This window comes from Oncorhynchus gorbuscha, linkage group LG07 (assembly GCF_021184085.1).
Source record: "Oncorhynchus gorbuscha isolate QuinsamMale2020 ecotype Even-year linkage group LG07, OgorEven_v1.0, whole genome shotgun sequence".
NCBI classification, from domain to species: Eukaryota; Metazoa; Chordata; class Actinopteri; order Salmoniformes; family Salmonidae; genus Oncorhynchus; species Oncorhynchus gorbuscha.
The window spans coordinates 67,337,480-67,409,568 of record NC_060179.1 but is presented as its reverse complement, the minus strand read 5'-3'; the positions used below and the strand labels follow the sequence as shown (position 1 = coordinate 67,409,568).

The 72,089-nt window shown below is 41.8% G+C and overlaps 1 protein-coding gene across 2 annotated transcripts; it reads left to right on the top strand.

The window, feature by feature from the left end:
- The first annotated feature begins 13,480 nt into the window (after window positions 1-13,480).
- oprm1 (opioid receptor, mu 1) lies at window positions 13,481-44,593 on the top strand. Of its 2 annotated transcripts, none has more exons than XM_046355299.1 (3): window positions 13,481-13,884; window positions 41,464-41,819; window positions 42,648-44,593. In XM_046355299.1, the coding sequence occupies exons 1-3, from the start codon at window positions 13,640-13,642 to the stop codon at window positions 43,178-43,180; spliced, it is 1,134 nt and encodes a 377-aa protein (XP_046211255.1). In that variant the 5' UTR covers window positions 13,481-13,639; the 3' UTR covers window positions 43,181-44,593. The 2 variants fall into 2 exon arrangements, with proteins under 2 accessions (XP_046211255.1, XP_046211254.1); XM_046355298.1 differs by having other exon boundaries at window positions 41,464-41,831.
- Window positions 44,594-72,089: the final 27,496 nt, after the last annotated feature.

Genomic DNA, 72,089 nt, shown 5'->3' with positions numbered 1-72,089 from the left:
AATCAAATCAAAATCAAATGTATTTATATAGCCCTTCGTATATCAGCTGATATCTCAAAGTGCTGTACAGAAACCCAGCCTAAATCCCCAAACAGCAAGCAATGCAGGTGTAGAAGCACGGTGGCTTGGAAAAACTCCCTAGAAAGGCCAAAACCTAGGAAGAAACCTAGAGAGGAACCAGGATATGTGGGGTGACCAGTCCTCTTCTGGCTGTGCCGGGTGGAGATTATAACAGAACATGGCCAATATGTTCAAATGTTCATAAATGACCAGCATGGTCGAATAATAATAAGGCAGAACAGTTGAAACTGGAGCAGCAGCACAGTCAGGTGGACTGAGGACAGCAAGGAGTCATCATGTCAGGTAGTCCTGGGGCACGGTCCTAGGGCTCAGGTCCTCCTCCGAGAGAGAAAGAAAGAGAGAAGGAGAGAATTAGAGAGAGCATATGTGGGGTGGCCAGTCCTCTTCTGGCTGTGCCGGGTGGAAATTATAACAGAACATGGCCAAGATGTTCAAATGTTCATAAATGACCAGCATGGTCGAATAATAGTAAGGCAGAACAGTTGAAACTGGAGCAGCAGCATGGCCAGGTGGACTGGGGACAGCAAGGAGTCATCATGTCAGGTAGTCCTGGGGCATGGTCCTAGGGCTCAGGTCCTCCGAGAGAGAGAAAGAAAGAAGGAGAAAATTAGAGAACGCACGCTTAGATTCACACAGGACACCGAATAGGACAGGAGAAGTACTTCAGATATAACAAACTGACCCTAGCCCCCCGACACAAACTACTGCAGCATAAATACTGGAGGCTCAGACAGGAGGGGTCAGGAGACACTGTGGCCCCATCCGAGGACACCCCCGGACAGGGCCAAACAGGAAGGATATAACCCCACCCACTTTGCCAAAGCACAGCCCCCACACCACTAGAGGTGGTGCTGAAACAGTTGAGGACATCGGTTTACCATCCTCAGACGGACGGGCTGGTTGAGAGATTCAACCGAACCCTGAAGTCATGTTGCCGTATCTGATGTTTGCCATTAGAGAGGTTCCTCAAGCCTCGCTGGGGTTTTCTCCCTTTGAGCTGATATATGGGAGGCATCCCCGGGGAATCTTAGACATCGCCCGGGAAACCTGGGAGCACCAATCCACCCCGTATACTAGTGTCATAGAGCACGTCACGGCTATGCAAGACAGGATAGCCACAGTCATGCCCATCGTCAGAGAGCACATGAGACAAACACAAGAACACCAGCGGCACACTTATAACCGGCAGGCTACCCTGAGGGAATTTCAACTGGGAGATAAGGTGTTAGTGCTGATCCCTACGGTAGAGTGTAAACTACTAGCCACATGGAAAGGACCATATGAAGTACTGGAGAGAATAGGAGAAGTCAATTATCGGATCCGACAGCCAGGTCGACGGCCCCAGGAACAGATTTATCACATAAACCTGTTAAAAGCATGGAGAGAGAGAGAAACACTAATGGTCACATACCCCACACACATTCAGGAGATAACCAAAGTAAATATTTCACCCACTCTGTCCCCAGCGCAAGTACAGGAAGTAAAGACCCTGATCCAGAAAAACAGAGATGTGTTTTCAGAGGTACCTGGCCGAACTGAGGTTACGGCTCATGATATCGTTTCCCTACCAGGGAGAAAAGTGAGTATGAGGCCATATCGGGTACCCGAGGCTCGACGGGCCGCGATTAGAGCAGAGACTGACAAAATGTTGACAGCTGGAGTGGTCAAAGAGTCACATAGTGAGTGGTCTAGCCCAATTGTGATGGTCTTCAAGCCCGATGGGTCTTTGCGGTTCTGTAACGACTTTCGGAAGGTAAATGAAATCTCGAAGTTTGATGCCTACCCCATGCCCCGAGTAGATGAACTACTGGAGAAAATTGGTCATGCTCGGTACATTACGACCTTTGATCTGACAAAAGGGTACTGGCAAATTCCTCTGACCCCCAGGGCCAAAGAAAAGACAGCCTTTGCAACACCTGATGGTTTGTTTCAATACACCGTCATGCCATCCGGCTTACACGGGGCCCCAGCCACCTTTCAACGGCTCATGGACAAAGTCCTAAAACCGCACAAAGCATACGCCGCAGCTTATTTAGATGACGTGGGGATCTACAGCCCAGATTGGGAATCCCACTTACCCCGGGTACAGGCAGTGTTAGCTGCCCTTAGAAAGGCAGGGCTCACGGCAAATTCTGCCAAGTGTTATGTGGGGTTAGAAGAAACAGAGTATCTGGGATACACTGTGGGAAGAGGGTTAATCAAACCCCAACATAAGAAGGTGAAGGTAATTAGAGAATGGCTGAAACCAGTAAATAAGAAGCAGGTCCGAGCCTTCCTAGGACTGACCGGTTACTACCGGAAGTTCATCCCAAGTTATGCCACAGTGGCCGCCCCACTTACCGACATGACTAGAGCCAGAGGGCCAAACATGGTCAAATGGGATAAAAGGGCCACCAAAGCATTTAAGACATTACAGGAGGCTCTCTGCTGTAACCCAGTGCTGGTGGTACCAGACTTTGAGAAAGAGTTTGTGGTTCAGACGGATGCCTCAGAGGTCGGCTTGGGAGCAGTGCTATCCCAAGAGGTAGAAGGGGTGGAACACCCCATCCTGTTTTTAAGCAGGAAGCTGGAACCACGGGAAACCAACTACTCAGTCGTTGAGAAAGAGGCGCGGCAGTAAAGTGGGCTCTAGAAAGCCTGAAGTACTACCTGCTGGGGCGCCACTTCACCCTCATCAGTGACCATGCCCCACTCAGTTGGATGCATAGGGCTAAAGAGAAGAACGCTTGGGTGATGCGGTGGTTTTTGAGTCTCCAACCATTTCATTTTGACTTGAAACTCAGAGCAGGGAAGGAAATGGGAAACGTGGATGGGTTATCCCGCATGCATGCATATTTTGCTGCGGTAGTCCGACCTAGTGGGTCGGATCTAGGGGGAGAGATATGTGGCAAAGAAGGGGGTCGAGTGATAAGTGGCAGATATGTGAGAGCAGAACTAATAAACGGGCTCTGCCCGATCACTAAAATGGCCACCCCTGTCAGAACTACAGATCACAAAATGGCCGACCGCCAAAACTACAAGTCCCAGAAGCAAGGGGAACCCTCAGAAGGTGGAGCCGACTCACAGATAAAGGGTCAAGAAAAACCAGGAAGAGGAAGAGAGAGTGCTGGAAGGAACTATGAACAATAGAGAAAGAGACTATAGAGATTGGCTGGATTTACCGTGTATGAGCTGGATTGTTTTGGATTTACCTGTTGGCGTTTGGACCTGGATCTACCGAGAACCCGATTCGTGTACCGAACCCTGCTATCCTTGACTTCCCCTATGGCCTGGGTGGACCAGGATGGAGAAACAAACACACAGGTACTGTCCTGTTCGAAAGAACTCTCATTCTTGGGTGATTTGGTGACAGTTTACCACTTAGTTTGTGACAAACGCTCCTAACCTTGAAGAGGTTTGCCACAGTTAGATAATAAACCCTGTGTGATTATGGTCAAGGTATGGGTTAGGTACAGGTTAATGAAACAGAAAGAACACATTCTGAAACAAAAAACTGAAAATAAACTAAAACATGTGCATGGTTGTTGCTTCATGATGTGAAACAACCTTGGACAAACTTTTTTTTTAACGGTCAGAAGCTAACAACCTGCCTGCCTTGCCACATCACCCCTTTTACCTTCTGCAGACATGGCCTTAAACTGACAAAGACTTCATTTTTGTTAGAAAAAAATTGGTTGCATTTGCATGGATTTTCTGCAAATCCGTTCAACTCAGAATCCAACAGACTCCAATGACATATCAATGAGTGCCGTTGTATTTGTGTGAGTGTGTGTGTGCGTGCATGCGTGCCATACATTTGAATGAATATCCTGTTCTCTGGGATCAAGCAGTATCTCAAAGGCATGAGATTAATTTATATGACATTGAGCTAAAGATTGAAATAATCAGACTAAGATGCATTTGGCCATTGTGCAAGTCATGAATGCATCATGTCAATACTGTAATAACTAACTCATTAAAAGGGCAATATGCAGGTCAAACAACAGCAAAGCGACCATCCCACCACTGTTTTGGTAAATACTGAGGCATGGGGTTAAACAAATGTAACCACACTCAAATTCATCGACATGGCTATGGATGGAAGGACTGACCATCCATTAGATCCAAATATTGTTTCTCTAAGCAGCGCAGAGTGTGAAGTCTCTTCTGTATATCAAACACCCTGAAGTGCAGCATCCCCTTTCCCTGGTCTGTCTGTTTTAGATAAGCTCTGGATCGAATATTTTCAACTAGGCAGCACAGCAGTGACAAAAGAGAGCACTGAAGACTGATGCACCCGCTAGGGAAAAACACTTAAAGTGGTCTACCACTGCACCAAGGCAGGGTCCTATACATACTGAAAGGCATATGTCCAAGATGAGCAAACTCAGAACATAGTCTGCAGATTGTTTGGAGCAATGTGAAATGGAAGAATGTCAAGCTGTTATCTGAGCTCTGTCACCCTTGTCGCGTTCACAGGGGAAACTAAAGGAATGGCACCAGAATTAATTTAGCATCTAATTGGTCATCCAACCAATTCCAAAATGCATTCACCTCAAAGGGTGTTAAAAGCAGGTGAGCAGATCAATGTGGCAACGAGGGCATTGTGCTGTGTTTTCTGCAAACTGTAAACATTGAAAGTCTGTTAGCACTAACACGTATCTAGGACTGCTGCTCCTGCTGAACTTAACCTGTGAAATCAATGACAGTGGTAATAATGAGAACACAGGGCAGAATATTACCAAAGGGGTTGTGTGATGCATAGTAAAGCTTATAACACAGCAGACCGACAAACAGTAGCTATCATCCATTGTAGTTTAAAACTGTAGTGTCCCAATTGGTGAATAAATCAAGAAGTAATCACAGATAGATTGTAAATCTTATCTACATGGTTGAAGACCAACTTTTTAAGATAGCTTTTTCTATAATTTGGCCAAAGTGATCATTTAATTTGTGGACCTTGAAAATAGATTTAATTTACTTTAAATGTTCAGACATAACAGCTCAGCATTTAATACTGTAATGAGAATAAAATAAGAACCCTAATAGCTTTGTTCAAAGTATGTGTTCTTGAATATCTAGTATTAAAAAGAAGATGAAACTGGGTGGGTGTTTGTTTGAAAAATTAATATTTCTCAATGCTGGGAAATTCATTTATGAGGATGCTCTAGTGTAAAATAGACGTTTTTTTATATTTTGTTATGAGGTTTATTGAGTCTCCTAAATCACTTTTCCACAGAGGTTGGGACATGCCTGGGACATGTTTTAAGTGTGTGTGTGTTTGCGGGGTCAGAGAGAGACAGCGGACGACCAAGAGGGAAAAGACACTATGTTCCATGAGCACACATTCTATTATTCATGGTTGACTAGGACCCATTAGACTTTGTCACGTCTACTCCCGCTCCTCCCCTCCATTTGACGGTATACTAACTACCGGTCCTGGGGTCCATCATTATACACACCTGGCATCCATCATTACACGCACCTGCAGATCATCATGATACGCACCTGGACTCCATTACCTTCCTGATTACCTCCCCTATATCTTTAACTCCTTTGGGTTCCTTCCTCAGTCAGTATTGTTCCTGTGTTCATGGGTAAATGCTGCTGGTATGGTGTCTTGGTTCATATTTGTTTTTTTCATTAAAATGTTCACCTGCTTCTCTACTCACAGTGTCTCTGTTACTGACTTTTACACTTTCTTTGTCTCAAGACACTGTCACGTCCTGACCATAGAGAGACCTTATTTTCTATGGTAGAGTATGTCAGGGTGTGACTGGGGGGGTTGTCTAGTTATTATTTTCTATGTGGGGTTCTAGTTGAGTTTTTCTATGTTGGTGTTTGGTATGATTCCCAATTAGAGGCAGCTGGCTATCGTTGTCTCTAATTGGGGACCATATTTAAGTAGCATTTTTTCCACCTGTGTTTTATGGGATATTGTTTTGAGTTAGTGTATGTTACATCTCTTAGTTACGGTTCGTTCTTTCTTTGTTGTTTTGTGCGTTTCTAGTTAATATGTGGAAACCATATTGCGCTGCAGCTTGGTCCGATATTTATTCCAGCGAACGTGACAGACACCACCTCATCAATCAGTGCATATAAAGAACTGACTATTGAATGCATTAACATGTCTAATTTTATTTTAATTGACTTTTTTGCATTTTTTGACAAAAGCAACCAAGGCAACAGCAAAGTTGTTTGAAGTATTGCAGATCAGGTGAGAAAAAGATCACTGACTTTTAATGGATATGGCCATAGTGCCATGGTTTGTAAGGAGCTCTGTAAGACTTTGAATTATGGATGACTAGCTACTTCACCAAGCCTCTCTATGCTAACAGCTGGTATGCAGAGTGAGCTCATAAGATGTAGAGTTATAGTCAACTCACAGGATGGCAAACAAAGGACTACAGTGCGTGGAGCTCCAACAACCCGTTAATGTCATTCATGCAATGAATGACCCATGATTGGACCACCACACAAAACGGGTACTGCTGTGAATCTGCTCTGTTTTGTCATTGCACAGAGGGAGTAAAACACTGCATTTAAAATAATTAGCTTTGATTGACAAAGGCAGAACACATGAGCATTATTGCCGGTTAGACCCTTCCAACTGTTGCCTAGTAACAGTCCAAGTCCTCTGCCTGCAGGCCTAATAACTGAGGAACATGTTTGAGATAACACGTCACAGAATAATATCTGTAATTGACATTCATTTCAATTACACCACATGAACTATAGCCTCTTATCAAGATATGGGCAGGAGTCTCTTATGGTTGTCTAACTGGAAATGTTAAGTGCATATTTTGCTTCAGATTTTCGGTAATGTATTAGGCCTACATTGTATATATTTATAAGTACATAAACTGTAAAACCAAGTGTCTAGGATCTGAACACATACTTTTGTTACACTTTTCAAATGTGTCAAGGCATTTTGAATTTCAATGAAAACACGTCAGTTTTTAGAATGAAACACCCAAACTTGTTGATTCACTAACACTTTTTAAACACATGAACATGTTTATTCTAGTGATGGAAAAAAACGATAGTTACATATCGGGATATTGTTTTTGACGATATCATTGTTTTGACATTATTTTTGCATTAGTTGGCAGTACCTTCACCAAAGCTCCAGTATTTTTCCTTACATATTCTTTTTAAATGAGGAGCCAATTATTGACACTTTTATTTCCATGATTGATTAAAAAAAATGTGTCATGCTCTCTCTTGTCCCTCTGCAGCAGACATGGTGAGCAATATGTTTGGAACATCGAATCGCAATAATATCCCAGTATTGAATCGAAAAATACTTATAGAATCGTGAGAATCTCAGTACATATCCCATCGGCACCAACGTGTTGTGATAATATCGTATTGTGAGATCCCTATCAATTCCACAGCCTTAGTTTAAGGTGTTTAGGTTTCAAACACTAAACACTGAGAGTGTTGTTTTAACACTGTAGGGTGTAAAGCCATATTTGCATATTTCCCAGCAAGCCTTTCAAGTAAATGTGAGATATACACAACCATGACTGTTTATTAGTGAAAAAGACATGGTTGTTGCATTCAATTATTTACATTCCTGAATCCTTCACTAAGTGACTGTGTAAGTGAATGCCTTTAAATTAAAAGTAAACCCTTCATGACCACACATATACCCTGAACAAAAATTTAAACGCCACGTGAAGTGTTGGTTTCATGAACTGAAATAAGATTTTGTATATTTTCCATACTCACAAAAACCTTATTTCTCTCAAATGTTGTGTACAAATTTGTTTCCATCCCTGTTACTGAGCATTTCTCCTTTGCCAAGATAATCCATCCACCTGACAGGTGTGGCATATCACCTTATATATGCCATTTAGCAGACGCTTTTATCCAAAGCGACTTACAGTCATGTGTGCATACATTCTATGTATGGGTGGTCCCGGGGATTGAACCCACTACCCTGGCATTACAAGCGCCATGCTCTACCAACTGAGCTACAGGAGGACAAGGGGGACAATAAAAGGCCACTAAAATGTGCAGTTTTGTCAAACAACCCAATATGACAGATGTTTTGAGGGCATGTGCAATTGGCATGCTGACTGCAGGAATGTCCACCAGAGCTGTTGCATGTTCATTTCTCTACCATAAGCTGCCTCCAACATAATTTTAGAGAATTTGGCAGTACGTCTAACTGGTCTCACAACTGAAGACCAGGACCTCTACATCTGGCATCTTCACCTGTGGGATCACCTGAGACCAACCACCTGGACAGCTAATGAAACTGTGGGTTTGCACAACCAAAGAGTTTCTGACAGTTTGTGCAGAAATTGTCTCAGTGAAGTTCACCTGCGTGCTCGTCATCCTCACCAGGGTCTTGACTTTACTGCAGTTCTGCATCGTAACTGACTTCAGTGGGAAGATCTGTACACAATTCCTGGAAGCTGAAAATATCCCAGTTCTTCCATTCCCTGCATACTCACCAGACATGTCATCCATTGAGCATGTTTGGGATGCTATGGATTGACGTGTACGACAGGGTGCTCCAGTTCCCACAAATATCCAGCAATTGGAGCAGGCCGGCCCTGCTCGACATTGTGGTTGGAAAATCCTGGTTCATGAGCCACACCCAACCTGCAGGACACAATACACTGTTTTGTGAAGTGATTAGTAATTCCTATTGAAATCCATCCAGGGAGAGGATATCCAATCATTTTATCATTTTTTCTTTTGGAAATGTTTTATTGGCACAATTCCTTTAAAAACAGCTCATACATTTTTTACATCATTTACACACATAAAAACGGCAACAAAGCATAAAACACAGCATTTGACAGTTACATTTAAATTTGTTAAAGTACATGTTGTTAAAATCAATGAAAACAACCATAAATAAAAGTACTTTCTTTGTAAAAACATCAAATCTGTAAAAGCCATTTAAAATGTGTGCTGATGATCTAACAAAGGTAAAACATTTTTAAGGCATGAAAAACATGTTAAAAAGTCACTTTCTTAAAAGGCTGTCTTCAATCACTTGTACAGGAGCGGGGTGAGTCCTTATCAAACTCGCCTCATCCTGCTCTCCCGAATAGACCATCGTCCCGTCCTTCGGGGCCCAGAGGAGATCCCTCCCCTAGGCGCATCGCCCTAGGCGCCGCAGCGCTGTCAGGCCGTGGCCGCCGGGACCTAGGGTGTTGTGGGGGACCCTTCGCCTGGGGTCGAGGCCCCCTTCCGTTCGTACCACCCTTGTAAAAGTCCCTAATATAGCTTGATTGCTGTCCACTGAGCTGAAGAGAAAAAAATCCAATAAAGAAATAAAATAAACCCTGGCTTTCAACTGCTCAGGTTGTGTGTTTTTCAGGGAGTTGGGTTTAAAAGACAGTGTGATACAGTCTGTGATTATCTCACCTACCTTTGATGAATGCACTGACTGTAAGTTGCTCTGGATGAGTGTCTGATAAATTAACAAAATGTCAAATGTAAATGTAAAAAGAAAACACATATTTCCATGATCTGAAAAGAAAATGGACAATAGTCTCCTTTTGATGTCTCAGATATATCAAACATCAAACAGCAAATAATAAGAATGTATTACAAGAAGATAGTTGAAATGTCAACAGATCATTATGGTCTATGTTGTTAAGGGAGACCACAGTTCCAAGCTGATGCTTGAGGCATGTTATTGAAGCTCCTAAAAGTACATCTCCATAAGAGATACAGTAATTACAATTTCAATGGATCTTAACTACAAGAAGGCTCTGTTTGACAGACCTGGGTTTAAATAGAATTTGTTTTATTTCATATACCTTCAGTGTTTGATTAAGCTTTTCTGGTGCAAAGTTATAGTCCCAAAAGTACATTTCCCGCCCATTTAGCACTCCTGGCTGGCTTCATCAAACCTTTTCATAATTTTTGCAATTTCTACTATTTGAACCCAGGTCTGACAGCCCTCTTGTTGTGAAGATCCAGCTTTGGTTTCATTGCACCAGGCAAGCTCAAACAAACGCAGCTAAAGTATACACAATAAAACTCGAATCCTGGTCACTCTATACTCCTCTGTAAACTGGTCATCTCTGTATACCAGTCGCAAGACCCACTGGTTGATGCTTATAAAAACCCCTTAGGCCTCACTCCCCCCTATCTGAGATATCTACTGCAGTCCTCATCCTCCACATACAACACACGTTCTGCCAGTCACATTCTGTTAAGTCCCCAAAGCACACACATCCCTGGGTCGCTCGTCTTTTCAGTTCGCTGCAGCTAGCGACTGGAACGAGCTGCAACAAACACTCAAATTGGACAGTTTTATCTCTTCATTCAAAGACTCAATCATAAAAAATCTTACTGACAGTTGTGGCTGCTTTGCGGGATGTATTGTTGTCTCTTACCTCAATAATTTATTGTGAAAATGAGAGGCTGCCTGGATCTTTAATTTAAAGACCCTTGCTCCCTTCGGTCTCAACGTAGACTTTGATCTGAAGCCATTCTTGTGATTATTGTGACTTTGCCATTGTAATTGTTTGTAAGCTTATGTAGTCTAAATTGAATCTATGATCGTATGCTATCCATTTGTTTTTTGTATGTTGTTCTTTGTATGTCATTTTAATATTTGACAATTAACCAATGATATTAGGCCATACTTGGCCATGATTACAGACACCTGTGTGTGTGTCTTTTGACACTATATAAACGAGTCACCCTGCAGTGCTTGTGATTATACCCTGACGAAGACACTTTGCCTGTCGAAACGTTGGACATTACATTTTTGCATCTGTGTTCTTAGTGTGTGGCTCCTTTATTTTCGGGTTTTCCTCTCCGCTGGCCAACACCTCGCCTAAATAAGTGTGTGCTTCTTTTTCCTCTAGATATGTCTCTTACTTCTTGCCATTTGTGCTGTTGTCTCTGCTCAATGTTTATACCATGTTTTATGCTGCTACCATGTTGTGTTGCTACCATGCTGTGTTATGTGTTGCTGCCTTGCTATGTTAGGTTTCTCTTTAGGTAATGTTGTGTTGTCTCTCTTGTCGCGATGTGTGTTTTTGTCTTATATATATATATATATATATATATATTTTTTTTATCCCAGCCCCCGTCCCTGCAGGAGGCTTTTTGCCTTTTGGCAGGCCGTCATTGTTCTTAACTGACTTGCTTAGTTAAATAAATATAGCTGTAGCTCCCTGAGCCATTTCCAGCTGTAGACTCCTATGAGCATACATTACTACAAAGACTTGAAAAAGCTGGGCTTGTGATCGATCCTGTGATAGATGATTTTAAATATTTTTGATAACATCACAACAACACTGATCGTCTAAGTTTGCAAATGACTCAAATAGGACTCACTGTAACAATTGTCGTAACTTAATATCTTAGGTGTCTCTTGGGATGAGGGTTTAGCCGGTAGGGATATCTTAGTCTCTTCGCGCACCAGAGACTCTGACGGGCCGGGCGCAGTGCATGCTAACCAAGGTTGCCAGGTGCACGGTGTTTCCTCCAACACATTTGTGCGGCTGGCTTCCGGGTTGGATGCGCGCTGTGTTAAGAAGCAGTGCGGATTGGTTGGGCATTGGAGGATGCATGACTTTCAACCTGTACGGGAGTTGTAGCGATGAGACAAGATAGTAGCTACTAACAATTGGATACCACGAAAAAGGGGTAAAAATTCAATAAAAGAAAAAAACAACAACAAAGGAGATGATTGTGGACTTCAGGAAACAGCAGAGGGAGCACCCCCCTATCCACATCGATGGGACAGTAGTGGAGAGTTCCTCGGAGTAGACAGCGTTGAGGCTGAAGAAATTCGGCTTGTCACCAAAAGCACTCACAAACTTCTACAGATGCACAATCGAGAGCATCCTGTCGGGCTGTATCACCGCCTGGTACGGCAATTGCAATTGACCACAGGGTAGTGAGGTCTGCACAACGCATTTCCTCCAGGACACCTACACCACCCGATGTCACAGGAAGGTCATAAAGATCATCAAGGACAACAACCACCCGAGCCACTGCCTGTTCACCCCGCTGTCATCCAGAAGGCGAGGTCAGTACAGGTGCATCAAAGCTGGGACCGAGAGACTGAAAAACAGCTTCTATCTCAAGGCCATCCGACTGTTAAACAGCCACCACTAACATTGACTGGCTGCTGCCAACATACAGACAACATAGACCAACATACGGCCTATGCCGTTCTGTACCATCACTCATTCAACTTCAGCCACTTTAATAATGGAAATGGATGGAAATTGATGTAATGTATCACTAGCCATTTTAAACAATGCCACTTAATATAATATAATGTTTACATACCCTACATTACTCATCTCATATGTATATACTGTACTCGATACCATCTACTGCATCTTGCCTATGCCGTTCTGTACCATCACTCATTCATATATCTTTATGATATATTCTTTATCCCCTTACACTTGTGTGTATAAGGTAGTAGTTGTGGAATTGTTAGGTTAGATTACTCGTTGGTTATTACTGCATTGTCGGAACTAGAACCACAAGCATTTCGCTACACTCGCATTAACATCTGCTAACCATGTGTATGTAACAACTAAAATTTGATTTGACTACTAGCAGCTACATTATTGAAAAAAATGTACTTACTATGCTTGTGATATGTGGTTGTCCCACCGAGCTATTTTAAGTCTCTCTGGATAAGAACATCTGCTAAATGACTAAAATGAAAATCTTAATATGTTCTCAGAATTATTAATTATTACATAACCTTTCTCAGAATGTTAATACCCCCCCCACAAAAAAAAAAATCAGGGAACCATAGAAAACATTATCTTAAATTCCCTGCGACCTAAAAATGTTAGTTCCCAGAAAAGTCTACATTTTCACTTCCGTTCTGAAAACATTTTAAAAAAACGTTATGTTTTAATGGTCAGGAAACTTCTGGCTTCGTTCCCAGAACCAATGGGAAACCAAAAACGTATGTTCCCAACGACACGTTCACTTGTAGCCTATGGGCTAGGGTCTACAGCTGCACTTCAGATTGACCTCCATTACAAAAAAAGATTGCAGTTTCGAAACCGCAGTAAAAGTACAGTAACAGCAGTCGACTGGTATTTTGGGCGCAGTAATTGCAGAATAACTGCAGTGTACTGCAGTCGAACTGCAAAATTACTGAAGTAAAGAAGACTTATTTTGGATCAGTATTTGCGCATATTGCAGTTATATTGCACTCCAACTATAGTTATACTGCTGTGTACTGCAGTTATACTGCACTCTGATTTAAATATTTTTTGGTAAGGACTGAGTTTGAAAATGTATGCACTCTACTGTAGCGCAATATTGTTAAATAATTCTGAAGGCTAATGCTTCGCTATAGGCAATTACCGCATTCTAATGCCAGTGCCTCGGGGTTGGTTCATGGAGTGACGTCATTTTGCTTGATAAATTGAGAACGCAATAGGGGGAACTGGTAATATGCATTTATGTTTCATCCACGTCCAATAACTCGTGCGTAAGGGTACTTGGTGTGACACAAAAACGCCTTAACTCACACCGTGCAGCCTTGAACGTGAGAGAATCGTTGCGAGATTTCTTGTCCTGAGCGCCTCAGCCGGGACAGCTTCAGCTGACCATGGAAAGCGGTGGCAACACGTCGAACTATCCGTACCATTTCTCGAATATGGCCATGATGAACAATAGTGTTTTTTGTCGGAACTTCAGCGATAACATGAGTTTGGATGCCAAATGTGAGAGAACAGATAATCTGGCCAAAGATTCGACACCAGTGATCATCGCGATTATAATCACGACTCTTTACTCTATTGTGTGTGTGCTTGGTCTGGTGGGAAACGTGCTCGTCATGTATGTCATTATCAGGTAAGATATCAACAACTAATCCCAGGTTTTATAGCCTACACTGCCCTGACACTATTGTTCTGATGCATGGTAAATCCGAGTCTAGGTTAGATTAGTAGTATGTGTACATTTCATAGTTTAATAGGAAAATCAACTGACAGTAACCCGCCATAGAAGGGGATACCATGAGGAACCACATTGTGGTAAATTGAAAGAAACAGGTTGTTGATAGACCAATATGGCACCATGCTCAATAATTCTTCTGAACAGAGCACGTGAAAGAATTCCACCGGGAGTTAGGCGCACGTAAATCATGATATAGACCAGTAAATGGCTACATTATTCCGCCTGTATAATTAAAGGGAATTCATTGCAACTAGAGTATGTGCTGAAGGCCATCATAAAACAAATGTATTGCAAACATTTTGTCAATAGACTATCAGAGTATTGCACCATGTGTCATTTTATATAGCATAGTCACAACTGTCTGCTGTTAAAGATTTTATTGCAACCACAGACATCTGCAGTGCCTCGAACGGTCAGAAATGAACGCGTTTGGATTCGGCTATAACGCAATGGATTTCCAGACCCCAGTGGAGTCACCATAATAATATTAACTGTCAAAGAAACCATTGATGTGGGACCATTGATAGGCGGACATTGGCTACGTATGATTTTGACAATTCGATTATAATTTATATTTAACTCTCATAAACACTTTACTTTGAAAACATCTGAAAAATATATATTTTGAGAGCATATACCCCCCCCCCCCAAATAAATGCATTTCAAATTGACCAGAACAATTACAAAGACATTTAATTTGCAATAAAAAAAATAGCAGTTGTAAGAGCAATGTAACAATGTGTACTTACACTGTAATTACACTGAACTTGTCTATATGTCAGTAAATTGGTATTAGGGTCACTTATTTTACGGTGGGACCTCACCGCTCAAGAAGAACTTTTCCCACTAGAAGGACTTGGTGTAGGCAATACCCTGGCCTATACCCTTTCACAGAAGAATTCACTAGGGTAATGGCTCATTAGAAATGTAGAGCATGTGTAGCCCGTGATCTGCCATTATGAGACTGAGCCTGCATGGAGACATTGAGAGGATGGATTGGCCATGAGACTGCTGATAGCTTTCCAATTTACATAGTAACATGTTACTTTGATATCATCACACCACTTGCTATACAGACATGCCGTCATTATCACAGGTGTGTTGAATGGTGGCAGCTCATGACACATCTGTTAGCACATATTATTAGACAGATATGCGTTTTTAATTAAACAGCTTCACTAACATCCTTCATATTATTAGATTAGATCAGGTTTTTATTTAGTCACATGCATAGTATCTCAGATGTAGTTGCAGTGTACAGTGAAATACTTAAGCTCTGAGCTTCAACAGTGCAGGTGTGAATGAAACAATAAAAAATAAGAATATATATGTAACGGATGTGAAACGGCTAGCTTAGTTAGCGGTGTGCGCTAAATGGCGTTTCAATCGGTTACGTCACTTGCTCTGAGACCTTGAAGTAGTTTAAAAGTATACTGTTACATATACAGTACCAGTCAAAAGTTTGGACACACCTACTTATTCAAGGGATTTTCTTTATTTTTACGATTTTCTACATTGTAGAATAATAGTGAAGACATAAACTATGAAATAGCATATAGTAGTAGTAGTAACCAAAAAAGTGTTAAACAAATTAAAATATAGTTTATATTTGAGATTCATGAGGTAGTTACCTGGAATGCATTTCAATTAACAGGTGTGCCTTGTTAAAAGTAAATTTGTGGAATTTCTTTCTTAATGCGTTTCTGCCAATCAGCTGTGTTGTGACAAGGTAGGGGAGGTATACAGAAGATAGCCCTATTTGGTAAAAGACCAAGTCCATATTATGGGAAGGACAGCTCAAATAAACAACGAGAAATGACAGTCCATCATTACTTTAAGACATGAAGGTCAGTCAATGCGGAAAATTTCAAGAACTTTTAAACTTTCTTCAAGTGCAGTCGTAAAAACCATCAACCACTATGATTAAACTGGCTCTCATGATGACTGCCACAGGAATGGAAGACCCAGAGTTATGTCTGCTGCAGAGGAGAAGTTCTTTAGAGTTAACAGCCTAAGAAATTGCAGCCCAAATAAATTCTTCAGAGTTCAAGTAACAAACACATCTCAACATCAACTGTTCAGAGGAGACTGCATCAATCAGGCCTACATGGTCGAATTGCTGGAAATAAACCACTACTAAAGGACACCAATAAGAAGAAGAGACTTGCTTGGGCCAATAAACATTAACAATGGACATTAGATCGGTGGAAATCTGTCCTTTGGTCTGATGAATCCAAATTTGAGATTTTGTCTTCCAACCGCCGTGTCTTTGTGAGATGCAGAGGAGGTGAACGGATGGTCTCTGCATGTGTGGTTCCCACCGTGAAGCATTGAGGAGGAGGTGTGATGGTGTGGGCATGCTTTGCTGGTGACACTGTAAGTAATTTATTTAGAATTCAAGGCACACTTAACCAGCATGGCTACCAAAGCATTCTGCAAGCCATCCCATCTGGTTTGCGCTTAGTGGGACTATAATTTGTTTTCAACAGGACAATGACACAACACACCTCCAGGATGTGTAAGGGCTATTTGACCAAGGAGAGTAATGGAGACTTGCATCAGATGACCTGGCCTCCACAATTACCCAACCTCAACCCAATCGAGATGAGTTGGACAGCAGATTGAAGGAAAAGCAGCCAACAAGTGCTCAGCATATGTGGGAACTCATTCAAGACTGTTGGAAAAGCAGAGAATGCCTAGAGTGAATGGGCAAGACAAAATATTTAAGTTCCTTTGAACGGGGTACGGTAGTAAGTGCCAGGCACATCGGTTTGAGTGTGTCAATAACTGCAAAGCTGCATGGTTTTTCACACTCAACTGTTTTGCGTGTGTATCAAGACTGATCCACCACCCAAAGGACATCCAGCCAAGTGTTGTCTCATCGCTGCAACTCAAATCAAATTTATTTATATAGCCCTTTGTACATCAGCTGATATCTCAGTGCTGTACAGAAACCCAGCCTTAAACCCCAAACAGCAAGCAATGCAGGTGTAGAAGCACGGTGGCTAGGAAAAACTCCCTAGAAAGAAACCTAGAGAGGAACCAGGCTATGTGGGGTGGCCAGTCCTCTTCTGGCTGTGCTGGATGGAGATTATAACAGAACATGGCCAAGATGTTCAAATGTTCATAAATGACCAGCATGGTCGAATAATAATAAGGCAGAACAGTTGAAACTGGAGCAGCAGCACGGCCAGGTGGACTGGGGACAGCAAGGAGTCATCATGTCAGGTAGTCCTGGGGCATGGTCCTAGGGCTCAGGTCCTCCTCCGAGAGAGATAAAGAAAGGAGAGAATTAGAGAACGCACACTTAGATTCACACAGGACACCGAATAGGACAGGAGAAGTACTCCAGATATAACAAACTGACCCGAGCCCCCCGACACAAACTACTGCAGCATAAATACTGGAGGCTGAGACAGGAGGGGTCAGGAGACACTGTGGCCCCATCCGAGGACACCCCCGGACAGGGTAAACAGGAAGGATATAACCCCACCCACTTTGCCAAAGTACAGCCCCCACACCACTAGAGGAATATCTTCAACCACCAACTTACCATCCTGAGACAAGGCTGAGTATAGCCCACAAAGATCTCCGCCACGGCACAACCCAAGGGGGGGGGGGCAACCCAGACAGGATGACCACAACAGTGAATCAACCCACTCAGGTGACGCACCCCCTCCATGGACGGCATGAGAGAGCCCCAGTAAGCCAGTGACTCAGCCCCTGTGATAGGGTTAGAGGCAGAGAATCCCAGTGGAAAGAGGGGAACCGGCCAGGCAGAGACGGCAAGGGCGGTTCGTTGCTCCAGAGCCTTTCCGTTCACCTTCCCACTCCTGGGCCAGACTACACTCAATCATATGACCCACTGAAGAGATGAGTCTTCAGTAAAGACTTAAAGGTTGAGACCGAGTTTGCGTCTCTGACATGGGTAGGCAGACCGTTCCATAAAAATGGAGCTCTATAGGAGAAAGCCCTGCCTCCAGCTGTTTGCTTAGAAATTCTAGGGACAATTAGGAGGCCTGCGTCTTAATAATAATAATAATATATGCCATTTAGCAGACGCTTTTATCCAAAGCGACTTACAGTCATGTGTGCATACATTCTACGTATGGGTGGTCCCGGGGATCGAACCCACTACCCTGGCGTTACAAGCGCCATGCTCTACCAGTCTTGTGACCATAGCGTACGTGTAGGTATGTACGGCAGGACCAAATCAGAGATAGGTAGGAGCAAGCCCATGTAATGCTTTGTAGGTTAGCAGTAAAACCTTGAAATCAGCTCTTGCTTTGACAGGAATCCAGTGTAGAGAGGCTAGCACTGGAGTAATATGATCAAATTTTTTGGTTCTAATTAGGATTCTAGCAGCCGTATTTAGCACTGAAGTTTATTTAGTGCTTTATCCGGGTAGCCGGAAAGTAGAGCATTGCAGTAGTCTAACCTAGAAGTGACAAAAGCATGGATTAATTTTTCTGCATCATTTCTGGACAAAGTTTCTGATTTTTGCAATATTACGTAGATGGAAAAAAGCTGTCCTCGAAATGGTCTTGATATGTTCTTCAAAAGAGAGATCGGGGTCCAGAGTAACGCCGAGGTCCTTCACAGTTTTATTTGAGACGACTGTACAACCATTAAGATTAATTGTCAGATTCAACAGAAGATCTCTTTGTTTCTTGGGACCTAGAACAAGCATCTCTGTTTTGTCTGAGTTTAATAGTAGGAAGTTTGCAGCCATCCACTTCCTTATGTCTGAAACACATGCTTCTAGCGAGGGCAATTTTGGGGCTTCACCATGTTTCATTGAAATGTACAGCTGTGTGTCATCCGCATAGCAGTGAAAGTTAACATTATGTTTTCGAATAACATCCCCAAGAGGTAAAATATATAGTGAAAACAATAGTGGTCCTAAAACGGAACCTTGAGGAACACCAAAATTTACAGTTGATTTGTCAGAGGACAAACCATTCACAGAGACAAACTGATATCTTTCTGACAGATAAGATCTAAACCAGGCCAGAACATGTCCGTGTAGACCAATTTGGGTTTCCAATCTCTCCAAAAGAATGTGGTGATCGATGGTATCAAAAGCAGCACTAAGATCTAGGAGCACGAGGACAGATGCAGAGCCTCGGTCCCGATGCCATTAAAATGCCATTTACCACCTTCACAAGTGCCGTCTCAGTGCTATGATGGGGTCTAAAACCAGACTGAAGCATTTCGTATACATTGTTTGTCTTCAGGAAGGCAGTGAGTTGCTGCGCAACAGCCTTCTCTAAAATTTTTGAGAGGAATGGAAGATTCGATATAGGCCGATAGTTTTTTATATTTTCTGGGTCAAGGTTTGGCTTTTAAGAGAGGCTTTAATACTGCCACTTTTAGTGTGTTTGGTACACATCCGGTAGATAGAGAGCCGTTTATTATGTTCAACATAGGAGGGCCAAGCACAGGAAGCAGCTCTTTCAGTAGTTTAGTTGGAATAGGGTCCAGTATACAGCTTGAAGGTTTAGAGGCCTTGATTATTTTCATCATTGTGTCAAGAGATATAGTACTAAAACACTTGAGCGTCTCTCTTGATCCTAGGTCCTGGCAGAGTTGTGCAGACTCAGGACAACTGAGGTTTGGAGGAATACGCAGGTTTAAAGAGGAGTCCGTAATTTGCTTTCTAATAATCATAATCTTTTCCTCAAAGAAGTTCATGAATTTATCACTGCTAAAGTGAAAGTCATCCTCTCTTGGGGAATGCTGCTTTTTATTTAGCTTTGCGACAGTATCAAAAAGGAATTTCGGATTGTTCTTATTTTCCTCAATTAAGTTAGAAAAATAGGATGATCGAGTAGCTGTAAGGGCTCTTCAGTTCTGCACGGTACCGTCTTTCCAAGCTAGTCGGAAGACTTCCAAACTCCTGTTTGGACTTGGGAGAGGCAAAGGTTGAGAGCCGTGCGTCCTCCGAAACACAACCCAGGCGTGCCGCACTGCTTCTTGACACAATGCCCGCTTAACCCCGGAAGCCAGCCGCACCAATGTGTCAGAGGAAACACTGTACACCTGGCGACCGTGTTAGCGTGCATTGCGCCTGGTCCGCCACAGGAGTCGCTAGAGCGCGATGGGACAAGGACATCCCTGCCGGCCAAACCCTCCCCTAACTCGGACGACGCTGGGCCAATTGTGCGACAGAGCCTGGACTTGAACCAGGATCTCTAGTGGCACAGTGGTGCCTTAGACTACTCCGCCACTCGGGAGGCCTAAACTTGACATTTTTGACAGTCTTCACGGCGGCCCCGTTGGTGAGTATGGGGGCGTGCTCAGCTGGTACTTCCTGAAATCAACAATCCACTCCTTTGTTTTGCTGATGTTGAGGGAGAGGTTGGTTACCTGGCACCGATGTCTACCTTTTGTCGGTAGGCCGTCTCGTCGTTGTTGGTAATCAGGCCTACTACTGTCGTGACGTCAGCGAACTTGATGATGAAGTTGGAACTGTGTGAGGCCATGTAGTAGTGGGTATACAGGGAGTACAGCAGGGGACTGGGGATGCAGCGTTGTGGGGCCCCCGTGTTCAGGATCAGTATGGAGGAGATAATGTTGCCTACCTTCACTACCTGGGGGCGGCCCATCAGGAAGTCCAGGACCCAGTTGCATAGGAAGGAGGTCAGTCCCAGGGCTGTGAGTTTTGTGGTGAGCTTAGAAAGCACTATGGTATTGAATGCAGAGCTGTAGTCCAAGACGAACATCCTCACATGCATCCCTATTGTCCAGGTGGGTGAGAGCAGTGTGCAAGGCAATGGCGATTGCGTCATCCTTGGATCTGTTGGGGCAGTAGGCAAATTGGTGAGGGTAGAGTTTTTCAGGGAGGGAGAAGGTGATGTAGTCTTTGACTAGCCTTTCAAAGTACTTCATGATGACGGAAGTGAGTGCTACGGATCGGTAGTCAGTCAGTTCAGTTACTTTCCCTTTCTTGGGCATGGGATGGTAATTGACATCTTGAAGCAGGTGGGGATAACGGCCTGAATTAAGAGAGGGATGGAAAATGTCAGAAACACAACAAAGCCTTGAATCATTGGAGCATCACCATTCCCCAGTCACAATCCCAAAAGGTCAAAGTCAACCGTAAATCAACGATGTTACTCAGAAATGTCTTCCTCAGCCGGGGGTGTTTGTAGTAGGATTAGTAGTACATAAGCATTCACCTGCTTCATTTATTCTTTGAATAAGAGGATGTGATGACCAACTGATCTCTGCTGATGACATACAGTAGTCTAAGAGTCCTGGGTCGAGTTCAGTCTTATTCAGACGTACTACTAGCTGAACTTGTTCAATAAGAATACATTCGTTAATCCACAGCACAAGTTTCGGTATGGTGTTCCCCCCATATTGCCACTCTTCACTGCTTCACTATGACCCTGAGGCATGTAAGCTACTGTAAGCACAACCGTGAGAGTCAACTCCCTTGGGAAATTCAGAATACACTCAAAGTCCTCCATCTAACCCAATGCACTGGTGTAGCCAATGATGTATATTAACCCTGGATTACTTTGAAGCCACCGGTCGGCCATATTGGCCCTTACCAGTAGAAGCAGTCCTCCATAGGAATGAATGGAATTTTACAGTATTTCAATTAAATGTTTGAATTACATGTATAAGTATTGATTTGTTGTAGTGGAGACAGTAACTTTAGTAATCTCTCAAAATTATACATTTAAAAATATATATTTTGGCTTTAAAAAGAAAAAATGTTTAGCTCACATACGATAATTTAAATGTTTGCATTAAGATGACAATAAATGCATTTCTATAGCTTCCAAAATATTTTTTACAGTGGTGGCGGAGTGCCAAGATTGAGACACTGTGTCTCAGCTTCATGGCAAAATGTGTAGATGTAACGGTTCTCTTGGTGTGATGGAGATTCGGACCAAACCGCAGCGTGTAGATTGCAATCCATGTTTAATCAACAAACGTAAACACGAATTAACACAAAACACTACAAAACAATAAACGTAACGAAAACCGAAACAGCCTATACTTGTCAACTAACACAGCGACAGGAACAAAGACACTAAGGACAATCACCCACGACAAACTCAAAGAATATGGCTGCCTAAATATGGTTCCCAATCAGAGACAACGATAAACACCTGCCTCTGATTGAGAACCACTCCAGACAGCCATAGACTTTCCTAGATACCGCACACACCCTGGCCTGACCCAATACATAAAGATAAACACAAAATACTTCGACCAGGGCGTGACAGTAGAATAGCAGGAAATTAGCTCAGGTATTCTTGAAAGTCGGGACAATCCTTTGTCTGGCATTGAAACCTTATTTTTACAGTTGACATTTTTTATTTTGTTGCATTATTTGAGTTTACTGTTTACATTTAGGGGCATTTTATAAAATAAAATATTTGTTTGGGGAATTCTCTAAATACTTTCACATACAAAATATTGTTAATTTCCGTTTCATTCCTAAAAGTTGTGTTCAGAGATTTGATTTACTCTGTCAGATTGGTCTAAAATCCTAAATGAATCAGGAATGAGCAGGGTCAGCTATACCATAAGGACCCCTCAATACATGTAGTGCCACAGGACCACTCTTAGTCTGTAAAGTTTTCTACTATTGGAATCACCATGGTCACAACCATAAACTGTCACTCCATCTGCCAGATATATTGAAATAGAATATACATTTTGGTAAAAATTTGTTACAGTTAATTAGGTTTTAGATTTATTAAGCAAAAAATGAGACCGTGTATAACACTTGAATGAAGAAGAAAAAGCGATTTTTGTCAACCCTGCAAAACATCAACTCCGTCAGATTTTTGGTTATGTTTTCATTTGGGGATTTTCAAAATAGTAATTTTCCATATTTTACAAATGTTTGTTTTGAACTTTTATTTTTAGAGGCAAAAATATGTCTGTTTTGAGTATCTGTTGTCAATTCCATCACTGATGGCTAACCCCCGGTCTGCAATATATGCTTAAACAATGGTAGTATTTCCTGTGCTAAACCTAAGGGATCATGTTTGCTGTATAAATGTTTTATGTTCTAAATGTAGAAAATGATGGCACAAATGCTAATGAAATTAACCCTGGAGGATTTAATAGTGCTATAAAACAAAACAAAAATAAGTTTGCACATTTGTATTTGTATTAAATATCTAATGTTAGAAATAAACAATCAATACCTTTAAACATTTGGACAATAGTTGAACAAATGAAATGCTGTTTAATGTGTCTGACAGAGTTGACATAAATCCACTTAGTTGCAATTTATATATTTTTTAAAGTTTTTACTTTACATGGTGTGATAGCGGATACCTTGCTCTGACATTGCGGTGAGACTTGCGAAATTGCACTAAGCCACTGCTCCAATGAGCAGGTGTTGAACTGATATTCATTATGATAAAAACAATTTTTAAAGACAAGTAGCTTTGCTCATTACTCGTGCAATTCTTGCATTGACATCAATGCATGATTTACGCAAAATCAGGCTAATCATTCCCATCTCAAAACTGGATCCTTCCTAAGTGCAGATCAACCCAAACTATCTTAAGTTAATATACCTTTTTAACCTTTCTTGGTCTTTGCTGAGTGTCAGCACCTACATGGTGGATAACGTTCATGCCATTAGCAACGACACCTGACCCACCCACAAGTTCCACCAGATCAGTGCTTACATCCAGGAACTCTCACAAGCACAAACAAATGACAAGTTGTGTCACCCACAGAATGATATCTGCACGCTAATGTGATAAATCAATTCTAGAACTGCAGGAAACCGCAGGGAAAATAGTAAGTGCTGTTTGTTGTCATGGAGACACCGATGTGTTCTCTCCGACCATCCCTTCCTAGAGTCAGCCTACCTGCAAGAGCAGAGCGTGTTTCCTATCTTACAGTACAATAAATCACGTCTGATCCATTCCCGTAATTGCTGTTAACACTTACGTTTTTGGGTCACAAACAATGCATTCAAGATGGACCTGTATCCTTCATGGCCATATGTTTGTTCATTGATTAACAAAAAGGTGGCCTATTGTCAGGCTAGTGCTTGTTTTTTATCATAATTTTGTACAATGTGCAAAGCTCGGCGAGATAGGGAAATTGATTCAGGGTACAATTTCCCTCTATGCACAAACAAAATCATATTGATTAATAAAGATTTATCATTTCATTTGTCCTCTTATCACAAGCTGCCTAATGCAGCAGGTCCAATTCATTTATTATATAAAGGAGGGTTCTGAGCTAAGGGATACAGAATAAATAAAAACATTAGGTTTCTTTTTCTCTAAGTGTTCCCTGATCGATTACTCAACATCATTCAACAACACTTTAGTAATAAAATCTATCCCTGTTTCATGATGTTAGTAGGTTTCATAAGTCACTTCAAAGATTACTTGCCATGTGCTGCTGGTCCTGTAGGGATAACTACGGTTTTAGAAATGTGTTTGAATAACACAGTACTCTAAGCCAAACAGAATCATTTCAATGGGCAGAAAATACAGGTTAATACTACACTCCTAGAAAAAAAGATGCTATCTAGAACCAACAAGGGTTCTTTGGCTGTCCCTATAGGATAACCCATTAAAGAACCCTGTTTGATTCCAGCGAGAAGCCGTTTGGTTCCAGGTAGAACCTTTTCCACAGAGGGTTCTACATGGAACCAAAACTGTTCTCCAATGGGGACAGCCAAAGAACCCTTTTTGGAATGCTTTTTTCTGAGAGTTTAGTTGATCCATCCTCTCAAACTCCAGGAGGTACACATCTTGTAGTCAGGAAATAACATGCACAAAATTGATGTCCATTGTAACTCAGCCTCCTATGGATCCCCAACAAGCAGTTTATGTCACACTGTGTTACGCTCAATATGTTGGCTCTCCTTATGATTAACTCCTGAAGTCTATTGACAGGATGTAGCATGCTGTGTGATTCCTTACACATTTGGTTTCCGGAGCACTGCCCTTATTCTCATACTCAATGACTTTCCATCTTTATTAAGGGAGATTAATAATATTGGTCTTGAACAGTGCTTCACTTGATCTGAAATAGGTTCCAGTACTCATTTTGGGTGCCGGTACCATTTGTATTTAGGTGCATAATCCTTTTGTCTCATAATCCTTTTGAGATAATATTCTAGAAGCGGAACAGGAGCTCAAGCAGTAGACAATTTGACAATTTGAGCTCCGGTGAGCTCCTGCCCAAGTCAAGCACTGGTCTTGAAAGGTCATCAGTGGTGAACAATTATAGGTCCACCATTTCCTCCCCCCCATAGGAATGTCTTTCTTCAAGGTAAGATGAGGACAAGAATAGGCCTGTTCCTGAACAGTAAACATTTATTCACAGTATGATTGATAGTAGCTTTGTCAATGAATGCATTACTCATGTAGATATTTTTTGGGCCTCCACTCATTATATACTCTTGTCTTTGTTTTATCTGCCACTCACATGATTATAATTCAGTGTAGGAGACGGAACAAAACATGTCACACTACAGAAAAAAAAGAGTTTATAAACAGATTTGTTACTGCTTTCTTTGGCTCCTATATTAACAGTGGCTTTTGTGATTATGTTTTTTGACAGAACATGTCTTTGACTGTTTGACATTTCCAACTGAATAACGTATTGTCCTTTTGACAAAGATTTTCTGTTTTAAAATGCTGGATACCACAGGGTTCAATTCTCGGGCCGACTCTTTTCTCTGTATATATCAATGATGTCGCTCTTGCTGCAGGCGATTCCCTGATCCACCTCTACGCAGACGATACATTCTGTATACTTCTGGCCCTTCCTTGGACACTGTGCTAACTAACCTCCAAACAAGCTTCAATGCCATACAACACTCCTTCCGTGGCCTCCAACTGCTCTTAAATGCTAGTAAAACCAAATGCATGCATTTCAACCGTTTGCAGCCCGCACCCGCCCGCCTGACTAGCATCACCACCCTGGACGGTTCCGACCTAGAATATGTGGACAACTATAAATACCTAGGTGTCTGGCTAGACTGTAAACTCTCCTTCCAGCCTCATATTAAACATCTCCAATCCAAAATCGAATCTAGAATCTGCTTTCTATTTCACAACAAAGCCTCCTTCACTCACGCCACCAAACTTACCCTAGTAAAACTGACTATCCTACCGATCCTCGACTTCGGCGATGTAATCTACAAAATAGCTTCCAATACTCTACTCAGCAAACTGGATGCAGTCTGTCACAGTGCCATCCATTTTGTTACCACATCACCTTACACCACCCACCACTGCGACAACACCCACCCGTAGCACACGTTCCAGCAGGTATATCTCACTGATCATCCCCAAAGCCAACACCTCATTTGGCAACCTTTCCTTCCAGTTCTCTGCTGCCAGTGACTGGAACGAATTGCAAAAATCGCTGAAGTTGGAGACTTATTTCCCTCACCAACTTTAAACATCAACTATCTGAGCAGCTAACTGATCGCTGCAGCTGTACATAGTCCATCTGTAAATAGCCCACCCAATCTACCTACCTCATCCCCATACCAATTTTATTTTATTTACTTTTCTGCTCCTTTATCACTCCAGTGTTAATCTGCTAAATTGTATCTATTCGCTCCTATGGCCTATTTATTGCCTACCTCCTCATGCCTTTTGCACACACTTTAAATATACTTTTTTTGTCTACTGTGTCATTGACTTGTTTATTGTGTTATTGGCTTGTTTATTATTTACTCCATGTGTAAGTCTGTGTTGTTGTCTGTGTCACACTGCTTTGCTTTATCTTGGCCAGGTCACAGTTGCAAATGAGAACTTGTTCTCAACTAGCCTACCTGATTAAATAAAGGTGAAATAAAACAATACATTAAAAATAAAGGAAAGACGTCAGAGTATACATTGCCCACTTTACATTTGAATATTCATTAGAAGTTTAACTTGTTTGTACCAAAGGAACTCAACTCAAGTGTTTCCCCTACAATTGATTTCAATTGGAATTATTAAAGAGGCCCATGTTGAAAAACAATCTTGGAGAAACACTGTCTTGGCCTGAATGTAATGGAATGCTGTATCAGGAGAAGATAATCAGAGTCAGAGGACATGTTCCGGGTTGTTCCTTAGCAACAAGCCTTCATTGCTATAGGCTAATCTGCTGCTCTGTTTCTGCAGTTATACTCGGGTTACCATTCATGTCATTCATTTCCTAAAATCCTAAAATGTTTTGTATATTGGCATACGATGCCATAGTGAGCTGCTGTGTATATTTATTGCCTATAAACACATTCTAGATGTTTTCACAGTGACAACATAAATTGTAATGGCACTGATGAGGATGGAGCTGTCCGTGAAAAGGCATGTTTACGCCTACTCTATGTCAGCTGTCACTGTGCATGTGCATTAGGCCTTACAACACGCCATGCACAAAAGCCACGTGTCAGCGGTGAACATCCCAAAGTATTTGCGAATTTGTTCCACTAGACATCATCTGCTGGCACTGAGGAATCAGAAAAGACAGCTGGCTGCGCAGGGATATCTGCTCTATTAGATTCGAGGTAACTGCCACCGTTGTGATCATGTCTGCCAGCCATGCGGACCATCACACTCAGTAATTCCAGAGGCAGCTACCATGAGGCAGCTGAAGTGTTTTAGTGTTAAGCTGCTGTCTGTCTTTATCAGATGCTTTGATGACTGTGCTCCCTCTTTCATAGTGAACTAGTCTCCGCTAACTATAGACAGAGCTGATGGGGGAGGCCTCCTTCCTTTTACTCCCTCCTACACACTCCCTTGCTGGATGGCAGGTAGCCTAGCGGTTAAGAATGTTGGGCCAGTAACTGAAAGGTCGCTGGTTTGAATCTCTGAGCCAACTAGGTTAAACTATTCGTGTGCCTTTGTCCAAGGCACTTAACCCGAATTGGTCCTGTAAGTTGCCAGGGTTGTGCGTGGGTAAAATCACTGGGGAAGAAAAGCTGGAAAAAAAGCCATATTACAACCTATGTGTTGTGATAATAACCTGTCGGTTCATTTGCGACCATGATAGCTAGGCCTAAGGAAGAGACAATAAGAAGACACAGTGGCAGAATAAATTCAACCACACCTTTTGTTTCATCACAAAACCTGAGAGCAACGTCTCTGGTAGAGTCCACAAAGTTTATTGCATGTTACAAACACTTACATGACCTACCGCATGGTCAAGCAAGTTTAAGGTTTCGGACATTTTGGGGCGACTAAACAACTATTGATTTAGAACAACAGAGTTACCGCAAGTCACAAAGAAAACAGGAGCTGCCTCCACTATTGCAGCACCATTTCAACTTCAACATTTCAACATCATCAAATCACCTATACTTAGTATTTTACAGTGACAACTAAAATATACCAAAAACAATGTAGTCCAATCAACGTAAGCTAAATATGATGTGGCTGTCCATGGTTTTGATTTCTCTCTCTCTCTGTGTGTGTGTGTGTGTGTGTGTGTGTGTGTGTGTGTGTGTGTGTGTGTGTGTGTGTGTGTGTGTGTGTGTGTGTGTGTGTGTGTGTGTGTGTGTGTGTGTGTGTGTGTGTGTGTGTGTGTGTGTGTGTGTGTGTGTGTGTGTGTGTGTGTGTGTGTGTGTGTGTGTGCGTGCAAGTAGAAAAAACATGTTGACTCACCCTACTTGTAGAGAAACGCCAATGCCATCCTCCTCTCTTTCCTGTCGATGAAACGGTCTATGACTTTGTCATACAGTACACACTTGTATTTTTTATTGTCTTAGGCTACCTGGCTAAAGTGCTTGCTCGCTAGCCTAACTTCCTTTTTATGGGCAACATTAGCTAGTTAACATTAGCCTTCTACATCTATAAACATAATGAACTTCCATCCTCTCAGGCCGTGTGCACAATGTATTAATTTATGGTTGGATCAGAATCGCTGTTATAATTTTTGGCCAGTACAGAGAATGAAGTAAAACCAGTCCAAATCCATATATCCATCCATGGCTAATTTAGGAAAGGGCCAATTTTAGCTAGCTAGCGGACAACAGAACGAGATGCAACAATTCAAGTTGTTTCTGTCAATGACGTATTGCTCTCGATGTGATGTGATTGGAGAGAAGCAAAATCCAAACTAGCCTCCCTTGACACTTTTTTGGGGGGGATGCGCCAGGATCTTTCACAGTTGAGCTCACTCAATTTAGCTCAACGCTGATTTGATATTTTATAATTTTTTATCAAGGAAGGCCAAATGCTCGCTGGCTTTCTTACCTTGCATTCAAAGCTACGGGCGGTAACGATGTCGTACTCTTTTTGGCCTTTCGCTCACTCGGATGCTTTCTCCAGTGAGATACATTCAGCCTCTTGCGACATTCAGCCTCTTGCGAATTGAAGGAAAACTATGAAATGCAGAGAGACTAAACATAAATCATTTCATATGGTATTTTCTTGCTAAATGATTTGGGCATCCATGAATACACTCCACTGTAAGTCGCGATTGGATAAGTGTGTTGACTGAAATGTAAATGTGACTAGTTTCAGGAAAATAGCTGTATGTCACACGTCACTACTTCACAGTAGCGCTATTTGAGCGTAAACTTTAAAAAAAATCAGAACCGTTTTTTGGGGGCAGAAATTCCTTCTGGAACATGTGAACTTTCATGGGCCTTAATAACAAACTTGTATGCCATCTGTAAATAAAAATACAATTGTTAAATTACAAGCCTAGTTGGTTTAGCCATGGAGAAAAGTTAGGCAATCTTCCCGCTAGCCATGATTGGCTGAGATAATGAGTGGGCTGGGCATGCCGAGAGATGAGTTTGGATTGGTCCGCCATGTAGCAAGCTTCTGTCAATAATATGAGGTGGTCAGTTTGTGTAGGTAATCCTTTCTAATGCAGTTTAAAAAATATATATATATCACGTAGTAGATAAGTGTTTCTCTCCACTTTCTGGAGGACCGAGTTTTGAAATCAGTTGAATGAATTAGAGTATGATAGCTAAGGAGATGGAGAATATTCTGGTATTTGATTGCAAATATGTAGACGGAGCCACAGTGTCCAATGTGGAAGACACATTTCAGTTGAATACATTCAGTTGGACTGACTAGGTATCCCACTTTCCCTTTCCCAGTTTGCGCTCCGAGAGCGAAACTCTCTGAATTTAGGAACGGCTAATCTGACAACGCTTGAGTCTATGAACGCCCAGAGCACATTCTGGCACTCCAGATTAAATTTACAAACACACCCTTTGTATAAACCAGCCTTTAATCTTGAAATCATTGGTTGTTTAGTACATAGCCTCACTTGCAAATCCTTAAAGAGATGGGTGGGGTTAAAGCTTAGAAGGGTGCGAACGATGCTGAATGGGTGTAGACAAAGAAGATCTCTCCAACAGGTACCAGGACATTCATGGACCATTTTCTCAAAAGTGAGATTTCAAGTTTATCAACTTTCAAAGCAGAATGACTTTCCTATTGTTCCTCAACTGTAGTGTATCATAGACAATTTTCTACCTTAATTTTGCTACATAAGATCGAATCGAGCCGGTCAGTCACAAATGGTGGACGACTTCTTGTCCTATACAAATTACAAGGCCCAAGTGACGTGCAAGACTCACTATGGGCAAAGTTAATGGGAAAAGGTTGTTGTGGTGGCGTCATGTGGATTTTTCCTCTAAAAAAATGATACATATGGGGGCTCCCGGGTGGCGCAATGGTTAAGGGCACTGGTTAAGGGCACTGCCAGCTGTGTAGGCTCTGTCATAACCGGCCACGACCGGGAGGTCCGTGGGGCGACGCACAATTGGCCTAGCGTCGTCCGGGTTAGGGAGGGCTTGGCCGGTAGGGATGTTCTTGTCTCATCGTGCACCAGCGACTCCTGTGGCGGGCCGGGCGCAGTGCGTGCTAACCAACGTTGCCAGGTGCACAGTGTTTCCTCCGACACATTGGTGCTGCTGGCTTCCGGGTTGGATGCGCGCTGTGTTAAGAAGCAGTGCGGCTTGGTTGGGTTGTGTATCAGAGGACCGTGCGGGATTGCCTTCCCTCCAAAGGGTGTTGCTACAATAATGATCTCCGTTACTTTCAACCTTCATCTCTCCCATACGGGAGTTACCACGAAATTGGGGAGAAAAAAAAAAGAAAAAAAAAATGATAGACAGTCGATGGCTATTCAGTTCTAAGGGCCTGACTCACCCGTAATCACTAAACCAAAATCACAGCACAAGAAATGTTTTCCAGAGGGGAAAATAATCCATTTTTAGATGGCTTGCCACTTCCATCCTATCTCTCTGTGCTGCACCAGAGCACAATAATTCCTTTAACCCACAATAATCACTCTCCACCTTAAAGAGTATAAAGCCAGACTAAAGAATTCCGGGAGATGATTAATCTGTGGTATCTCTGATTATGAGGACAATTTTCTTAATGAGGAAAAACCTGCTAAATGCATTCAACTTAAGAGAAAGACTTTTGATTCTTCAACAATATTTGCTCTACTTATAATTGGCTTGTTGTCTAAACCCAGGAACAAATATCTTACTTGAAAAAGGTTACTAATACTAGTTTAAAGGGATTCTGTTTGAGGGCTATTTACAATCTGTGCTTATCCTGTGTAAATAATGCAAAACGTTTATTTCTTGTGTGAGTGACAGGATGAGCGTAGTAGCATATAGCATGTGATATGAAGAGGAACTTGAACCATTGCTGTCACTGTAGCCCATTACTTGTCGCCCATTACTGAACGGGCTTCTGAACTTCTCTTCTGTTTCCATCCAATTTGACCTTTGCTTAAACAGCTGACTAATCAGCCTGCTAACAACCTTTAGTAAACTTTTGGAAAATATTGTATTTCACCAGATACAATACTATTTCACAGTAAACAAATTATCATTTGGCTTTTAGGGAAGGGCACTCAACATGTATGGCACTTAGACAAATGACTGAATATAGATGGTTGTAGCTCCCTCCAGTAACCACGAGCACAACCGTTACTTGATTTTAACTGGCGGGTTTATTCTGTAGTTTTAGTCAGAATTATCACCTTCCGTGAGAACTATAAGTTAAGCACACTCTTACAACCTTATCTTACGAGTGACTTATTAGCTTGGTATAACTCTGAAGTGCTTACATACATAAACAGTTTAGCCGGAGCTGTAACAGTATCAGATTAAACACATGAATAAAGGAAAAATACCTCATTGGTTGCTTATTACAGAAGGTAGGAAATCAAACTTCACACTTATTGTTCCTGGCATGAATTCACACTTCATCCTTAATTATTACAACGTTACCATCCTAACATACACACTTCAACCTTTACGAACTACACCCGATGACATGAAAATTTAGCTAACACAGCGCGGGATTGCCTTCCCTCCAAATGGTGTTGCTACAATAATGATCTCCGTTACAACAGTTATTAGCTACTTAGTTCCGCTTGTCTTATCATTTCGAACACGTAAACAATTCAAACAAAAAAACAACGACACAGATATACAGGTTAACTGTCAGTTACACTGGTGCGGATGTCTCATTATCAAATCAAATATATTTATATAGCCCTTCGTACATCAGCTGATATCTCAAAGTGCTGTACAGAAATCCAGCCTAAAACCCCAAACAGCAAGCAATGCAGGTGTAGAAGCACGGTGGCTAGGAAAAACTCCCTAGAATGGCCAAAACCTAGGAAGAAACCTAGAGAGGAATCAGGCTATGAGGGGTGGCCAGCCCTCTTCTGGCTGTGCCAGGTGGAGATTATAACAGAACATGGCCAAGATGTTCAAATGTTCATAAATGACCAGCATGGTCAACTAATAAAAATCACAGTAGTTGTCGAGGGTGCAAAAGGTCAGCACCTCAGGAGTAAATGTCAGTTAGCTTTTCATAGCCGATCATTGAGAGTATCTCTACCACTCCTGCTGTCTGTAGAGAGTTGAAAACAGCAGGTCTGGGACAGGTAGCACGTCCGGTGAAGAAGTCCCGAGATATAGCTTGCCTAAGGCAGAATACCTCATGATAAGTTGTAGACCACACTATCTAACAAGAAAGTTCTCATCTATATTATTTGTTGCCGTCTATCAACCAACTATATAAGACCATAAGCAAACAAGAAAATGCTCATTCAGATGCGCTGCACCTAGTAGCCGGGGACTTTAATGCAGGTAAACTTAAAACCATTTGACCTCATTTCTACCAGCATGTCACATGTGTAACCAGAGGTAAAATAAACACCTCCCTCTGCAAATTGGATCCTGGATTTCCTGACGGGCCACCCCCAGGTGGTAAGGCCCCTGTAGTCATTACCATTTACCATGGGGCCCCTGTAATCCCTGTTCACCCACAACAGCATGGCCAAGCACGACTCCAACAACATCATTAAGTTTGCTGACGAGAGTGGTAGGCCTGATCATCAAAAACTATGAGACAGCCTATAGGGAGGAGGTCAGAGACCTGGCAGTGTGGTGCCAGGACAACAACCTCTCCCTCAATGTGAGCAAGACAAAGGAGCTGATTGTGGACTGTAGGAAAAGGAGGGCTGGACAGGCCCCCATTAACTTTGACAGGGCTAAAGTGGAGGGGGTTGAGAGATTCAAGTTCCTTGGTGTCCATATCACCAATGAACTATTATGGTCCAAACACATCAAGACATTAAGAGGCCACGACAATGCCTTTCCCCCCTCAGGAGACTGAAAATATTTTACATGGGTCCCCAGATCCTCAAAAACATCTAAAGCTGCACCATCAAGATCATCCTTACCGGTTGCATCACCGCCTGGTATGGCAACTGCTCGGCATCTGACCGTAAGGCGCTACTGAGGGTAATGCGTATGGCCCAGTACATCACTGTGGCAAAGCTCCCTGACATCCAGGACCTATCTACTAGGCCGTGTCAGAGGAAGGCCCAAAAAATTGTCAAAGACTCCAGTCACCCAAGTCATAGACTGTTCTCTCTGCTACCGCACGGCAAGCGGTACCGGAGCGTCAAGTCTCGGACCAAAAGGCTCCTTAACAGCTTCTACCCCCAAGCTAACAATTAATTAATCAAGTGGCCACCCATACTATTTACATTGACCCCCCTCAAAAAAATGATTTGGTAAATATTTTCTTAACCAGCCCAAACGCAAAACACAACATAGAAAAACGAACATAGACAATCCACCCCAACTCATGCCCTGACCAACCTAAAACAAAGACTTAACAAAAGAACTAAGGTCAGAATGTGACAGTTTCTTGAACTGTATTGTTTGTTAAGGGCTTGTAAGTAAGCACTTCACGGTAATACCTGTTGTATTCAGTGCATATGACAAATACAATTAGATTTTATTTTATTGGCTGAACTACATTGATAATAAGATGCTTGTTGAAGCTGTTAGACTTCAGTACAGCTTTTGACATTATCAATCATTATCTGCTGCTGGAAAAATGTATGTGTTTTGGCTTTACATCCCCTGCTATATCATGGATTGAGTTACCTGTCTAACAGAACACAGAGGGTGTTCTTTAATGGAAGCATCTCCAACATAATCCAGGTAGAGACAGGTATTCCCCAGTGTAGTTATCTAGGCCCTTTACTTTTTTAAATCACTAATGACCTGCCACTGGCACTGAGTAAAGCCTGTGTGTCTATGGACACTGATGACTCAACATTATACACATGAACTACCACAGCAAGTGAAATCACTGCAACACTTATCAAAGAGCTGCAGACAGCTTTAGAATTGGTGGCAAGTAATAAGATACACTGAACAAGTAATAAGATGCACTGAACAAGTAATAAGATATTAAATACACTGAACAAAAATATAACTGCAACATGTTATGTTTCATGAGCTGAAATAAAAGATCCCAGAAATGTTCCATACTCACAAAAAGCTTATTTTTCTAAAATGTTTAGCACAAATTTGATTACATCCCTGTTAGTGAGCATTTCTCCTTTGCCAAGATGATCCATCCATCTGAGAAGCTGATTAAACAGCTTGCATGTTGTGCTGGGGATAATAAAAGGCTACTCTAAAATGTGCGGTTTTGTCACACAACACAATTACCACAGATGTCTCAAGGAGTGTGCAATTGGCATGCTGACTGCAGGAATGTCCACCAGAGCTGTGGCCAGAGAATTTCATATTAATTTCTCTTCCATAAGCCTTCTCCAACATCGTTTTGGAGAATTTGGCAGTACGTCCAATCAACCTTACAACTGCAGACCACTGTCACGCCTTGGTCTTAGTATTTTGTGTTTTCTTTATTATTTTGTTCAGGCGAGGGTGTGACATGGGGTTATTGTATTGTCTTATTGGGGTTTTTGTAGGCATTGGGATTGTGGTTGATTAGGGGTGTGTCTAGTATAGGCTTGGCTGCCTGAGGCGATTCTCAATCAGTCAGGTGATTCTTGTTGTCTCTGATGGGGAACCGTATTTAGGTAGCCTGGGTTTCACTGTGTATTTCGTGGGTGATTGTTCCTGTCTCTGTGTAGTTTCACTAGATAGGCTGTAATTAGGTTTCACGTTTCGTTTTGTTGTTTTTGTATAAGTTATGTTCATGTATCGCAATCCTTCATTAAAGATCATGAGTAACAACCACGCTGCATTTCGGTCCGACTCTCTTTCGACAAACGAAGAACGCCGTTACAACCACGTGTATGGTGTCAAGTGTGAGAGCAGTTTGCTGATGTCTTCGCTGTGAACAGAGTGCCCCATGGTGTCGGTGGTGTTATGATATGGGCAGGCATAAGCTACGGACAACAAACACAATTGCATTTTATCAATGGCAATTTTAATGCATAGAAATACTGTGATGAGATCCATTGTTTTAAAGGTATCTGTGAACAACAAATGCATATCTGTATTCCCAGTCATGTGTGCGTTTTATGTTTTTGCTCAGTATATTGCTCATTGTATTTGGAGGAAACCTGCTGAACATGTGTATGTGACCAATAAAATTTGATTTGATTTTAAACCCTAAATCCTCAACTAAATATTGTAATGAATAATGTGGAAATTGAGCAAGTTGAAGAGACTAAACTGCTGGGAGTAACTCTGGATGTTATGGTCGAAACATATTGATACAACAGTAGCTGAGATTGGACAATAAAACTCTACTCTTCTTTCTTGACATTGATATCACCAAAAAAACTCATACGGGCCCGAGTTTTGTCGCACCTGGACTACTGCCCAGGCATATGGTCAAGTGCCACAAAGAGGGATATAGGCTAATTACAGTTGTCCCAGAACAGAGCAGCACAACTGTCCCTTAAATATATATGGAGAGCTAACATCAATAGCATGCATGTACTCTCTCCTGGCTCAATGTAGAGGATAGATTGGCTGAATCACTACTTGTCTTTGTGAGAGGTATTGACATGTTGAAAGCACTGAGCTGTCTATTCAAACGACTAGAACACAGCTCAGACACCCATGCATACCCCACAAGACATGCCACAAGGGGTCTCTTCACAGTCCCCAATTCCAGAACAGACTCTGATAAACAAACAGTACTACACAGAGCCATGATTACATGGAACTCTATTCCACATCAAGTAACTCATGCATGCAGTAAAATCTGATTTAAAAACAGATAAAACTACACCTTATGGAACAAAGATGACTGTGACGAGACACACACAGACACACACACACACACACACACACACGCTAGCACATGGATTCTACACAAGGTGGAAAAATCTGCCATTCTTGCCCCAATAACAACTGCTCCGCGGGCACTGATAAAGTGGACGTCGATTAAGGCAGCCCCCTGCAACTCTGATTCAGAGGGTTTGGGTTAACTGCAGGAGACACATTTTGGTTGAGTGCAACTGACTAGGTATCCTCCTTTCCCTTTCACATTGTAATATTGTTGTATGGTAGTATTATATATTTTATATTGTAGATATGTAGTGGTGTAATAAAGTTATATGATGTACTGTTTTTTTTTTTCTGTGATGTAAGTGCCTCAATATTTTTATACCCCAGGAATACTAGCTGCTGCCCAATATTATTTCCCCTTATATTGGGAGCCATATTTTCAGTTTATCTCACTGGAACTGTTAGGTAATCATCATTTTTTGTCTGGGAGACTCGAGCTTCACACAGAAGACAGACATGATCAACAATTAACCCCAGCTGTGTTTTATGGTCTTGTTATAGACAGCAATTTTATGTTCCAGAATGTGCAATACAAAACATCCCTCAGACACCGACTGTGCATTAGCAGACAATGTTATGCTTAAAGGTCAAGGCATCCAGTTCCGTGTTTACATCCATGGCTTATGTACAATGCATGACTCCATGCTCAAACTGCAAACATAGCTGACAAAGAAGGAGTTATCTTTTAAAGTAAAATAGTTTGATTTATTTTGGCATACATGCCCCAGCTATCTCAATCTTCAGCCAGGATTCAATCCATGTGCAATGCAGGATCGACAAGGCAATTTCCCTGACGTTCTCGGAGATTGCATTCACTGTAAACCCTGCTGATGTCAGCTCAAGTGTAAATTACCTTTTAAGTGTAATTTTAACTGACTTGTCCGGAAAGACCAATGCAGATCCAAACGCGACTTCTGCAGTAGAGAGAGAGAGCAAGAGAGAAAGATGGTATCATTTATGCTGCCGTTCTTTGCTTTTCACGAGAGTAGTGCGTGTAGCTTATTTTTGTGGTTGGTCAATCATAAGTCTTCAAAACAGCAATAGGCTACAGTCATAGAGCCTCCGTTTGGGGCAAAGTTAGGAGATATCTACTCAGATGAAATGAAAATGATGTAATTAAAAGTTAAAGGAGAATAATCTACAACGACCAAGAGCCAACAGGTAGGCTGCTACTTTATATTCTGAATTTAGTTGTAGTTTGTAACTGTGTAGGGCGAGAAAGTGTGTGCAGCCTCAATTAGCCTAGTTAGCTAGCTAGCTATCTTCTTTTTTTTCTTTCTTTCAGTCTTGTCCCATCGCTGTAACTCCCGTATGGACTCGGGAGAGGCGAAGGTCGAGAGCCATGCGTCCTCCTAAACACAACCCAGCCAAGCCGCACTGCTTCTTGCCACAATGCCGCTTAACCCGGAAGCCAGCCACATCAATGTGTTAGAGGAAACACCGTAACCTGGCGACCGTTTCAGCGTGCATTGCGTCCGGCCTGCCACAGGAGTTGCTAGTGCGCAATGGGACAAGAACATCCCTGCCAGCCAAACCCTTCCCTAACCCGGACAATGCTGGGCCAATTGTGCGCCGCTCCATGGGTCTCCCGGTCGCGGCCCGGCTGCGACAGGGCTTGGACTCGAACCAGGATCTCTAGTGGCACAGCCATAGACCACTGCGCCACTCGGGAGGCCCTTAGCTAGCTATCTTAACTACCTTTGCCTGGGTTGATACAGTCAAGAAAGGTACAAAGTAATCATATTGGATGATAAGTAACCTAGCTACAGTATGGCAGCTATTAGTCTACTATAGTGGAAGTCAGCTTGCTTGGTTGCCGTCTCTCATCTCTCCCTCCCTCCTCCTCCCTGTTCCTGTGTAACTCGCTCACACTCACAGTAGCCTAGTCACACAGCACGGCCCCTGCTAGAGCATCACTTCTCTCTATCTCCTCTCCCTCGCACTGTATCAGCTCTGATTAATAAAGTAGCTTACAAAATGACGTTTTTGCTGCTTCCCTCACTCGGCTCATGTCTGGATCCGGCCAGATCTAGACGGAACTGGTCTAGTTGACCTCGGGTCCATTTGGGACGGGTCTCTATATTTAAAAAAAATATTGATGCATATCGGGTCCGGATGGTAAAGCCCCATGTCTATTTCGGGAACGGATCCAACTTTTTGGACCCGTGAAAGCCTCTAGTACGTTAGTGCATTCGTGCGTCAGTCAAATGTGATATTTCAGACAGAACTGGATCGATTTTGACTAAATGTGGGTAAATGATGCGTCTTGCATTAGAGATCTGGCATTTATCAAATTACACTGATTGGCCAAATGGTGGCGCTATAACAAGAGATTGAAAATGCTTACTTTGAAAGGTCATGCTCCTTACCCCATTTGACTTAAAGTCATGAAATCTGGTACACAGGTCCTTCTCCTCATAAGGAACACATTTGCCTCAGGAACCCAAAGGGTGGCCATGATGCATTTTTTTTAAACACTTAAAGTGCTACTCTTCTGGCACCTAATTACCAATCTGCACAAAACATGATATGTGGCATCTATGCACAAAGGTCTCAACACAATTTTTTTCCCAGACTAGTATCTTAAACAACATGGATCAATAAACAATCCGTGGGCGTGGTCTGGTACATAAATGGATATAAATCAGTCAAGGATATCGGTATTGTAACAACATTTGGTACACATGTTATAAACACTGTCAAGATTCATCATATGCAAGAAAACTAATATCGATATAGCAGGCACATGCTTATATCTCTTGATCTGTTTGACTGTTTGGTGAAATTTGGAAAGCCTAATTATCAAATGTCATTTAGAATATTTTACTCTGGGAGGTTGATAAACGGAATCTTGGCCCGGTTTCCCAAAAGCATCTTAAGGCTAAGTTCATCGTTAGAACCTGCGTAGGAGTATCATTAAATCTCGGAGCTGTTTCCCAAAACCATCTTTGCTAACGTTGCGCTTGAAAACGCTCAGAAGATCTCCACTAAATATAAAAGTACATGGTTTATCTGTCTCTCTGTGACTGCCGAAAACTTCTGAATAAAGTTGACTACACATACAAAGGTGTAATGTCTTTGCACAATTGATAAAAAAACAATCATCGTATTAAAAAAACAAGATGACTGCAATTATAAATACAGTAGGCTATAGGCATTTAATGTTAAATTGAGTTCTGTTTTGCTACTTGTAGGCTACTGTCTGTAACTTGTGTCAATATATTTCATGATTTATTCTTATTTAAATTGCATTGTGCGCAATGGTGTGCCAAATCGGCGATTTAGTGCATTTCTATCAGGTAAGCAGTAAAATAAGATGACTTGATATTTTCAGCAGTAGGTGGTAACATCTCTATAGGAGTTGATCCGTCGTCAGTGTTGTGAAATAATTATAATGTTAAGGTAAGATTTGAATGGAGAAAGCTGATCCGAGAGCAGCACTCCCTTTCTTATCAGTATCGATACATGTTCCAACGACGCACTTAGTGACCGCTCTCTCTCAGGCCACTTGTTTTGGGAAACGCATGTTACATCTTCTGCCGTTGTAGGAAAGATGCATTAAGTGGAACACTTGTAAGCCTAAGTTCCATCACTTCGGGAAACTGGGCCCAGGTTAGTTATAATGGGGGTTGGAGTGAAAACCTACAGGAGGGTAGCTCTCCAGGAACAGTTGAAGAGTTCTGACATAAAGTATACATTATTTGGGAATTTGAACTTGCCATTTCTTGGTTGAGAGTGCATCAATGTTTCTTCAGTGCCACCAGGCTCATACTAATTGCTTGGAACATACTGTATATTAACACACTGAAAAAAATATGGGTTTGGTTAGGGTCCACTACAGTGTTGTTACCTGGGGTACAAAAACATCAAAGTTACACTTCACAGGTACACATATGAACTCCATGGTACAGATTGGTACCTTGTAGGTATAATGGGACATTTTTCTGCCCAATATTTTGAATATAAGGCACGATCATCACTCCGGTTTGAAATATAGGTGGGGGCAATGTACTGGTGGGGCTCATTAGCATAGTTGGGGACTTGGTCAAATATGTGTGTATTTGTGGAAGTGTTTGATGGTTATGCCGATAAAAGTAGAGCGTCTCCTTTAACGTTGACTCTTCTGCAAACTTTGTAAGATAATGTGTCAGTAATGAGGTGCGCTGTGAAGAGGTTATTGTGTATTTGCCAGTAACTTAATGGCAACATGTGAATTTGTCAGATCACAACTGATTTCACATGTGGAACTATCAGGTGCCTTTTCTCTCAGGGAAAGAATGTTTCAACAGAGCGCTAAATGACGTTTCCATGATAATCTCTTTATTTAACATTATTAGAGTACTTTAACAGACATGTGCAACTGTTGTATTACATTTGAGTCATTTAGCAGATGCTCTAATCCAGAGCAATTTAACAGTAGTGAGTGCATACATTTTCATACCGTTTTTAGCACTGGTACCCCGTGGGAATCGAACCCACAACCCTGGTGTTGCACATATGGTGTCTCAGAATCTGTCCAGCTACTTGTGTACATTTTTATAATCTCCCATGACATGCAATGCAATAATATCATCCTAAGTAACTCTCCATAAAGAGAAATTGGATTGTAGTTAATTGACAGTTGTGTTTGTGTGTCAATACACCATCCATCTGTATGTTTGTAATATCAATTCCTTATAAATCCATTGCAATATTTTGTAATCCTCTTCTGGTAGGCATGACTTGACTGAGTAACTGAGACACAGTGGTAAGACGTTGCCATGAACGGCAGAGTGAACCAAATATATTTCTGAGTCTACCTTTAAATGGTTTTCCGATAGACGAGTTGCTGTCCAGATTGTTTGTTTTCTGATAAGCCCACCCTAATTTGGTCTCTTAATTTTTATTTTTGTATGTTGTCTTTCCAGATACACTAAAATGAAGACTGCCACAAATATCTATATCTTCAACCTGGCCTTGGCTGATGCACTAGCCACCAGTACGCTGCCCTTCCAGAGTGTCAACTTCCTGATGGGGACCTGGCCGTTTGGAGACGTGCTGTGCAAGATAGTGATATCCATCGACTACTACAACATGTTCACCAGTATCTTCACCTTGACTACAATGAGTATTGACCGTTACATTGCAGTGTGCCACCCCGTCAAGGCCCTAGACTTCCGCACGCCCCGTAACGCGAAGATTGTCAACGTGTGCAACTGGATCCTGTCCTCTGCCATCGGTCTACCTGTCATGTTCACCGCCTTAACTACTGTAACCGATAACGGCAAGTACGACAGTACGTTTCCCCCTGCTGTTTTTCTTTTATCCTCAGTTATAGATATCCTATCCGTAATGTTCGTGAGCATACCACAGCAGCGAGAGTAACAATTATGTTTGATAGTTATTTCTGTGAAGTGAACGGAAAGCCAACGGAATTTAAGCACTTTGCTGTTCTATGCATGGTCCGGGTCTGTCATAGAGAGAAATCGAGTGCCACGTTAGCTATGAAGCATGTTTTTATTATCATATTATCATATCATAAGCATGTCTTTATTATCAATAAGAACACTTTCAGATCCTTTATTTAGGTTTACATGTGACACAAACTCATGAAATTGTTTTGCAAGCGTTCATCCCTAATTGGCCTTAATGTAGGCCTCCAAATCTAGTCATCAATATTATGCTTTAAATATGGTATATAGGGCCATAGACTAGCAGCTACCACCATGTATAATTTTCAGAAAGTTTGTGCATAATTGTAGTAGTAGTAGGGATAGAAACTTGTCACCAACATTGGTGATGCTTGATTCCTGAATTAGGTTTTCAAAGTGCCTGTCAAAATCTTCTTAGCTCTTGTTATTGGTTAGATGAGAATAGATAGTGTTATTTGCAGTCTCATGATGAAAATATATCTGATGTCAGCCTGAGGAATACAAGCTGTCAGCACAAGCTTGTTTAACAAACGAAAACATAACTGACTTTTATGTTTATCATCTTGAGCAATGCTTTGGGGCCTATAAACTGTAGTTTTATCTACTTATGAAAAATACTGCTGTGAGGCGTTGATTTCCTCATATGCTACATTCTTTCAACTGTGTCTTCACATTTTCAGGAATCATCGACTGCACTTTGATCTTCCCCCACCCATCCTGGTACTGGGAGAATCTTCTGAAGATCTGCGTCTTCATCTTTGCCTTCATCATCCCCGTCCTCATCATCACCGTGTGCTATGGGCTAATGATCTTGCGCCTGAAGAGCGTGCGCATGTTGTCCGGCTCCAAGGAGAAGGACCGCAACCTACGTCGCATCACCCGTATGGTCCTAGTGGTGGTGGCCGTCTTCATCATCTGCTGGACGCCCATCCACATCTACGTCATCATCAAAGCCCTTATCAATATCCCCAACTCCCTGCTGCAGTCTGTCACCTGGCACTTCTGCATCGCTCTGGGCTACACCAACAGCTGCCTGAATCCCGTCCTCTATGCCTTCCTGGACGAGAACTTCAAGCGCTGCTTTCGCGAGTTCTGCATCCCCTTGAGTCCTTCGATGCTGGAGCTGCAGAATTCTTCTCGTACCCGCCACCACCACCAACACGAGCACCACTCCAGCGCCAACACGGTGGAGAGGTCCAATCAAGAGGTATGACTAGGTATGGAGATGTTGTCGTTAGACTCATGCTGCCAGCCCAACGACGATATGATCTCGGAAGTCACCCAGGTAACCACGGTGCTCTGACACAAAGCTCTGACACGTAGATGCTGAAATGCATCTTGGCGACAGCATCTATGTTGCTGTCGCCTCTTTCTGGCAAGGCTGACAAATATTTGAATGTAGAATAGTGCTCAGCGTAAGGCTTTCTGTCAGGTAGCATTATTAAAATGTTGAACTTTGGGCTGAACACTGAAATGAACCAACATCAGCTGTTATGTACACAGTAGGCTATCCTTTTAGACTGGTATACTGAAAATTATAAATTGGCCATGTTTTGAAGTTGTACATTGTTTGATTACAATTACATTATTGTTTGCTTCAAGAGTCAATGGCTATATATAATTAATTTAAGTCAGAAAATTGATGTAGCCTACCAATCACAGACTGCAGCTTTAAAGCTGTGTATAGCTGCTTTTATATGTTATATGATCTGTGCTAAATTGTTATGTATTGTATGTGTATGTGAATTGCCTTTAATGTAGCCCTGCAAAATATCCAAACTGAAAGTGATAAAAAAATATATATATGATTACATTTAGTTATTATCAGATATTCTATTGAATACTGTTTGTCATTTTTAACAGTGCTTGGCAGAACTTGCTCACCTGCAAAATGTTCCATCAACATGATAATGCTGCTTTATCAACGTCAAGTAACTGAAATATTTATTGATATTTAAAACTGATATATTACAGTGCTTGCAAGTTTACAGAGATAAAGTCCTAACCATTGGGTTGTGGCAGACCTGGGTTCAAATACATGCTTAATTAAAGACATGGTGACTTTGGTGAAAAAAGACATGGTGACTTTGGTGACTACTAAGTATTTTTTAAACCTCTCACTTTGGGCTGGGTTTGCAAATGTGTAGTTCATAAATCCATAATCTATGAGCAGAAGTCCTGTTTTACGTCAATTAGTCACGAAATCCTTAGTTGGAAAGGGGCTATTTTCTGGAAACTGTGCTGCGCCTTGTTCCCTACATTTTCCCCCGTGTGGGCCAGCCCCCTAGCATTTCAAGTTTCAGCCAATGAGCTTCAACCCCTCACCATATGAGTGACCGCTATCAAGATGCACGCGATTCACCCACAGCAGAGCAGAGGGAAACAGCAATGACGTGGTGCACATATTTGCACATATGTGACAGTACGCAATTTTCGGAAAACAGTTTTGGCTCGTGAGCTCTACTTTCAGAAGTACTGGCTAAAAAAGTATTGAAAAGTACAGTACACTGAACAAAAATATAAACGCAACATGTAAAGTGGTGAACCCAGAAATGTTCCATGTGCACAAAAAAACGTATTTCTCAAAAATTTGTGCAGAAATGTGTTTACATCCCTGCTAGTGAGCATTTCCCCTTTGCCAAGATGATCCATCCACCTGACAGGTGTGGCATATCAAGAAGCTAAACAGCATGATCAGTACACAGGTGCACCTTGTGCTGAGGAAAATAAAAGGCCACTCTAACATTTGCAATTTTGTCAAACACCACAGTGCCACAGATGTCTCAAGTTTTGAGGGAGTGTGCAATTGGCATGCTGCCTGCAGGAATGTCCACCAAAGCTGTTGCCAGAGAATTTAATATTAATTTCTCTACCATAAGCCGCCTCCAACGTCGTTTTAGAGAATTTGGCAGTAGGTCCGGCCTGGGAACCGCAGACCACATGTATGGTGTTGTGTGGGCGAGCAGTTTGCTGACGAAAAAAGTGCCCCATGGTGGCGGTGAGGTTATGGTATGGGCAGGCATAAGCTACAGACAACTAACACAATTACATTTTATTGATGGAAATTTGAATGCAAAGAGATACCGTGACAAGATCATGAGGCCCATTGTCATGCCATTCATCCGCCGCCATCACCTTATGTTTCAGCATTATAATGCACAGCCCCATATCGCAAGGATCTGTACACAATACCTGGAAGCTGAAAATGTCCCAGTTCTTCCATGTCATGCATACTGACCATTCATGTCACCCATTGAGCATGTTTGGGATGTTCTGGATCAACTTGTACGACAGCGTGTTCCAGTTCACTCCAATATCCAGAAACGTCGCACAGCCATTGTAACACAAACATTTCGCTACACCCGCAATAGCATCTGCTTAACACGTGTATGTGACCAATACGATTTTATTTGAAAAGGAGTGGGACAACAATCCACAGGCCACAATCAACAGCCTGATCAAGTCTATGCGAAGGAGATGTGTCACGCTGCATGAGGCAAATCGCGGTCACAACAGATACTGACTGGTTATCTGATACTTGCCCCTACCTTTTTTTTAAGGTAACTGTGACCAACAGATGCATATTTGTATTCCCAGTCATGTGAAATCCGTAGATTATGGCCTAATTTATTTATTTATATTTCCTGATTTCATGATATGAACTGTAACTCAGTCAAATCTTTAAAATTGTTGCATGTTGCGTTTATATTTTTGCACATATTTTCGGTGTATTTCAGTATTTTTAAATAATGGGACTGAAACAACTACTTCTATTTGAAAAAACAATAAATGTTTACTTTTAAATGTATGTGAAAGTAATTGAAATCCCTTCAATAGCATTTGGACCCAGGTTGGAACTTGCTTGATATATTTATATATTATTTAAAATAAAAAAAACATTGTATGTCAGTCCGTTCAAGGATTTTAGTAAGTATGTGTAGATAGGGATGCCGTCAGGCTTTGTCAGCTGTGTATTATGATATTATTTTCAAGTTGTATATGATGGTATCATTATGCCTGTGTATCATTTCAGGGATAAGACAATATACTGTTTCATAGACCAACATGTACATGTGACTTTGTATTTGACAAAATCCCTGATTTGTCTTAAAATGGCGGATGCTTTTAATGTTACCATGGTGAACATTGTACTTTCTAAATGATTGTTGTAAATTTGAAACTGTTTGTGATTTTTCACTCATATCTAAAATGATAAATATGCATGATACTACATTTTACATAAAGTTGTTAATCAGCAAATGTTGTTTTTCTAAATATACTTCAATTCTGAATTTTGAATGTTTTTGTAAGTAGTCAAATAAACCATTATATATCAAACACTGTGATGAATATTACCTTTACCACAATATTGAATCTATGTGTATCATATTTGTTGCTACCATTTTATCCAACAAATGTTCAATAGACCTCCACACCTTCTCTCTCTGTAATGGAGCAAAAAAGGTTTTGCTTGAGATGCACTGCATCAAGCACTTTAGATTTCATATGACTGACAAATCAGTTTCCCCCATCTGATCCACTTGTCATGTCAAAGTTGTAAAACCATTTGACATTGTGACTTGGCATCACATTCGGTATCAACAGGCCAATGCGTCATGCATGTTTTATGTGTAAAGGCCACAATTTGAGACAGTATTTTATAAGGTAAGAATTATTGATTCAGAGTATAGCATTGTGTGTGATGTCAGTCTCTCCTCTTCTCTTCCATTATAGGAGAGCTAGCTAGCCTGGGAACAAAATGGACCCCCTGAAAGCAGCAGCTGTTTTCAGTTATTGCCAGGCTGTTTATTACCCGACATGGGACCACTGGCTGTAGAGGGGCTATAATTTGATTCTGTAATACTTTGAAATCAAATATTTCATGCCCATTGTACACTGTTCTCTGCAGTGTTACCTAAGGGAAATTAAATTTGAGTCAGCTTTTGTGTTTGGATTAAGAAAAGATATAGATCCATCGTTAAAGCAAAATCAATGCATTTCTTTACAGTCATTTGCAGTGCTAATTGATTTTCCATGCATTCCTCAGACTTTTGTAATGGCCATAAAAAGTTAGCAAATGAAATCTGATAATCTGAATAATGCATGGTTCTGACTATTTATGAGAGGTATATGTATTTACAATTTACAAATACACCACCATGGCAGTTTACCAATACACTATTACACAGGAGTGTAATGCCATCAGACTAGAGGAAGTGACTGAATTAGGCCTAAATATTGGATTGGATTAGTTGTCACTTGTCAGTCTGAATAGCCTCGTTGAGTTGAATGATAATGAAGGTTGTTGCTCTTGCCCTTTCATTAATATGACATGGTCTGCTTCAGACCTTATCCCAGAGTACCAACTCTGTCAAGTTTTAACATAATCAAAGAGGTGGGCTCCTATTTCATTAGGATGCCAATGCCTGTGTGACGGGGAGAAGATAGACTCTGTGGAGTTGGGAGCTGTGTGGTAGGTGATATGAGTGATCAATTCAGCTGACTATCAAGCTGTTGTAGTGGCTCAAAGAAAAGAGAAGTAATTAAAAATGGTTGCAAGTGATTGAAATAGGATTTTCTCAGCCTTTATGAATTAAGTGTTTTTTCCAAAGATTTGTGAGTAGTGTAATCCCTTTTGGTTCCTCAAAGAATGTGTCAGACAACAGGCTTCAGTTTGTTTGTCTGTCCATTGATGTCTGGAGGCTGGAAGTAACCATCCAGGATTTGGCTCACATCAACCTATTCTGTTCTTTGTTGGATTTCATTCATGGAAAACCTCATGCCATTCAGTATAGCCACCTGGCTTGTTATAAAGCTGAAGGATGGGGATAAAGAAATGTAACCAGTTCCAAATTTAATGGATCCTATGGATGCATTTACTTACAGTCCATGACATCAATTTGATAGTTACAAACTTAAAGCTGTATTCTAAATAAATCCTCAAAAGACAACAGAAAACTGTTGAGAAAGCGGCTTTCTATTTTGTGTTATAATGGGGTAAGACAAATGTTCTAAGGCATTTTCTTCAAGGATCAATGGGTATACAGTACGACTAGCCTAATTCCAATGACCATTGAACAGCAGTATTGCAGATTGTACCTTTAAAGAAGCCAAGGGGCAACGTGCCAGCTGGCTGAAGAAACCCTCTTGTTTGACCAACATTGCTCAATCACTCTGAGAAAAGGTAGGTAATAGTTCCGGCATTATTTCTAGGTAGAAAATAGCAAGGTCCTGGATTGAATTCTTTGCTAGATCCCTACCTTATCTTAATTTTATTGGTCATGTACACATATTTTTCAGATGTCATCGCGTGTGTAGCAAAATGCTTATGTTCCTAGCCCCAACAGTGCAGTATTACCTAACAATTTGAAACAATACACGCACCCCCCCCCCCCCCCCCACACACACAATTTTTTTTTTTTATATAGAAATATTAGAACGAGCAATGTCAGAGTCAGGAATATAAATGTATATGTATATCATGGTTGGTATAGACATTATAGACAGTATATGAATAGAAAAGGTGTGTACAGCAGTAGTTATATAGGATGAGCTTTGACTGGAATACAGTATATTCATATGAGATGGGTAAAACAGTTTAATAACATCATATAACGACCATTTCTTCCTGGAAAAAAAACTGTCCAGACATGTACCTATCTCATCAAATAAGCAAACATTTCTTCCTGTGAAAAAAACACTCAGTCTATGCACTCACTTCTCACTCCATCCTTGTAGAAGGTAATGGTACCTTAACAAATTTCACACTTTGAGAAATGGCTACCTAACCACCCAATCTCAATGAGGGGAAAATTGCATTTTGCTGCTGAAATGGAGGACCTGCTGAATAAGGAGTAAGTCACAGGCAGCAGTATGTCATAGCAGGCAGGGTACTGCAATAATATCCCTCTTACTGGCTCCATGCCTGCCGACTGAAGAAACCACCTTTTTTTAGGAACATCGCTCAACCACTGCAGCAGTGCAGACACGACATGATAGCATGGCAGTGGGTGGCAATGATGGGTGGCAACGATGGAAATGATTACTATTTTTTGAAGATTCTGGGACAATACAAGCAACTGAATGGTAAGAGATCAAGCCTTTTCTCTGTCTGATGAAGCAGCAGTTTTAGGAGGCTTGGCGGTGGTTTTGGGACACAACACTCACTCACACACACACACACACACACACACACACACACACACACACACACACACACACACACACACACACACACACACAGTCCACACTTAGTCCTGCACTTAGCCAGAGATACTTGTGTTACGGAGTAGCTTGGAAGAACGGCACTATGTTAGAGATGCACTATATTAAGCATTCTAGTTGTTGCCAAGGATCCTGTTTGCCTCTGATGAAGGCCACATGACAGCTTCTTGCCAATTGCATCAAGTTCTATCAATTAAGTATACATAATTTAGTCTTTATTGCAAGTATAAAATACATTTGCATAAAACAAAGCTATAAAACTGCGAAATACGTTAAGAATATTTTATTCTGACAACCAGGGTAGAGGCTAATATTGACCCAAATGGCTTGAAATCTCTTCTCGGAAGTGTGTGAGCATACTGTATATGAATACAAGTTGTCAGGTTTCTCCAAAAATCAACACATGCATCCTTTGTTTCCATGTGCCCTTGGAGACGAAGAAACTCTTAGTCTATGCAAATACTACAGAGTGAAACGTAATGGGGCGGGAGTTCTGACATTATTTGTCTTGCTCTCAGCTTCATATATTTCGTTACTATGGCAACACAGCCCCATCACAAAACTGCACACTGTGAGAATCCCAAAAACATGAGCACTTATCCAAAAAACACATTGAATGAGCAACACAGGACCCTCTCTCTCATTGTAATTAGAAAGTATTTTCAGATAAGCATTCGTGGCTTTCAATAGATTCATGTCATGTTATATACAGTGCCTTCGGAAAGTATTCAGACCCCTTGAATTGTTCCACATTTTGTTACGTTACAGCCTTAAAGAAAAGTGATTAAATTGTTTTTTTCCCTCATCAATCTACACACAATACCCCATAATGAAAAGGAAAAACAGTTTTTTATACATTTTTGCTCATTTATTGAAAATAAAAAACTGAAATATAACATTTACATATGTATTTAGACCCTTTACTCAATACTTTGTTGATGCACCTTTGGCAGCGATTACAGCCTTGTACTCTACAAGCTTGGTACACATGTATTTGGAATAGTGTCCCGCATTCTACTCTGCAGATCCTCTGTTTAAAGGGGCCTCCCGGATGGCGCAGTGGTTAAGGGTGCTGTGCTGCAGCGCCAGCTGTGCCACCAGAGACTCTGGGTTTGTGCCCAGGCTCTGTTGAAGCCGGCCGCAACCCGGGAGGTCCGTGGGGTGATGCACAATTGACCTAGCGTCGTCTGGGTTAGGAAGGGTTTGGCCAGTAGGGATATACTTGTCACATCGCGCACCAGCAACTCCTGTGGCGGGCCGGGCGCAGCCAACCAAGGTTGCAAGGTGCACGGTGTTTCCTCCAACACATTGGTGCAGCTGACTTCCGGGTTGGATGCGCGCTGTGTTAAGAAGCAATGTGGCTTGGTTGGGTTGTGTATCGGAGGACGCATGACTTTCAACCTTCGTCACTCCCGAGCCCGTATGGGAGTTGTAGCGATGAGAGAAGATAGTAGCTACTAAACTATTGGATACCACGAAATTGGGCAGAAAAAGGGGTAAAATTTTAAATTAAATAAAAATAATAATAACGTTTAAAGGGTGCATATCTGCTTCCAACTCAAGAATGCCTGAACAAACCGTGGTTAGAGCGTTGGGCCAGTAACTGAAAGGTTGCTAGATCGAATCCCCGAGCTAACAAGGTAAAAATCTACCCCTGAACAATGCAGTTAACCCACTGTTTCCCAATAGGCCGTCATTGTAAATAAGAAGTTGTTCTTAACTGACTTACCTAGTTAAATAAAGTTGACATTTTCTTTAATTATGTGAGCTACACATAAAATGATACTTGAAGGAAAATTTTTGCGGCCAGTGGTCAATTAAATTGATACGCCTCTTGAAACCTTCCTTTTCGACTGTGCTAATTGGTAGCATGCCCTTAGCAATGTAATGCATAATAGTATTTGTGATGTCTTTGTCTTTTCGATGTTTGCTTGTAGGGCATAAATGCTGTCAGTGTTGACTGCTTCGGGCAAACGTCCCAAGATTGGCTGGTGCTTGAGGGGCGTTTATCAATACCGTGGAGCAAACTCAAACATCCCTAGATTGGCTGGTGCTTGAGGGGCGTTCATCAATACCGTGGCACAAACTCAAACTTCCTGCATGTTCCAAAGAAGTGATTTTGCTTCAGATGTTGAAAAAGGTCTGTCGTATTACCAGACTTCGTAGCCACCTGTCGTAGCCACAATTTGTACCGAACATTGCTCTGCTCTTTGCCGGACTTCAAAACACCAAACCACTTCCAAATTACTGAAACAGTTGAACCCTTTTTATCAATACTTTCTTAATTGGAAGCTGCTCCTTCTCCATGGCTATCACTGCCACTGTTTTCGCCTCCATCACTCATTTTTCGTTGTTAATAGTGGCTACTCCATCACTTGAGGTGCTAAGTGGTTTTTAGTGGGCTTATACCTGTCCGCGTGCATATTGTCACTTCTCCGCACGTTCCTGCTGCGTCACAGAGGTAAAATGGACTGCTGTACCTAATTATTCTATATCGACATTATCGAAAATGAATCTAAAAGATTTTATATCGTTATCGAGGAAGTAATTACCTCGATAATTATTGATATTGATTTATCGCCCAGCCCTAGTTGCTATCTACCCTCACCACCTGGGGCCCATCTGGAAGTCCAGGATCCATATGCAGGGGGAGGTGTTTAGTCCCAGATTCCTTAGCTTAGTGATGAGCTTTGAGGGCACTATGGTGTTGAACCCTGAGCTGAAGTCAACGAATAGCATTCTCACGTAGGTGTTCCTTTTGTCCAGGTGTGAAAGGGCAGTGTGGAGTGCAATAGAGATTGCTTCATCTGTGGATCTGTTTGAGCGGTATGCAAATTGAAGAGGGTCTAGGGTTTGTGGGACAATGGTGCTAATGTGAGCCATGACCAGCCTTTCAAAGCACTTCTTGGCTACAAACGTGAGTGCTACGGGTCTGTAGTCATTTAGGCAGGTTACCTTAGTGTTCTTAGGCACAGGGACTATGGTGGTCTGCTTGAAACATGTTGGTATTACAGACTCAATTTTCGCTTGTAAGCAGGAATCAGGAGGATAGAATTATGTTCAGATTTGGCAATTTTAAATTTTATTTAACTAGGCAAGTCCGTTAAGAACAAATTCTTATTTTCAATGGCCTAGGAACAGTGGGTTAACTGCCTGTTCAGGGGCAGAATGACAGATTTGTACTTTGTCAGCTCAGGGAGTTGAACTTGCAACCTTCCGGTTACTAGTCCAACGCTCTAACCACTAGGTTACCCCTTTGTAGGCATCTCTGTGTGTGGAGTAAAGGTGATCTAGATTTTTTTACCTCTGGTTGCACATTTAACATGCTGATAGGAATTAAATTAAACAAATTTAAGTTTCAATGCATTAAAGTCCCCGGCCACTAGGAGCGCCGCCTCTGGATGAGCATCCATCTGTGGTGGTAAATAAACAGCCACAAAAAAAATTAATGATAACTCTTTTGGCAAATTGTGTGGTCTACAACTTATCATGAGACACTCTACTTCAGGCGAGCAAAATCTAGAGACTTCCTTAGATTTCGTGCACCAGCTGTTGTTTGCAAATATACACAGACTACCACCCCTCCACCCCCCCCCCCCGTATGCTGTTCTTTCTAGCCGGTGCAGCGTATATCCCACCAGCTGAATGTTATCCATGTTGTAATTCAGCCACGATTTGGTGAAACATAAAATATAACAGTTTTTGATGTCCCGTTGGCAGGATATTCGTGATCGTACCTCGTCTAATTTATAGTCCAATGATTGTATCTTGGCAAGTAATATTGATGGTAAGGGCAGCTTTTTCACGCGCCGACGGCGGATCCTTACAAGGCACCCTTCCCTGTGTCCTGTATACCTTTTTTTTCTTGCCAGTGACGGGGATTTTGGCCTTGTCAGGTGTCTGAAGTACATCATATGCGTCCTGCTTGTTGAGGAAAAAATCTTTGTCTAATCCGAGATGAGTGATAGCTGTCCTGATATCCAGAAGCTATTTTTTACCGTAAAATACGGAGGCAGAAACATTATGTACAAAATAAGTTACAAATAACGTGAGACATAATAGCACAATTGGTTAGTCACCCGTAAAACGGCTGCCATTTCTTCTGGCGCCATCTTGCTTAGGGTCATTGTCCTGTTGGAAGGGGAACTATCACCACCAGTCTGAGGTCCTGAGCTCCCTGGAGCAGGTTTTCATCAAGGATCTCTTTGTACTTTGCTCCTTTAATTTTTCCCTCGATCCTGATAGTCTCCCAGTCCCTGCCGCTGAAAAACATCCCCACAACTTGATGCAGCCAGCACCATGCTTCGCTGAAGGAATGGTGCCAGATTTATGCCAGACGTGACTCTTGGCAATCTGCCCAAAGAGTTCAATCTTGGTTTCATCAGACCAGAGAATCTTGTTTCTCATGGTCTGAGAGTCTTTAGGTACCTTTTGCCAAACCCCAAGCGGGCTGTCATGTGCCTTTTATTGAGGAATGGATTCAGTCTGGCCACTCTACCATAAAGGCCTGATCGGCGGAGTGCTGCAGAGATGGTTGTCTTTCTGGAATGTTCTCCCATCTCCACAATGGAACTCTAGAGCTCTGTCAGAGTGACCATCGGGTTCTTGGTCACCTCCCTGACCAAGGCCCTTCTCCCCCGATTGCTCAGTTTGGCCGGGCAGCCAGGTCTAGGAAGAGTCTTGGTGGTTCCAAACTTCTTCCATTTAAGAATGATGGAGGCCACTGTGTTCTTGGGGACCTTCAATGCTGCAGAAATTTGTTGGTAACACACAATACCCCATAATGTCAAAGCATAAACAGGTTTTTAGAAATGTTTGCTGATTTAAAATAAAACAAAAACTGAAATACAACATTTACATCCATTTTCAGACCCTTTACTCAGAACTTTGTTGAAGCACCTTTGGTAGTGACTACAGCCTTCTTGGGTATGACGCTACAAGCTTGGCACACCTGTATTTGGGGAGTTGCTCCCATTCTTCTCAATACAGAAAAACCCTTGAATGAGTAGGTGTGTCATGCCCTGGCCTTAGTTATCTTTGTTTTCTTTATTATTTTAGTTAGGCCAAGGTGTGACATGGGTGATTGATGTGTTTGTCTTGTCTAGGGTTTTTTGTAGATTTATGGGGTTGTTCTTTTAGGTGTCTAGGTAAGTCTATGGTTGCCTGGATTGGTTCTCAATCAAAGGCAGGTGTTTATCATTGTCTCTGATTGGGAGCCATATTTAGGCAGCCATATTCTTTGGGTATTTTCTGAGTGAATGTTTCCTGTGTCAGTGTTTGTGCCACACGGGACTGTTTTCGGTTTTCACGTTTCTTGTTTTGTAGTTGTGTTCATGTTGAGTTTTCCTATTAAAACCATGGACACTTACCACGCTGTGTTTTGGTCCGCCTCTCCTTCACAGGAAGAAAGTGGTGACAAGGTGTGTCCAAACTTTTGACTGGTACTGTATATAAACACCTACTCATTCAAATTTGTATTTTTATTTTTACTATTTTCTATATTGTAGAATAACAGTGAAGACATCAAAACTATGAAATAACACATATGGAATCATGTCGTAACCAAAAAAGTGTTTAAGGATCTGCCCCTTTGTTTTCAATTTTCACCTAAAATGACATACCCAAATCTAACTGCCTGTAACTCAGGCCCTGAAGTAAGGCTCTGCATGTTATTGGTACCATTTGAAAGGAAACACTTTGAAGTTTGTGGCAATGTGAAAGGATTGTAGGAGAATATAACACAATAGATCTGGTAATAGATAATACAAAGAAAAAACCAACCGTTCTTTTGTAAAAAAAATCTTTGAAATGTAAGTGAAAGGCCATAATGTATTATTCCAGCCCAGCTGCAATGTAGATTTTGGCCCCAAGATGGCGGTAGTGTATGTGCAAAGTTTTAGACTGATCCAATGAAACATTGTATTTCTGTTAAATGTTGTATCAAGGCTGCCCAAATGTGCTTCATTTGATAAACTAATAACTTTTCATGTTCAAAACTGTGCACTCTCCTCAAACAATAGCATGATATCATTTCACTGTAATAGCTACTGTAAATTGGACAGTGCAGTTTAGATTTACAAGAATTTAAGCTTTCTGCCAATATCAGCTATGTCTATGTCCTGGGAAATGTTCTTGTTTCTTACAACCTTATGCTAATCGCATTCGCCTACGTTAGCTCAACCGTCCCGTGGAAGGGACACCGATCCTGAATGAAGTTTTAACCAAATAAAAATATACTTTATATTTGAGATTCTTCAAATAGCCTCTCTTTACTTTGATGACAGCTTTGCACACTCCTGGCATTCTCTCAATCAGCTTCTTCTGGAATGCTTTTCCAACAGTCTTGAAGGAGTTCCTACATATGCTGAGCACTTGTTGGTTGCTTTTCCTTCACTCTGCAGTCCGACTCATCCCAAACCATCTCAATTAGGTTGAGGCTGGGGGACTGGAGGCCAGGTCATCTGATGCAGCACTCATCACTCTCTTTCCTTACACCGCCTGGAGGTTGTTGGGTCATTGTCCTGTTGAAAACAAATTATATTCCCACTATGCCCAACCAGATGAGATGGTGTATCGCTGCAGAATGCTGTGGTAGCCATGCTGGTTAAGTGTGCCTTTAATTCTAAATAAAGCACTGACATTGTCACCAGTAAAGTGTGCCCACACCTCCTCCATGCTTCACGGTGGGAACCACACGTGTGGAGATCAACCATTCACCTACTCTGCATCTCATAAAGACACTGTGGTTGGAACCAAAAATATCAAATTTGGACTCATCATACCAAAGGACAGATTTCCACTGGTCCATCTTCTTGGCTCAAGCAAGTCTCTTCTTATTATTGGTGTCCTTTTGTAGTGGTTTCTTTGCAGCAATTCAACCATGGAGGCCTGATTCACGCTGTCTCCTCTGAGCAGTTCATCTTGAGATGTGTCTGTTACTTGAACTCTGTGAAGCATTTATTTGGGCTGTAATCTGAGGCTGTTAACTCTAATGAACTTATCCTCTGCAGCAGAGGTAACTCTGGGTCCACCTTTCCTGTGGCGGTCCTCATGAAAGCCAGTTTCATCATAGCGCTTGATGGTTTTTGTGACTGCACTTGAAGAAACATTTTCCAGATTGACTGACCTTCATGTCTTAAAGTAATGATGGACTGCCATTTCTCTTTGATTATTTGAGCTGTTCTTTTCATAACATGAACTTGGTATTTTACCAAATAGGGCTATCTTCTTTTACACAACTGATTGGCTGAAACGCATTAAGAAGGAAAGAAATTCCACAAATGAACTTTTAACAAGGCACACCTGTTCATTGAAATGCATTCCAGGTGACTACCTCATAAAATTGGTTGTGAGAATGTCAAGACTGTGCAAAGCTGTCATCAAGGCAAAGGGTGGCTATATATTTTGATTTGTTCAACACTTTGGTTACTACATGATTCCATATGTGTTATTTCATAGTTTGATGTCTTCATTATTATTATTATTATACAATGTAGAAAATATTAAGAATATAGAAAAACCCTGGAATGAGTAGGTGATAAACTTTTGACTGGTACTGTACGTACGGTCACTGTGTGGACGACGTCATCAATGCACTTATTGATCAAGCCGGTGACTGAGGTGGTATACTCCTCAATGACATTGGATGATTCCCAGAACATATTCCAGTCTGTGCTAGCAAAACAGTCCTTTAGCGTAGAATCCAATTACTCTGACCCCTTCCCTATTGAGCGAGTCACCGGTACTTCCTGCTTTAGTTTTTACTTGTAAGCAGGAATCAGGAGGATAGAATTATGGTCAGATTTGCCAAATGGAGGGCGAGGGAAAGATTTGTATAAGTCTCTGTGTGTGGAGTAAAGGTGGTCTAGAGTTTTTTTCCCCCTCTAGTTGCACATGTGAGGTAAAATGAGGTAAAATTGATTTAAGTTTGCCTGCATTAAAGTCTCCGGCCACTAGTAGCGCCGCTTCTGGATGAGCATTTTCTTGTTTGCATTGTTAGTGCCAGCGTCGGTTTGTGGTGGTAAATCGAACGGCTATGAAAATTATAGAGAAAAACTATCTTCATATATAGTGTGGTCTACAGCTTATCATGAGGTTCTCTACCTCAGGCGAGCAATACCTTGAGTCTACCTTAATATTAAACATCACGCACAAGCTGTTAGTGACAAATAAAGACATACCCCCACCCCTCGTCTTACCGCATGTAGCTGTTCTGTCCTGCTGATGCACGGAAAACCCCACCAACTGTATATTATCCGTGTTGTTGTTTAGTCAACAGAAGATATTACATTTTTTTATGTCCTGTTGGTAGGATAGTCTCGAACGGAGCTCATCCAGTTTATTCTCCAGATATTGCACATTGCACAATAGAACAGATGGTAGAGGCGGGTTACTCACTCACACATGAATTATCACAAGGCACACTGATCTGCGCCCACCATCTTTTCTTCATGCGAATGACAGAGATTTGGGCCTTGTCTGGGAGCAGCATTATGTCCTTCGTATCAGACTTATTAAAAATCTTTGTCCACTTTAAGGTGAGTAATCACTGTTCTGATATCCAGAAGCTCCTTTTGGTCATAAGAGACAGTAGCATCAACACTATGTACAAAATAAGTTACAAACAATGCGAAAAAATACTAAATAGCACAATTGGTTAGGAGCCTGTAAAATGGCAGCTGGTGTCATTTAAGTAACCTGTCTTCTGTAACCATACCAAAGGTAACATAAAATAGTAATTTGAGTGTCCCGGATTTACGCTTACTATGTTATGTCTAGTCTATGAGACAAGGCTGGTTTCATCCAGGTCCCATAACTCGTGCATAAGGGTACTTAATGCGAGACAAAAGCACCTTCAAACTCACCATGCAGCCTGCAATGTGAGAAAATCATTCCTGTTTTGAGAGCCTCAGCCGGACAGCTTCAGTGGACATGCAACAGGTGATTTCTCAAATGTATGAATGATGAACAATAGTGTTTTTTGTCGGAATCTCAGCGAACAAGGTCTGGTGGGGAATGTGCTTGCCATGTGTGTCATTATCAGGTAAGATAATGTTACAGGGTTTGGTTTTCCATTTATATTTCCGAGGTTGGACGTTAGCACGTTAGCATGTGGGGCACATGGATTGGTGTCACCTCATTAATCAGTATGTGTTGGTTTGTCATCTCGTTAGTGAGAATGTGTTTCACCTGGGCTGGCCCATTGCTCCAGTTCTCTTAAGAGATGGGGAGGGTTAACACCTTTAGTTGGCGCTCCCTGTTGGATTTCAAAAAAGGAAAAAATCCTTTATCTGATCTTCACTGCTTTTGTTTTGTTCCACTTTTTGATTTGCTTCCTGTCTTGTGTGGGTTTTTCTGTTTTCCTCTTCTTGGGCAAATTTAGTGGGCGCTCATGGTGGGTGTCTTTTAGTTCCCAGATGTGGTCTACTTTCAGTGGACACCCCATGAGTGTCTTTCAGAACACCTCCTAAAACCCCTTCTGGTTTGAGTGACAATTTCTGGTTCTCTTGCTGGGGAATGTAACAAAATGGGGGGCTCGTCCAGAATCTTGTTTCCCATGAGTATGGTAGTCGCTCTAGTCACCTACTCTGAAGCTGCTGTGCCCAGATATTTGAGAGTTCAAAATACAATTTTGTGGTATAGTTTCTGTCATTGACTTCCACCCTGAGGGGTTATAAGATTGTTAAATCTACTTGATGCACCCATCCCGTTAGCGGGATAATTTTCGTCAACATCCTCTGAATTGCAGAGCGCCAAATTAAAATTAAATTACTAAAAATATTTAATTTTCATTAAATCACAAGTGCAAAATATCAAAACACAGCTTCGCTTGTTGTTAATCCACCTGGTGTGTCAGATTTCAAAAAAGCTTTTCGGCAAAGGCATACCAAGCGTTTATGTAAGGACATCTCTCTTAGTAGACAAAACATTACAAAGAGCTAGCAGCCCAAGTAGATTGGTCACGAAAGTCAGAAAAGCAATCAAATGAATCGCTTACCTTTGATCTTCAGATGTTTGCACTCACGAGACTCCCAGTTACACAATTTATGTTCCTTTTTTTCCATAAAGATTATTTTTATATCCAAAATACCTCCATTTGGTTGGCACGTTATGTTCAGAAATCCACAGGCTCGTGCAGTCATGACCAGGCAGATGAAAATTCCAAATAGTATCCATAAAGTTCGTAGAAACATGTCAAACGTTTTTTATAATCAATCCTCAGGTTGTTTTTACAATATATAATCGGTAATATTTCAACCGGGACTGTAGCTTCTTCAATAGGAGAGCGAGAGAAAATGCTCCAAGCTGTTACGCATGCAAAACGCTGATGGCACCCAGCCATACAATGACGCGATGTGATCTTTCTCGGTCATTTTCAAAATAAAAACCTGAAACTATGTCTAAAGACTGTTTACACCATAGAGAAGCCATAGGAAAAGAAATCTGGTTGATATCCCTTTAAATGGAGCAGACGGGCAATGGAACAGAGAGCTTTCAGGAAAAACAGCATTTATGGGTTGGATTTTCAGTTCTGTTATACTCACAGACAATATTTTTGACAGTTTTGGAAACTTTAGAGTGTGTTCTATCCTGACTATCTGACTATTATATGCATATTCTAGATTCTGGGCCTGAGAAATATGCAGTTTCATTTGGGTACGTTTTTCATCCAAACATCCAAATACTGCCCCCTAGTCTCAAGAGATTTTTAAGTAATTTAGAAAGTTGCATAAAAACACAGGCTAATAAAAAAAGCCATGGACTTTAAGTTGAAAGCATTTGTGGAAAAGCCTACATGGCAGACGCTAGATAAATGTACGAAGGCAATTCTGCTCGTCATTGCAAAGCATTATGACATCAAAGATGCACATTCTGATTCAAAAGCAGTAGTCAAAGAGTTAGTTTATACTACCTAGATGGAGGAAATCCTTCCGGAGAAGGAGGATGATGAAAAGGGTTCTACGGGTGGTTGAGTACACCCCATAGAGGTGCAACTGCGAAGGGTAGTCCTAAAGGCAAAATGGGAGCAACAGAAATTAGATTGCAGCACAGGGAAAGATAAGATGAGCGTGCAGCCAAACAACAATAATAAGAAAGATAACAGCTAGACTAAAACAAGAACAAGAAGAATGTGCACATGCCATTCAATGAAAAGAGACTGAGCTGGAAGCGCGACAAAGGAAGATAGATCAGGAAGTACTCTGAATCAAGTCAGACCATCCTGCACCCTCAAAAGAGTTTGATCTTGGTTGGAACAGCCGGCTTATACCGCCTTTTAAATGAAAAGGTGGTGGATGTACTGTATATTTCGCTCTGTTTGAGCAGATTGCCACATCCCTAAAATGTTCGCGAGACATTTGGTCACCCTGTTCTTGTGGGAAAAGCTCTGAAAGTGTATCCTGCTTTTATCTCTAGACCAGAGGTCAGAATATGACACTGTTAAAACTGTTATCCTTCGGTCTTACGAGTTGGTCCCAGTGGCATACAGACAATAGTTCTATAAATTATGAAAGACTAAGCCATGTTGAATTTGCAAGGGAACAAGCATGTTTAAAAATATATATATATTTCACCTTTATTTAACCAGGTAGCCCAGTTGAGAACAAGTCCCAGGTTGTTATAGCCTACAGCTCCCAGACAAGTTTCCTGATGGTCCTGATGGTTAGTGGGCTAGCCTGATAGTTAGTCTTTGTAAATTCCATGGTAGGCTAATAGGAAAATCAATTGACAGTAACCCGCCATTAAAGGGGATACCAAGAGGAACCTGTTGCCTTTTAGATAATGTTGAACATTATGCTGTAAATGTAAAGAAACAGGTTGTTGATATACTAACATGGAAACAATTTTAATAATTATTCTAAAGAGAGCATGTGAAGGAATGGCACCGGGAGTTTGGAGCACGTAAATCATGATATTGATCTTTAAATGGCTACATTATTCAGCCTGTGTAATTCATTGGGGAATATATTACAACTATGTGCGGAAGGCCATTCTTAAAAATTACAATATTATATATATATTTTTTTTATATAGGCTATCAGAGCATTGCAGACATGTGTAATTTAATTTAGCCTAGTCACAACGGACTGCTGCAAAATAGAGCATTTTACTGCAATCACACGTCAGTCAGACAATTACGTGCCATCAAAATTCCAAGAAAAACTTAAGACGGACGACCCGAAACCAACGGATTTGGATTTGACCATAATGCAACGGATTTCCAGACCCCTGTGGAGTCACCATCATAACATTACCTGTCAAATAAACCATTGATGTGGCACAGTAGGAAGCAATTGGCTACATAAAAGTTTGACATCATTTGTCATTATTGGTATAGTCATTATGGAATTTTTACTAGGATTAAATGTCAGGAATTGTGAAAAACTGAGCTTAAATGTATTTGGCTTAGGTGTATGTAAACTTCCGACTTCAACTGTAGGTATTAGGGTCACTGATGTTACAGTCAGACCTCACCTTGGTGTAGGCCATACCCTGGTCTTTACCCTTTCACAGAAGAATAATTCACTAGGGTAATGGCTCAAGATAAATGTATTGCAAGAGGAGCCTGTGATCTGCCCTAGTGAAGCTGAGCAGCACACTGGCCTGCATGGAAACATTGAGAGGATGGATTGGCCATGAGACTGCTGATAGCTTTACATGGTAACATGTTACTTTTTGTATTTATTTTTTATTAACCAGCTTCACTAATGTCCTTGATATTATACCGAAGCAGTTGAGAGCCTAAAGTCTTGAATTATTGGAGCATCTCGATTCACCAGCCAAAATTCCACACTGGGATTGAAAGATGCTCGAAGTCAACAGTAAATCAATGCTGTTACTCAGAAATGTCTTCCTCAGCCAGGGGTGTTTTTACTAGGATTAGTAGGACATCAGCATTCACCCGTTTCATTTATTCTTTGATCAATAAGAGGAGATGATGACTCTGCTGATGACATACAGTAGTCTAAGAGTCCTGGGTCGAGTTCAGTCTAATTCAGACGTACTACCCCCTGAACTTGTTCAGTAAGAATACAGATGTTCGTTATCCACAGCACAACTTTTGGTAAGGTGTTCCCCACTGACATGACCCCAACCATCCTCTGACAGCCAATAATGATGCTTTTCCATTGTCTTAAAACACAACCTTCACATACACCACTCCATCAGATTCTTCTCTCTCACTTGTTTGAAGGACTGTTTTTTAAGAAAGGACCACATTACAGTAAACGACAGAGACAACGCTGGAAAATAAAATAGCATCTTTCACACAGAAATGTCTTTAGCATGAGAGATTCAGGTTGCATTGACCCCAAGGCAAGTACACTTCAGTGGAGTTTGTAATTCGCTTATGAACATGGCCGGACTAACCACATCATGGGCTCTGGGCAAAAACATTTTGGGGCCCCCTCATGGCGGTGGAGAAGCAAAAAGCTTACTTCCTGCTATTCTAGAAATGTTTCTATGGTTTATGCCATGTCTAGCCTTTTGGGGGTCCTAAGCAAGATTTGTTGGGGGCCCCCCCTCTTGCCGCCAAAATAATGTCAAGGCACTGTTCATAAAACATCAGTGAACAGTCAGCTGCTGAGCTTTCTAATTTTTTATTATTTTATTATTTCTGACCACAGAATGTTTGCACAACTAAATTTGAAATTAAAATACAGATTTTCGAAATTGCACCTTAGGTATTCTTCAGTTCAAAGTCCAACTGTTTTCCTCAAATCAAAGTTTATTAGTCGCGTACACAGTTTAGCAGATGTTACTGTTACGATTAACTAGGAGTGGTGGGTGGAATCAGGCGCAGAGAGCAGGGTTCAGTAGATTGTCAAATTTATTCTCCGGCGCATCAACGGTCACGCCAACACACAGGGCGATACAATTTTCCAGCCCAAACAACAGGACCAAAATAGTCCGGAGAATACATACACGAAAAAAAACACCATACAACAGAGTAACAAAAAACAAGCCCGCACAAATACCCAGCGGGCCTAGTGCCCTTAAATAGCCTACAAACAAACACTAACACAAAACAGGTGTACCCAATTACCCAATAAACAGAAACAAACGGAAAGGGAATCGATGGCAGCTAATAGGCCGGCGACGACTGCCGAGCATCGCCCGAACAGGAAGAGGCACCATCTTCAGCGAGATTCGTGCTGACCACCGGCCACGAGGACGTGGCGCGGGGCGATCTGGGTGGAGGCTGTGGAAATCCCTCGAGGGAAGGATCTAAAATGTCCCTCCCCGGTACCCAGCACCTCTCCTCCGGACCGTACCCCTCCCAGTCCACGAGGTACTGCAAGCCCCTCACCCGGCGTCTCGAGTCCAGAATAGCTCGTACTGTGTACGCCGGGGACCCCTCGATGTCCAGAGGGGGTGGAGGGACCTCCGGTACCTCACTGTCTTGTAGGGGACCAGCTACCACCGGCCTGAGGAGAGACACATGAAACGAGGGGTTAATGCGATAGTAAGAGGGAAGTTGCAATCTATAACACACCTCGTTTATCCTCCTCAGGACTTTAAATGGCCCCACACACTGCGGCCCTAGCTTCCGGCAGGGCAGGCGGAGGGGCAGGTTTCGGGTCGAGAGCCAGACCCTGTCCCCTGGTGCGAACACCGGGGCCTCACTGCGGTGGCGGTCAGCGTCTCTCTTCTGCCGTTCACTGGCCTGCCTGAGAGAATCCTGGACTGCCCGCCAGGTCTCTCTAGAGCGCTGTACCCACTCCTCCACCGCAGGAGCTTCAGTCTGACTCTGATGCCACGGAGCCAGGACCGGCTGGTAGCCCAGTACGCATTCGAATGGCGACATATTCGTGGATGAATGCCGAAGTGAGTTCTGGGCCAACTCTGCCCACGGGACGTACCTCGCCCATTCTCCTGGCCGGTCCTGGCAATACGACCTCAGAAACCTACCCACTTCCTGGTTTACTCTCTCCACCTGCCCATTACTTTCGGGGTGATAACCAAGTGCAAATCAATCCCAGAACAACAGCAAAGGACCTTGTGAAGATGCGGGAGGAATGAAATAAAACGTGTAATAAGTCCAATTTAGCCTATGTTATTTCATTTGGAATCGTTAATGATCCAGAAATTGTTGGCTATTTCCAAAGAACAGAGTACCATATTTGAGTTGACTGTATAAGCTATTATACTAGAGATCTAGCTTCAACTGTAGCCATTTCCTGCAGTCAATGTCCAAAAGCACCCCCTTTGGCCTCAAGGGGGGGGACTGTTATCAATATTTTTCTTAATTTCCTCATTAATAAAGATGATTTGTTACCTCAACGAAAATCAGGTGTGTCAAACAGTTTTGTTATATTTCAGTCTTCTGTGATGTATATAAAATGTAATATTGGGAATGCAAACTCAGTATTGAAATCATTTCAACTCTATATCTGACATGGAACAGGTGTCTTCTTTTTTTAAAGCCCATAATCATGTGTGTGAGGTGTATACTTTTGTTGAAAAATAGATTTGTTCAAGACCAAGAATCACTCTGTGTGATCCTGATTTAGCCCATTGCAGTAAACGGTTTCTAAGGCAAGGGCATCTTTTGAAACCATTTTGATACTCACGTCGTCTTGATAATATGAATGAGAATGTAGTCCCTTTTGTTTTGAAATCCGTATTTGTCTATCTCTTCCCATTGTTTCAATTTTCAATAAAAAGAATATAACCTTGGAACGTTGTAAAGTGCTACCCGACCCTGCCTGGCAAGGACAGAATAGAATAAATGACAAGAAAATCAATATTTTTAGCTTTTGAACCAGCTTTTAAAATGTTATAAAAATGATTTGCGATTCCAAATTATTTTCTGAATTAGCTGATGATTGTTGATGCAGGGTTCAAGTTCAATGTCTAATTTCACAGACACATGCTTATTATATTGGAAGACAAACAACGCTGCCATTAATACAAGGAAGTGTTTTACGTCACATAATTTTGGACATATAAAATGTTATTATAATGTTTTAAAATTCCCATGATGCCCAAAAGACAGTTCTAGTTTTAGGAATACATATTTAGATGTAAAATAATAATAGGCACACAAACTAAAGGAATATTTTTTAGTATTTTATTAACTTAAGATTGTCACCAAGACAGGCACACAGTCCAGACAGACCAACAGTACAGTAGGCTAAACATCGCACAAGGAGAGTATATGCTGTTTTAAGATACCGTATTTAAGAGAATGAATGCAAATGTATGCTGCTAATGGACAATAACTAGGTCCAATTCATTACTTTTGAAACTATGCTCTTTGAACTGCCGGATCTGAATAAATGGGTTGGATGGGTGGCTTTGATTGTCCAGCAATCAAATTGCAAGTCGTTCATATGTAATAATCTAAATATTCTGCTTAAAAAGATCTTGCACTGCTACTCTCAGCATTCATTATTCATAGAGGAGGTCGGAACAAGCTGCAAAGGAACCCTAATTTATCCTCTCTGTGCATTAAAAAAATGTCCTGGCGCATGAAGGCTACACCTACAGACAGGAACAACAGACCGCAAATAAGTCCTTCTGGAAGTGCACCGAATATGAGGCTTTCAAATGCAGAGGTCGCAAAGCCCTCACTGATGGGGTTATCCCTTTACAAAAAATGTCCTACAGGAATCCTGCACAAAAAAAATCAGTTAAAGGCATTTCAGTTCAATTTCAGTTGAAGGCATGCAGTTGTACAACTGACTAAGTATCCCCCCTTTCCCTTTCCCTTATTTGCGGTCTGTTGTGTCCGTATAGGAAATAGGAAGAACTGCAGGATATCCCAACAAGATTTCCGGGGCAACTTTCCTGTAGGACAATCCCTGCAGGGTCCTGTAGGAAAACAATCCTGCAGGAATCCTGCAGAATTTATATCCTGCAGGATATTCCATATTCAAGGGCCATTTTCCTGTAGCACAACCTGCTAGATTCCTTCCTCATCCTTCAGAGAATTTCATGTAGAACAATCCACATTCTTTCAAAAATATGGATAGATTGCACAAGATATAAGATTGCATGGAAATGTTGTTATCCAATGAAGCAACGGCTGACATGTTTGATTGCCCATTTCACCAGCACTGCATAGAAGAAGATTCCTAGGAGATAAAAAAATGATATTGAATAAATATGGTAAAAGCATATTTTGTAACAAGAGTGAGAGTGGTCACATCACATTAACAGCTTATGTGTATTGGTGTGAAGGGAACCGTATGTCTGCAATGGTAAACTTGTAATGACAGACGCTGGGAGACAAGAAGCAATTAAAGGGAGTGAATATTTAAGGAATAAACAGACAAGAAACAAAATACGAACAGCGTCTGGACAAGGGACACATAACGACATTAATGCTGACTCGGGAAAGAAACTGAGTGAGTGACAGATATAGGGGATGTAATTAATAATGTGATGAGTCCAGGTGAGTCCAATGAAGCGCAGATGCACGTAACGATGGTGACAGGTGTGCGTAATGATAAGCAGCCAGGCGACCTCGAGCGCCAGAGAGGGGGAGCGGGAGCAGACGTGACAAAACTTGGTGATAGTTGGTTTTAATATGGCTGGTACACCAAAAACATATGTTTATGCGTCTGTTGTAGGCTCCGTTTTAAAGGGAGAAATAAGAGTCTGAAACTGTGTGTGGTGTTACCTTCGCCTGAATAGCTGTCCAGTGCTGCCTTCTTTGGTAGTCAGTCTCACTGTTGTTCACAGGCCCTGTCTTAACTGGGGAGGACAGGAGAGAGATGAGAGGGCAAGAGTTCAATGGATATAACAGCAGAAACTGTGTGTGTGTGTGTGTGTGTGTGTGTGTGTGTGTGTGTGTGTGTGTGTGTGTGTGTGTGTGTGTGTGTGTGTGTGTGTGTGTGTGTGTGTGTGTGTGTGTGTGTGTGTGTGTTTGGCTGAGTTTTAACTAGTTAGGAAAGGGGAGAAATGAGAGGGACAGAGGTTGCAGTATATACTGTAACAGCTGAAACTGTGTTGTGTTACCTTTGTCTGCATGGCTCTCCAGTGCTGCTGCCTGTGTTAGTCAACTAGAGGAAAAGTTATCAGACCCCAAATTCTGTGACGCATTAGAATATAAGTATTGTTGGTCCAAGAGCAGCCCAGATAGTATAGATTACATCTAAGATGGTGCATTATGCAAGTCAATAGATGCCCTTAATGACACTGATTTAATTAACCTTTCACTCATAGAATGTGGATGGCGTTACAATATTCAAGTCCTCCCCCTTTCACTCTGGCCCCTACAAGTCACAGTTAACGAACTTCTTCCGAACCTAAGAGCGAAGCACATCATTCTTGTGGGGCTGTGGTTCGGGCAAGAGTCCAGAAATGACTTATTTCCTTCAGCCCTTTGTGGATGAGTTTGTTTCACTTGAGGGTGAGGGCTTGACATGCCAGTTGAGAGGGACACCCACAAATGTGTGTGTACAGTTGACTATGTATTTGTGATTCCACTGCTCGCTGAATATAAAATATAAAACAATTCAATAGAATATAAAACAATTCAATGGTGAACATGGGTACAACTGGTGCTATCACAAAGAAGTGGAAGAAAAGGGTAATGGGTTCACTAGAGTGAATCCGCATGAGAGTGAGCCAGAGCCACGCACAGACACTAAACACTGCAGAGAGGTTGCCTTGGTGGTGGAGTCAGGGAACATCATACATGGTGTTAAGGGCCCATCTCCTTTAATGTTCCTTACTATTTTAAACATGATTGCAGGGTTTGCTTTTGATTACATGCACAGCATATTGCTTGGCATATGTCGGCAAATGACTACACTGCGGTTTGAGTCCTGGTACAATGGAAGAGAAATAGAGCACAAAAACAAAATATTGCTTGAAACCACCTGTAAATGTGACAAGACCCCCACGCTCAATTCATTAACTCAAATATTGGAAAGCCACAGAGTTCTGATACATCTTGCGGCTCTATAGTCTCTCTGTTTAAATGGGATTTTTACCCAGGCAGTACGTGCACCATTTACTGCTACTGGTGCAGGGTACCTATTGTCTACTGAAAGACACAGTTACCTATCATAACATTGCCATGGCTGAGATGTTCATTCGAGAATGTGTTATTAGGTTTGAACAATTGTATGGGAATTGTCATATCAGCTACAATGTCCACATACTTTTGCATGCACCTACATCTGTCCAAAACTGGGGACCTTTATGGGATCAAAGTGCATTCATCTTTGAAAGTAGTAATGGGAGACTAGGTAAACTCTTCCATGGCACTCAAGGTGAACATGGGTACAACTGGTACCAGGATAAATAGTGGAAATGTTCACCATCTACCAAGACATTCCGAGACTACTCACTATTAGTAGACCCAGTGATGACAACAAGATGCACAGTAAAACACCTCGAGACAGGAGGCACTACTTCTGCGATTCTTAAAAAGAATAGCATTTCAAATTAGGTTCAATTAATCAAAGGCACAGTACCCCCTGTGTTTACCTGAAAGACATCCCAGGTGTACAAGGGAACTGCATCTGCTTACAACCCAACAAATGGGAAGTAGACTGAGAAAGGGTTGAACCACTTAACTTAACTGTAAACTTTTTATTTTGTATGTATGAATGAAGGTGTTTCTTAAACTGGCAGCCTGATATATAAATGCATTATTACATTGACTGTGGGTCTACTGAAATCATTATCAATTGTGTTGGTATCTAACAAATAAAAATAGCCTACAATATATTTATTGCATGTGGACATTGTAATATATTACACTTCTCATCTGCTGAGTTGAAATGTCTGATAAATGTCTGATACCATATTTCAAAAGTCTATTTTCACTGTTATCACAACATACTATATCACAAATCCTGTAGTTAACTTGAAATTGCAAATAATCCTGTACGAATATCAAAATCCTGTAGGTTTCAGTTCTGCATGATCCCTGCAGGAATGTACTTGGTCCTGCAGGAATTGCAATATCCTGCAGGAATATCAAAATCCTGCAGGGTTTGGTGCAGGATTTTCAACATTTCTGCAGGACAGGTCATACTCCTGCATGGGTCCTGCAGGAGCATCAGGGACACCTGCACAATTCCTTTACACTTTTTTGTAAGGGTATCCAATTTATCTGGAGAACACAACCATATCTTGGACAATGTTCGGATTTGGATCCAAAAGGTGATCATGAATGGCTTGAAGGAGAGAAGCCTGGAGACCCAGGAAGAAACTGACCAATGTGTGGACCATGGCTTGCCTGTCTCTATCTGGAGAAAAAATACATTGTAGAAACTAAATATGTGCCTATATATAATATAGGCTGTTTTTAGCCTTCAGCCTTTATATAACCATATGAACAATTTTATAGTGCCTTAAGAAAATATTCACACCCCTTGACTTTTTTCACATTTTGTTGTGTTCCAGCCTGAATATAATATTTATTAAATATATTTTTTTTGTCACTGGCCTTCACACAATATCCCATAATGTCAAAGTGGAATTATGGTTTTATAAATGTTTACAAATTGAAAAAAAATGAAAAGCTGAAATGTGTTAATAAGCATTCAACCCCTTTCAACTCTTTTCAACCCCTTTGTTATGGCATGCCTAAATAAGTAAAAAATGGGCTTAGCAAGTCACATAAGTTGTCACGCCCTGACCTTAGAGAGGCTTTTTATGTCTCTATTTGCTTTGGTCAGGGTGTGATTTGGGTTGAGCATTCTATGTTTTGTTTTCTATGATTTTGTGTTTTGGCCGGGTATGGTTCTCAATCAGGGACAGCTGTCTATCGTTGTCTCTGATTGGGAACCATACTTAGGTAGCCCTTTTTCCCTCCTTTCGTTGTGGGTAGGTAACTTTGTTTGTGGCACTAATGCCCTGTAAGCTTCGGTAGTTTTTTCGTTTATTGGCGACATTTTGAAATAAAAAGGAAAATGTACAATCACTGCGCTGCACCTTGGTCTTCTTCCAGCAACGGCCGTGACAGAACTACCCACCACCAAAGGACCAAGCATCATGATAAAGTGGACATGGGAGAGATCCTGGACAGAAAGGGACCCTGGACGCAGGCCGGGGAGTATCACCGTCCGAGGGAGGAGATGGAGAAAGCTAAGGCGGCGATATGAGGAGGCAAGTCAGCGAAGCAGGCACGAGAGGCAGCCCCCCCCCCCAAAAAAAAATAAATAAAAATTGGGGGACACACGGGGAGATTGGAGGTTAGACCGGGGAGATTGGAGGTTAGACCTGAGCCAACTACCCGTGCTTCCCGTGGGGAGCATGTGACAGGTCAGGCACCGTGTTATGGGGTGATGCGCACAGTGTCTCGAGTGAGCATTTACAGGCCGGTGTGCTCTGTGCCACCTTCCCGCATTTGCCGGGTGGAAGTGGGCATCCAGCCAGAATGGATTGTGCCAGCCCTGCGCTCGAAACCGCCAGTGCGCCTTCACGGACCAGTGTATCCGATGCCTGCCCCACGCACAAGGACTCCTGTGTGTCTCTCCAGCCCGGTGAGTCCTGTGCCTGCTTCAAGGACCAGGCCTCCTGTGTGTCTCCCCAGCCTGGTGAGTCCTGTGCCAGCGCCCAGGAAGAAGCCTCCAGTGATGATCGATGGCAAGAAGCCTCCAGTGATGATCCATGGCACAAAGCCTCCAGTTCGGAGCCTCCAGTGACAGCCTCCAGTCCGGAGCCTCCAGCGACGGTCTCCAGTCCGGAGCCTCCAGCGACGGTCTCCAGTCCGGAGCTTCCAGCAACGGTCCCCAGTCCGGAGTCTCCAGTGATGATCCATGGCACAAAGCCTCCAGTGATGATCCAGGGCACGAAACCTCCAGTAAGGAGTCATGGCACGAAGCCTCCAACGACGGCCTCCAGTTCGGAGCCTCCTCTATGTTTTGTTTTCTATGATTTTGTGTTTCTATGTTTTGGCAGGGTATGGTTCTCAATCAGGGACAGCTGTCTATCGTTGTCTCTGATTGGGAACCATACTTAGGTAGCCCTTTTTCCCTCCTTTCGTTGTGGGTAGGTAACCTTGTTTGTGGCACTAAAGCCCTGTAAGCTTCACGGTTGTTCAATTTGTTTCTTGTTTTGTTTGCGTCATTCCAAAATAAAGAGGAAATGTAAGCTCACCAAGCTGCGCTTTGGTCCACTTCTTTTGGCAGCTGTGACATAATTTGCATGGACTCACTCTGTGTGCAATCATTGTGTTTAATATGATTTTTTAATGACTACCTCATCTCTGTATCCCATACATACAATTATCTGTAAGGTCCCTCAGTCGAGCAGTGAATTTCAAACACAGATTCAACCACAAATACCAGGGAGGTTTTCAATGCACCGCAAAGAAGGACACTTATTGGTAGACAGGTAAAAATAGCAGACAATGAATATCCCTTTGAGTATAGTGAAGTTATTATTACACTTTGGATGGTGTAACAATACACCCAGTCACTATAAAGATACAGGTGTCCTTCCTAACTCAGTTGCCGGAGAGCAAGGAAACTGCTCAAGTGTTACACCATGAGGCCAATGCTGACTTTATAACCGTTAGAGTTTATTAATGGTTGTGATAGGAGAAAACTGAGGATGGATCAACAACATTGTTGTTACTCCACAATACTAACCTAACTGACAGAGTGAAAAGAAGGAAGACTATACAGAATACAAATATTGCAAAACATGAATCCTGTTTGCAAAAAGACACTAAAGTAATAACAAATGGCTTAACTTTTTATAAAAGCGTTATATTTTGGGAAAATCCAACACAACACATCAGTTAGTACCTGATTTTAAAGCATGGTGGTGGCTGCATCATGTTATGGGTATGCTTGTCATTGGCAAGGACTAGGGAGTTTTTTAGGATTAAAATAAATGGAATACAGCTATAAGCACAGGAAATGCAAAATCCTACTGGAAAACCTGCTTTCCAACCGACACTGGGAGACAAAGTCACCTTTCAGCAG

Coding starts and splice junctions, on each gene's coding strand:
- oprm1 (XM_046355298.1), top strand. CDS start 13,640: ATGGAAAGCGGTGGCAACACGTCGAACTATCCGTACCATTTCTCGAAT. Junction 13,885..41,463: donor GTCATGTATGTCATTATCAG/GTAAGATATCAA, acceptor TTGTCTTTCCAG/ATACACTAAAATGAAGACTG. Junction 41,832..42,647: donor CGATAACGGCAAGTACGACA/GTACGTTTCCCC, acceptor TCACATTTTCAG/GAATCATCGACTGCACTTTG.